The sequence below is a fragment of the Olea europaea genome, unplaced genomic scaffold (assembly GCF_002742605.1).
Source record: "Olea europaea var. sylvestris unplaced genomic scaffold, O_europaea_v1 scaffold1262, whole genome shotgun sequence".
Classification (NCBI taxonomy): Eukaryota; Viridiplantae; Streptophyta; class Magnoliopsida; order Lamiales; family Oleaceae; genus Olea; species Olea europaea.
In genome coordinates this window covers 78,080-139,110 of record NW_019230068.1, presented here as the reverse complement: position 1 = coordinate 139,110, position 61,031 = coordinate 78,080, and the positions used below count along the sequence as shown (strand labels likewise).

The 61,031-nt window shown below is 32.6% G+C and overlaps 1 protein-coding gene and 1 pseudogene across 1 annotated transcript; one reads left to right on the top strand and one right to left on the bottom strand.

Moving 5' to 3' along the window:
• Positions 1-10,153: 10,153 nt before the first annotated feature.
• On the bottom strand, positions 10,154-10,771 carry LOC111374596. The gene is made up of 3 exons (XM_022997292.1): positions 10,690-10,771; positions 10,351-10,541; positions 10,154-10,279 (listed from the first exon to the last, which is right to left on the bottom strand). Exons 1-3 carry the CDS (start codon positions 10,769-10,771, stop codon positions 10,154-10,156), a joined length of 399 nt encoding a protein of 132 aa, XP_022853060.1.
• A 19,487-nt stretch (positions 10,772-30,258) lies between these two features.
• LOC111374595 lies at positions 30,259-35,930 on the top strand (annotated as a pseudogene).
• The last annotated feature ends 25,101 nt before the right edge of the window (positions 35,931-61,031 follow it).

Sequence of the window (61,031 nt, the reverse complement as noted above, 5' to 3'; positions counted from 1 at the left end):
ACCAGTTAGACATGAGTTGAGTGATCTGTCTAGTGAGCGTGGTGGGCGATGAGAGGAGATATGTGTTCTCGAGGTGTGAGCAACATGGAATGGGATAGGATAAGTGTGGTGAGATCTTTTCTTAGGGTCATTTATGCATGTGTTGCATATGTGGTTGACCGTGGTTTGATTGACTTGGTGTTAATCTATGGTTCTATGTGAATGTGTTTCTGAAAAGATCTGTGTGTGTTATCCTATAGTATATCGTCATCGCGTGTGTATTTTTGCTCTTGATTGTTTACTGTTAAATATTTGCTTCTACTTGGGTATTTTTGACCTTAGCCCCAGTGAGTACATGGAGCAGGTATGGTATGCGTTTCAAGTTGGAAACACGAGGTAAGGTCTGTGATCCAATTTTATTGGCTACCTTGATTATGCAAGTATTAACTGTGTGTTTTGATTGCTTGCAGATTTATTGGGCATCAAGGTGGAGGTTTGTTGAGTTTTTGATACCCAATAAATCTCGGGCTATGATGTTAACGTGGGTTAATATTATAGCCCGGGATTTATTGGGTATCAAAAACCCAACAGCCCCCTTGGTAACTTTTCGCACACCAGCACCAAAAGTCACCTTCATCAAGTTATTCAACAGAGATAGGACTGTGCACCAATTTAGGTATATACTTTGCCTTATGAATTTTCCATACTGACCCATTTGACATCCACAAATTGACATTACCAATACCAGCAATGTCAATAGGTTCTGCATTAGTAAGATATACATTTTCACTATTTCAAACAATATAGTTTTACATAATCTCATTGCCCTTAGTAAAAATTTTCTTGAAACCCCTTCCTCTATTCTCAACACTAAGTTCGGAATTCGAAATAGGGACTTTTCCATAATTCTTTTGCGGACTTTTTCAGCATGACTATAACCACGAACATTAGTGAATTTAAGTTTTCACTGCCTATAGAGTTACTAACTGCAGATCTCATAAGCTCATAACTATTCGATAATGACGCCGATAGGATTAGCATACATACCTCATTATCAATTTAAATATTGACTGGAACCAATTGATTGACAATTGTATTTAGTTTATTGTGATGTCTTTGTGCTAGAACACCTTCAAACATCTTTAAATGAAATAAATTTTCTTGTCAAGTATACCTTGTTACACGCAGATGACTAATAATACATATGGGACAATACGTTCATCAAATTCATGTAGTTTTCTCTGCAGCTCCCAGTGTTCTTCGACAGTGTTAGTCGGATAACACTCAATACCAGATGATCAAGCAATTTCCAATCATCGTTCATCATTCCTATCAGGTTTTCATTTAGAAAAGGATGGTTTAGTTTTTTACTGTACAAGTAATCCTCGATCTACGTCATCCAGAAATCTATACCAACAAACTTGTAGATCCCTAGTGACATTCCTTTTTCTCCCATCATTGCTCTCAATCGAAACCAATTTACTAAAAGAAGATAAAAAAGAAAACCACAAAAAGGTTATCGATGTTCTCTCTTCCATATGATAAAGAAGTAGCTGATGATGTCATCGAGAGGTTACCACAATAAGAGTAGGTTGTAGAGACGGAAAGTGACTAAACAACCAACTCTTCAGAAAAAGGTGAATGTTGAAGAGACTCAGAGAAGATCCCTTGAGCTGCTAGAGAGCATCTTTGCTTTAGAGACAATGACACTAAACAATTATGCAACTTGACAAAACTATACTTTCTTTTAAATTATGTGCATCGTTAAATTCATACTGTCAACAAATTTTCTTTTTACCTTGTTCCATTCTTCTTTTTACCTTTCTAGTTTAATACATAGTGTATTGTACCCCATTTTGGTTGTAGTATTGAAGGTAAGATGAAATATTTCCAAGCAATCAGTTGCATAATAAATTTCCATGTTTTATTGTACAAGGGAATGTGATCTAAATGCCCATTACTTCATAATGTTGCACGTGAAAGAGTTATTGAGAGTTTAGATTTCAGTACTAATAATCTAATAAAAGAATGCAAAATGGTACAATGACGAAGGGACAAGAATTCATGGCCACTTTTATTCAATTTCTTTCTTTTTTTTTCCCACATTTTTTAGTCCTTTATGCAATTTGTAGTTGTACATTATTTCTTTAAAGGATATCAATAATAATTTTCTTTTAGATTATTGCCACATTGGGTCTACCATTATGGGAAATGTATTCATTCTCAGACTATAAGGTAGAGCACTGCTAATTATAATGGTCGATCCATGAGATTGCTTGTCTTGTGCTAATCTTTGAACTTATCATGAATCCACTTGCACCAATATTGTTTTTAACAAAAACATGATTGTCATGAAAACTCATTGGATACCTAAGTAATTGAATCTAATACAAGTAGAACAATGATTCAAACGATGAAAGTACTTTATTATTAATGTATTTCTATTAATAGATTTAATGATTACATTCACCAATTTAATTTAACAATTCCAATATTAAGTTTTGAAAACTTGTTAATTGCATGGCGTTGTAATTGCAAAACATATTATGAATAACTTAATCTTATATAAATTCATATTTCTTAGTACTTACGCAAATATGGTAATTGCAGATAGACTAAGATGCATCGCATTTATTTTTAATTGAAGAAACTAGCTCATCTCAAAAGCTAAAATGTAGAAACATTTAAATGAATACATAAATGAGTTGTTAGAAAGATAATTCATTATATGGCCGACAATGATGATTTTACATGGATATCTATCTTAGTGTCTAAAAAAATCTTTGCATGTTAGGTAGTTGATTTTGTCGTTTGACTTGATGTTTTATAGATCATATATGAGGATTTTGACCCTTTGGTGGTCTTGAATGTTACCAATTCTAAGGTCAATAATATAATGTCAAACTCGATAGGGTGTATTGAGAATAAAATGAAAACGAATGTATGAGAGATACGAATTTCACCAAATAGTGAGAGATTATAATCTATTTTTCCTCATCCAATATTGGTAGACATATTCCTTGGCTGAAGTGGAGTTATAAGGTAGATGGATTTCAATCATAAAAGGTCATTACGAATAATATGATTGATTTAACCGTGATTCATACTTATACATCTTGTAATCAATTGGGTTATATTGATGAAGATATTATATTTCCAAGGGAACTTAGCAGATGGTTTTTTCATCACATATTAGATTTTTCATGACATGGATTAATATGACGCATTATTGGATATCAATTTTGGACGGCAACATGATTTGATTAGTTTAAATGAATTAATTATATGTTACAATAAGTTTTAATTATCTTATTTTGTTCCAGTCATGATAATAAATTCATCAAGTATGCCAACGTGAATGACATCTAATCCGGGTGGCCCATTGATGGACTAATTTATCTATTGTGGCTGAAGTAAATTAATTAGCTTTGAGACTATTACGAGTATGCATTTGCATCGATCCAGTTTCAGGATTTTAGAGGATGGTCATAATCAATTGCTAGCACAGGAGAAATAGGAAATAATCCTAAGCCTAATTCTCACAAAATTCAATTGATGGTTATTGTCTGTTCACATTGCTGGAATTCCAATTCGTTCTCACTGTGTGGATTTCTGCAACGGCTCCAATTTTCTCATCGTATGGAATTTTTTAACAGGCTTTGTTTGACGTTTGGACAGCTATAGTTGAGATTGTGGTAGATCAAATTCAAAATAATTCCAACTCATAAAAGTCACCTATACCCCATATCACAAATTCTATCTAAATACAAAAGTTACCCAACTTTTGAGTATTCCAACTTTCACGTTTTAATAATATCCAAAACTAATATTATGTCAAGCACAGCATATACAAGCTCATAGCAATAAAGTGGGATTATTAGATAACCCACAAATTGGAATGCAGAATGTACAATATAAAAATTGATACGGCAACGAACATTTTCTTTGTACACCAATCAAGTAACAAATGAATTAATCACTGTCAATTTGACTACACAATACTTTTTTAATTCTTTTTTTATTTTTTTTCAATTTAACAACTCAATATATTTTAGTTTTTTGGACTGGAGCTAGTGGACTCTAATTTAATGGATGAAGATAATGATCTGATTAATGACGAGGTCCCGTGATAGGTAGGAACGTCGTGACATTTTTTAACTACACTAGTTTTTCAGAACGTGTTCTAATTCGCACCGACAGTAAACAAATAATATAATAATAAGTGTTTGCAACGTGAAAAGAAAATATTTTGCTAATGCCTGTTGGACTATTATTAATTAATTTGAATTGTTAAAATGTTTCAACATGGAAGTTAAGAAGTCAATCATTGAACACAACTCATTGGAAAAAGTGAAGTGAATCTCAACAAATTCAATTGGTGTTCGGACAAACTAACTGGGACAAGTTTTGTCACAAGGATAAAGACAGTCAATCTATTGAATTTGGTTTCGATCATAAAACCAATCTCCAACTGCTTGTGCAATTGTCTGCATAAAACAAGTTTAATTTGTTAATTCATTTTGCACACAAAGGGAAATATGCAAAACACCATTAAAAATATATATATCTGAAAATGGTAACAATGATTAACCTTGTTATTTAAAATTGGAGAGTGAGTCCCAAACCATGTTTGCCTCTTGATGAAGGGACGCCAGTTCCGTTAATGCATTTATGAATTCCAACCTGAAGTCTGAAAATTGCATTAAATAGTAACAACATGATTTCAATTCAAAGCAAAACATCGGTTGAAATATTTAGATAAATAACTTATAGTACCTTGAATTTTTTGGAGCTAACTACGGGAGCAATTGCTAATATCAGTCTTACAATTCCACCATGTATTATTTGGATCCGAAATTGGAGGAACCAAAGTGTTATTTATCTAGAAAAATTACGATGTCAATATAATCGAGAGCATATACTCAGAATACTGATAGCGATAAACTAACCTGCCATGAATCATAGGCAAGAGTTTATAATGAAAAGCGGCGTTAGGATTTGTTGCACAATGTTTTGGGGAAAATACACTGAACAGTTTGAGTGATATCAGCATGAGACAAGTCATGTCACAATGCAAAAGTCATTTAATCTAGAAAAGAAAATAGCTCTTACCAATCTGGGTTTCCCTTTTGATGTACACGAAGATGGCAAGGTCTTCGCCGCTCTCTATTTCAAAATTCAGGGACGAAAATGCAATCAGAAGATGATCAAACTTCTATTCAACAAGCGTATAAACTATTTTATGTAGAAGAAAATTCGTGTGACCAAGCTGTTGTAAAAGTCCTCGATATATGATGCTGATGCTTGGAATAGGCATGATACACGGAATCCTTAGTAATTTGAAGAGCACTTTTGTTATCACACAACAGCAAAGGAGAGTGTGTCAGAGAGGACACTACATGAACAAGTAAAAATGAAATCCTAGTAAGTTCGGCAACAGTAGAAGCTAAGGATCAGTACTTGAGTTCGGCACTAGAATGAGCAACAGTAGCTTGTTTCTTCGAGATCAAGAAATGTAGTTTGCACCTAGATGAACAGAGTAGCCAGTTGTGCTGCAATGAGTGAGTGGACAACCAGTCAAATCAGAATTCGAAAAGGCATAGAAGGCGGGAGGAGAGCATTAAGTGAGATAACAAGTGCCAATATGTGCAGTCCCTCTGAGATACCAAACAAATCTTGAAGATTATAAGAATTTGGTGTTTGAAAGTTCTAACAAACACGATTGATAGTGTGTGTGTGTGTTTGGATGAGTGAAAGAAAGTATGGTATTGGAGGCTGCCAACAAGAGCTCTAAATTCAGTGGCTTTAACAAGATCATTTTTTTAGGGAGAGTGGGCTTCACTTCGATAGCCATGGGAGTGGAAATAAGAGAGCAGTTCTGGATGTGAGCTTTTGCCAATAAATCCTTTGTATATTTTGTCCATGATAGAAAAATGCCACCATTAAAATATTTCACTTCAATGCCCAAAAAATAATTGAGACGACCTATATCTATAAGACCAAATTGTGAGCTAAGCGCACGAGCAATTTGTTGAATGGTAGATGAATTTGATTTCACATCTATAGAATGTGTATTGAGCACCAAAGAAAACTCAGGCTTAGTTTTTACCCACTTCCAGAACCACAAGCTGACAACAACGACCCAAGACAATGCCAAGCTTCCACTTCCAGTTGCCAATGAGATATTTCACTTAGGAGACCACAATGCAAGAAATCTCATATAATATCACCACTAAGGTAGTAGTCACAAAGAGGTAGAAAGGGTAGAACAAGAAGAACACAGAAAACGGCCGAGAGAGAGAGGCAGTGAGACGTCTCTTGCTTAGAGAGAAAGAGACAAGTTTATCTTATAACCAATGGCCCAAATAAGGTAAGTATAAGTAGGTTAACCAATGAGTCAAGTTAGAGGACCAAGCGATAGTTAAACAGGCTCATAAGTTGTTCTCTCAATTAATGGCCATCCAAGGAAGTGGATTAGGCCATGAGCAATACTAAAGTATTTAGGTTGTTTTGAGTGACCCAATTAACTTTTGGATTATATCGCCTTAAATGTGGTGTTGGATTCCCATTTAGTCATTTGGCTAAGCTGACTGAAAAAATAAACCGAGTAACATCATAGCCCGGTGGATGTTGTTTGACAACAAATTGCCTAACAACATCGTCAACATATAGTAGGGATATCTAGAAGATTTTCAGTAACAGATGAATGGCCGCATCTATATGTCTTGAAGATTCTGAAATGATATCGGCATTTAGAGAACCAGTGTTTGGTCAGTTTCTTGATATTCTGAGACGTTTCAGCTACCTAAATGTCTAAGTCTTCATATTAAGTAATTTATAAGCATGTATTCAAGAAGTCAATTAATACGACTCTATTCCTATAAGTTACAATGTGTGCTAAGATCAAAATAAATTAAAACGTAGTAATAAATACTTGCATTTATAAGTTACCTTTACATATATGATATACATGCATAAAGGCTTCTTATATATAGTCATCTGTTGAAGAACCAAATGCATTAGAAGCATATAAACAATCTTAAAATTGAGAAAATCTTGCTCCAAATGCACATTACAAATAAAAATTCAGATATGAAAAACATGCACACACACAGGAATATTTTACTTGGGCTGATATTGATGATGGCAATGTGTCTAGATTCAGGTTTAACTTTGGGCTCCAACTGCAAAGTAAATGATTGTACGTCATTTTGTGACTATTATGGCATGGGAGATATGTCAGAAAGGGACTATTGCATTGACAAATGTCATATGAATCAAGTACCTTGTGTTACGCATATACCTGAACATCTTGGGAATACACCGGTGGAGGCTTATATAACGTTTTGTCATTGTGATTGAGGCAACCTTGGAAGTGGGACGTCCTGCTACTTCTAATAGTATGCATATATCAACGAAAACAAGGCTATTGACTAGTCAAAATTTTTAATAATTCTTTATCATAATTCTTATATTTAAAAATGTATTTTATGCTGAGTTATCACAACAAAAGGTTATATATGAAATAAATACACTAAATAATATTTATTATCATAGCTCGTGCAAGATAAAGTGAAAATGAGAGTTTTTGACGAATATAATTGCATCTAAGTTTCGGACATCATGAAGTGAAGTAAAAGAAAATATATTTTGCTGTATATTCATAATGATTGAAATGTATATAAGTCTGAGGCTCCATACTCCTTGAAATTTGTGTGCACATTATATTTAACAAAATCCTATGCCAAAAAAAAATAATAATAATAAATAAATAAATAAACCTACTATCTATATTTAACAAAAAAAATAATAAATTCTCCCAATTGAAATATATTTCATTAACATCCCACTCAGCCTCGGAGTAATTAATATATTATTTGTATAATATATTATAAGAATAAAATCATCAATCATAGATCGTGCACTGGTGTTTTTCCTTTATTACACAGCATTAATAATTTTGGATTCTTCTTTTTTCTTCGAGGCCTTTATTGTTGAAGTTTCTCTCGTTGTAACATTCTGAATTTCTTTATATCAATCATTCCACAGAATGACTTTTGCTGTCCCAGCATATCTATTCTGATGCATTCTCTATTGGATAAAAAATCTAGGAACGAATATAAAAGATAAGGACAATTGACCTTATGGAACGAATTTGTGGTGTAGAACAAGCCCCTAACTGCTTTAGTAATTGTTTGCATAACAAAATTTCAGTGTGAAACGTAATTTTGCAGAAAAGGGGAAATAAGAAAGAATCATTTAAAAAAGAATTTATAAGAAATTATAATCTAGTTGTTTTAGATCTCGACTCAATCTAGGAACGAATATAAAAGATTTGCAGAACAACCTCAAATTCTATTGTATAGTCAAATTGGCGAAAATTAGACTTTTTATTTAAAATCCTCGAGCAAGTTTCCAGCATTTTCGTTTGCCAGTGGGCATAGAGGAGTTGATATAGTAGCCTCTTGATGTCAAGGCACCAGACTCCATTCTGAAACCTAAAAATCACACCATCTATGAAACAACATCCTTATTAAGGTGAGCAAGCATTATAACGACCCAAAATTTTTAATAAAATTTAAGTCGCCACCAAATTCATTCATACGTTGTTCAATATAAGGTCATTTATTCTTTTCATAAAATTGATGAAACAACAATGGATTCTGCAAATGTTAAACTTACACACATGGTCTTTTAATAATTTATATCATACCATATATTAATTCCAACAAAAATTCAAAAGCACAACTTAAAATTTAAAGGAACGTGAAAACTAGTTAAATTACGAGAAACTAGACAACTACGGTTTACTGAACATGTTCGAGAATTTAATTAAACTTAAATGTCTATTGCTATCAAATTAAAAGAAACAGATTATGTGCTTAAATTCTAGATTTTTATCCCATGAAACGAGGCACAACCACACCATCGAACTCCGCGCTCCGACACGACCCGTACTAACCTGTAAGGTAGGAAAAAAGGGGCGAGTATGGGAACACTCAATAGGATACAAATATTAGTACCATCCCTAATAATATTTATCATTCATACATCAAAATAAATCATACCGTCATATCATATCTTTATAACCGATAAGAGCTCATATCATGTCATGATGGCAATATATATATATATATATATATATATATATATATATATATATATCATTAACAAAATACTTATCAATATGAAATAACAAAAATTAAACAGGACAAACCACATGTACGTCGTATCCTACATTAACTTTCAAATGTGCTTCAACCTATCTTAACCTTCAAATGTGTTTCAACCAATGAAGAATATTAAGATAAGAAGAATGTACTATAAATGCTTCTGCAGAGTCTTTTCTTGTTTGAGTGCACCAAAAATATAGAAATAATGAGTAAAGAATATATGATGGGAGAAGTTATAATGAATATAAAGTGAGTGATGAGAGAGAACAATAAGGGAGTTAAGGTAGTTTCTCCTATCATTTGAGTAAGTGGGAATCATGGCAAGTAGGTATGTGTACGTTTCTTATAGGTGGTTAGATTTGTGAGTGGAGGAGAGGGTGAAACTTAAAGAAAAAGAAAAACATGTGAAGATATTGATTATACATATATAAGTATATGAAAATGATCTCCTAAGTACCCGTGCTTAACTTATGTTAAGCACCGGCACTTATTTATCAATTAAATGATGTCCCATGTTACCGGTGCTTAGGAGATCATTCCTGCATAACTATATACCTCTCTCTCTCTCTCTCTTTCTATATATATATATATAACCCCCTTTTCTTATTATTATTATAAAAGTCAATTACCACTACACGTGACACCCCTAAACTCTAAATGCATTAACTTAACTTAACTAAAAATAATTTTAGCACCATATCTTTCGACATTGATAACATAGGCTCCACTAATCCAAATTGACTTTTTTCTCCATTCTAATATGCATGATTAATTACGACCTACCGAATGAGCCTAATATTCATATATTTATTATTGCTCCGTCAAAATCTACATTTTAACCCAAATGAAATTGAAATTTTCTATATATCATTTTAGTCCCTTACTTTTCAAAATATTAAAATACAACATATAAAAATTTAGTTCTACTCAACGAAAATTTTGGGACATTACAATCTCCACCATACTCCTTAAAATTTTTCGTTCTCAAAAATTTACCTCAACTAATCGAAGAGTTCTGGATACTCTATTCTAAACTCCTCTTCCTTCTCCCAAGTTGACTCACCAAGTCCATGATTTCGCCATTGGACATTAACAAAAGGAACTTCTCTGTTTCTGAGTTGATGTATCTGTCCAAAATCATCGTTGGGATTTCATTATATGATAAATCTTTTTGTACCTCCAATGTCTAATAACTCACCACATGATTGGGATTGTGAACATATTTTCTAAGCATCGAACCATAGAATACATTATGTACTGCTGCAAGTTCAGGTGGTAAGGTAACTCGGTAAGCCACAGTACCAATCCTTTCAAGAATTTTGAAAGGTCCAAGAAATCGCAGTCTCAACTTCCCATTCTTAACAAATCTCAATACACCCTTCATGGATGCTACATTAAGAAAAACTTTGTCACCCACAACAAATTCTAAATCCTTTCTTCTACCATCGGCATGATTTTTTTTGTCGGGTGTGTTCTGTTTTTATTCTGGCTCTAATATTGCCAATTGCCTCAACTGTTCATTCAATTGTTTCTGGACCCAAAATTCTATTCTCTCCGGCCTCATCCCAATGGATAAGGGATCGATACTTCCTACTATAAAGAGCTTCATATGGGGCCATGCCTATAGTGGCCTAAAAACTATTGTTGGAAGCAAATTTCACTAAAGATAGGTCTGTCTCCCAACTACCGCCGACATCCAAAACACACGCCCTCAACATATCTTCCATAGTTTGTATGATTTTTTCTGATTGTCCATCCATATGAGAATGATAAACAGTACTAAACTTTAGTTTCATCCCCATGGCTGTCAGCAAACTTTTCCAAAATTTAGATGTGAAGCTCCGGTCTCTATTTGAAACAATGGTGACTAGAACTCAATGTAACCTAACTATCTCTTTGATGTATAACTGTGCAAGATGTTCCATGTTGAAATTTATTTTGATTGGCAAAAAATAGGTTGACTTCATTAGACGATCAACCACTATCTAGATAGCATTGTGACCTTTTGCTAATCTCGAGAGACTTACCACAAAGTCCATCGTTATGTGTTTCCATTTCCATTCTGGAATATCTAATGGTTTCAGTAGTCTTGAAGGCCTTTGATGTTCTACCTTGACCTATTGAAAAACAATACATTTATCCACGAACAGTCCAATTCCTCTCTTTATGTTTGTACGCCAAAATATATCTCAAAGATCTCGATAAATTTTCGTACCACCTACATGTACAGAATAAGGAGTAGAGTGAGCCTCTTCCTATATCGCATTCATTATACTTTCATCTTTGGGTACACACAACCTTCCTTTAAAAATCAACGCATTATCTGTAGATACTTCAAACCCTATACGTTTATTTGTACCAATCTCGACCTTTATCTTCTGTAACAATGGATCCTTATCTTGTACCTCCTTGATTCGATCCAGAAGTGTAGGCTTAATCATGAACGCTCTTATTCTCACCGTAGTTTAAGTCGGTGGTGTGATAACTTTTAATCTCAATTTCTCAAAGTCCCTTATCGATTGTTCCTACACTGTGGGTAAAACTGCTAACTGTGATCCTGTCTTCATACTTCAGGCATCTACGACTACATTGGCCTTATCAAGATGGTAATGAATTGTATAGCCGTAATCTTTCACTAGCTATAACCATCTCCTCTGTTTCATATTCAATTCTTTATGTGTGAAAAAGTATTTGAGACTCTTGTGATTTGTATAGATTTCAGACTTCCTACCATAGAGATAATGACGCCATATCTTTGAGGCGTAAACTACTGCTGCAAGCTCCAAGTCATGCGTTCGATAGTTCTGTTCATACTGCTTCAACTCTCTCGAGGCATAAGCAACCATTTTTCCATGTTGTATCAGTATACAACCTAAACCCAGCTTGGAGATAACGTTGTAAATTACAAATCTATCCAAACCTTCAGGTATCGTCAATACAGGAGCTGAAACAAGTCTCTGCTTGAATTCTTGAAAACATTTTTTCGTCCACTGAAACTTCACACTCTTTTTTGTCAATTGAGTCATCGGCCTCGCTATTTTTGAAAACCCCTCAATAAATCGTCTATAATAGCTAGCCAATCCCTAGAAATTGTGAACTTTACCCACATTGGTCGGTCTAGGCCAATTTGATACTGCTTCCACTTTAACAGGGTCTACCTCGATTCCTTGGGCAGTAACCATGTGACAAGAAAACCTACGTGATCAAGCCAAAACTCGGACTTCTTGAATTTGGCATATAATTTTTCCTTCCTTAAAGTTTCGAGTACTATGACGAACACTCTAAATACTGATGGGCAATTCTATTCAGGAGATCTATAAATACGATTGGAGCATTAGTCAAACCAAAAGGCATGATAGTGAATTCATAGTGTCCATAACGAGTTCTGAAACCAGTTTTCGGTATATCGCTTGCCCTGATTTTTAGTTGTTGATACCCTGACCTCAAGTCGATCTTTGAAAACACTATTACACCCTTAATTGGTCGAATAAATCTGCGATTCTTGGCAGCGAGTATTTGTTTTTGATGGTCAAATGGTTCAATTTCCCGGTAGTCAATGCACATCCTCATACTCCTATCCTTCTTTTTCACAAAAACTACAAGGGCACCCTAAGGAGATACACTTGGTCGAATGAAAACTTTTTCCATCAACTCTTCTAATTACAACTTCAATTCTTGAAGTTCTTTCGGTTCCATTAAGTACCGAGCCTTGGATACTGGTGCTGCTCCAAGAACCAAATCAATTGCAAATTCCACTTGCCTATCTTGTGGAATGCCTGGTAAGTCTTCTGAAAATGCATCTGCAAAGTCTTGCACGATGTTAATTTCATTAACAGTCATTTCTGTATGTTGGAAACTGGTTATATTAACTAGAAATACTTGACATGACTCATTTCTCTACATCTTTTCCACTTAAATAGCCGATACAAGATAAGGTAGAGACTTGAACTTTGCTCCAAAGAAACAAAACTCTTCTTCTTCTAGTCTGTGAAACAATACTTCTTTTGCGTGACATCAAATGGTCGAATGATTAAGTCCTAACCAATCCATGCCTAAAATAACATCGAACTCTTTCATCTCCAAAAGGTACAAGTTTACCCTTAATATTTTCCCGTCAATCTCTAACTTCATAGTCTTTGTCATCTGATTTGTACAAAGAATTCTTCCTGAAGGGATGCTAACCTCTAATTCATTATTCGTTCTCACACATGCAAAGTTAGACCCAAGGACAAAGGATGCAGAGATAAAAGAATTTGTAGCCCCATTATCAAAAAGCACGTAAGCAGGTACATCAGATAATAACATAATACATGTTTTCCTAATTATAATGTTAGACTAGTGATCGAAGGATAGAGACGGTTCTAGGTAAAAAGAACATAAGCAGGTACATAATAATAATAATAATAATAATAATAATAATAATAATAATAATAATAATAATTATTATTATTATTATTATTATTATTATTATTATACCTGCTCGAATGTTCAGATCCTGCTCTGCCTCGTGCTGATTCAGTGCAAAAACTCGAGCTTTTCCTTTTGGGTTCTTATCTTGGTCATCGTCTTTCTTTCGTGGAGGCTCTGTACAGTATGTCCCAATTTACCACATCGAAAACACATGTTCGTCCTGAATAAGCATTCACCTCGATGGAGTTTGTTATACTTAGGACAAGGTTCTCACTCGTCCCCTAATATGAACTCCTGTGTTTGGTCTCTTTTTCTGCCAATTACGTTTGTTCTTGCTCTGATCACTCCACTTTCTTTTCCCAAACGACTCCTTGCTCTGCTGGGCATATTGCTCAAATGTAGTTCTCTGATATGAAATGGCATGTGCCATCTCCAACATTTCATGATTGAAGTGAAATGATGGGAAATAATGATCACGTTGATCTTCGGGTGTAGTCCATTTTCGAACCTTCTAACCTTCTGTATCTACCAAGTTGGGGACATACCTTGAAAGCTGCTCGAATTGCCTCTCATAAATTCAAAGTCCAAAGGCAGTCTCTAATCACTATTAATTAATCATGCACATACAATAGTTATAGTAAATAAAATTAAAACTGTAAAGACATGCTTAAGGCCCGTGAACTCACTTCATTTTATTTATTTATTTAGCTTGGTACTGTTCACATGTGAAAAGTAACACACGTGAGTAGTAACTCATGTTACTATTCATGTGTGAATAGTGATTTTTTTTTTAAAACTCCTAAATCACATATAATCATAATGGGTCGACAGGAAAATAAACCTATGCTCTGATACAAAATTGGAATGACCCAGAATTTTTAATAAAATTTAAGTCACCACTAAATTCATTTATACGTTTTTTAAATATAAGGTCATTTATTCTTTTCATAAATTTGATGAAACAACAATGGATTCTACAAATGTTAATTACATGCATGGTCTTTTAATAATTTATATCATAGAAGATATTAATTCCAACAAAAATTCAAAAGCACAACTTAAAATTTAAAGGAACATGAAAGCTAGTTAAATTACTAGAAAGTAGACAACTATGGTTTGCTGAACATGTTCGAGAATTTAATTAAACGTAAATGTCTATTGCCACCAAATTAAAAGTAACAAGTTACGTGCTTAAGTTATAGATTTTGATCCCATGAAATGAGGCACAACAACACCATTGAACCCCCATGCTCCGACACGACCCATAATAACCTGTAAGGCAGGAAAAAAAGGATGAGTACGGGGAATACTTAGAAGGATACAAAATTTTAGTACCATCCCGAATAATATTTATCATTCATACATGAAAATAAATCGTACCATCGTATCATATCTTTATAATCGGTAAGAGCTCATATTATGTCATATCATTTGTAAGGCATAAAGACTAGACTTGAGAAGATGAAATCATGAGCTACTTAATTGTTTTGTTAAAACATCAGTAATCTCATCTTTGGAAGAAATAAAGTTGACATGCAGTGAAAAGCTACTAGTTCATATCTAAAATCACTTAGAGGAGGGTGAATAAGTAAAAACTGCAGAATTAAAATTGTCAATTAACAGCAATTAGTCACTTATTAATTGTTCTAAATGGCTAAACAAACAAGTGAAATTATCCCATGTTAAACTGCCATAGTTTATAATATGAAAACAATAAAGAACACAAAAATTGTTGGCACACCTAATTGGGTAAAAACTCTAGGACCAAGCCAATAACTTTCACTATAGACAATAATGAACTTACAATATGATCCAGTCAAGAAAATCTACTAGATTTGTTGATCTAATGTTTGCGATCACCAAGACCCGCTAGAACGTGTTTCATTTATAACTATTTTCGATCTTCTGAAATTGTTTATCTCCTGTAGATCACCGAGAACATCATGTTCTTGTACTCTTCCTATGTTTCTAATAAAACCTCTCCCAATCTTCAACAATCTCTGATAGCTATTCAGAAAGTACATTCCTGTATGTGTATAGAAAGTGGTTATTTTGAATTATGTGAACTTGAACCCAAGGTTGTAGATGACTGATATCAAGAATCAAAGGATTAAAAGCAACGCTTGAATGTGTTCTTGAATCTTTGAAAGATGTTGTGAAGAAAGAGTACAATGAACAACTACCCCAAAAAACGTGTTATGGCTTGGGTATATATTACAAGGCTATTAGAATAGGCCGGTTAAAACTCTTGAAAAATGTGAACTAGAATTTTACACATAACACCATTGCTCGAGTGCCAGGCGAGCTACCACGCATCCATTGAGCAAGAGCTCAGCACTGGGTAGGCGATGGTGTTTCTATTTTTCACTCGAGCATCAAATAGGCAATAATTTTGTGTAAATCCGACAAGTCTTTCCTCCTTGTTCCAAACTCGAACCCTAGTTACCTATTTCATCTATACAACATTTCAATTGACTCTTTGACTTTTATAAATTTTCATATTAGTCATTTTCTCTAAAGAATCGCCAATACAATAAAATCTTAACATTCAGTTTTTTCTACGATACACAATCGCAAGATGATGAACATCGATTTCGATGTGTTTTGTCCTTGCATGGAATATTGGATTCATGAGAGATATGTCATGCCAATATTGTTACACTAGAGCTAAGGAAGAGTAGACAATGGGTGTTGGATTTCTATAAGGACTAAATCCATTGAACCTTTGTAGCAACTATAGAGACAGCCATATATTCAGCTTTGGTGCTACTGTCTATTGTTGTTTGCAAGACCAGCCGAGGAGATTATCCCTGTGGAAAATGCAATAGGACCCTACAGAAGATCCTTCATCTCAGTCAGATGCTCAATCTTCATCCATGTTATATATGCTTTATAAGAGCCCAATGAATATCCCGTGGAGAATGCATGTATTTTCTAACTCTATGAACAGCATAAGCTATGTCTAGACCTATAAAGCTCAAATATTGTGGACCACAAACGATGCTTCTGTAGAGAAAACTATTGTCAAGTTCAGTACCATTATATTTGGACATTTCCCTAGTCCTTTATGACAAAATAGTGTCCACGAAATCAACAAAACACATTGTTATCATTAGCAAGCTTTTGAACAAAGGGAAGACTTTTAGTAATTGAAATAACAGCTAGAAATTGGTTGAGAATAAACCAATTAGAATGAGTATTTAAAGAGGCAGAACCAATATGAGAGATAGCCCAACCTATCCCATTTTCCACTTGAATCTGGTTAGTACCTTTATAATCTTCGATCACACTATAAGATTACTAACATCAGTAGTCATGTGGTAGGGAGTATCCTAGTCAGGATGCCAACATTGATTGGTGTTGGAGGCTAAAGCGCAGTTAACCTGGATTGGCCTAGGAGTTAATAAAGCAATATATGCTATATTAAACCTATAGTAGCATTTGTGGACTGTATGGCCAGGACTTTCACAGAGCTGGCACTAGAGGGTAGAATTGTTACAATAAGAGAAAAAGCTTCAATTGTAGTTGGAGTTTGTGAAGCTACACGTCGACCATTAGAACGCTCTCGTCCTCGATTATTATTTTGATAGAAATTGCCACGACCTCGATCATTACTATTGTAGGTTGATTGACTGGTGGCAATGTTGGCAGAGGCATTTGGAAAAGGAAGAGCTTGGTTGTTATGGTTGATTCTAGCCTCACCGATAAGGAGCAGTAAATATAATTCTTCAATAGTTGTGTCTTCTCAAGATGAAATCAATGTAACCTAAGAATCATACTCGGTGCCAAGGCTGACAATTACATTGGTTATTATATCGTCACAATTCATGTCTCATCCATTAGTTTTTTCATGGATATAAAGTACTCCGTGGTAGTAGAGTTACCCTTGCCAGTGGAGGCTACCTGTTATCGAGCCTCTACGACCTTTAACGGTCTGAGAGCTTCAAAAGCAATCCAAATTGAGTGGGAGGAAGAATCTTGGTAGACCCGAGCATTGACTTCATTTGTAAGGGATGGATTTATAGCATAGAGAATGAGGTTTTCCTGTTAGGACCAAGTAGCATATTGGGAATTCGGTGTAGCTATGCCATTAGCAAAGGAAAAAGTTTTTGAACGAGGTTTAATAGTACCATCAACATAAATGAATACCTCCAGACATTTGAGATAAGGGAGTATTTGAGCTTTCCAAATTGGGTGGTTGTTTCTATTGAGTTTGGTAATATTGACAACAGAGGTAGAATTGAAGTTAGGATAAATGAGGTCATGTACATCAGAAGAGGTAGAGGAATAGGGAAAAGACATTTTGAAAAAAAAAAAAAAATACATAAACATAGTTTACAGAAGCTTGTCTCATTGCTCTAATGTTATGTTAAGACTTGTGTTCTATCTTAAATGTCAACTTTATTAAGAGGGGTAGCATGATTTCTCATAAGTTGATCTATGCTTCATCTTTATTCAATCTGAAATTTTATCCCTTAATATGAATTAAGACTTGAAATTCCATCTTAAAAGGTCAACAATATTAAGAGAAACAATACAATTCCTTATAAGGTGATATGTGTTTTCATCTTCATTTGATGTAAAAATTATTTCCTTAATATGCCTCATAAGATGATAGCTTATTTGAGCAAACCAATCTTGAAATCTATGTATTCATCTTTGATTCTTAATCAAATTAAAATACTCTTTGGAGTTTAAGGGGCTCTCATACTATGTAAGTTTAAATAATTTCTGTAGTTTATTATCAATAGAATAGCTTACATTATATAGAAGCCTTTTGAAACTAATCTATTACATTTTAGCAATGTTTTACACGATACGTTATCACTAGCTATTACATGAGATGTCCAATAATCACTGGAGTTTGTTGGCTTTTGTTGCATCTAATCCAGAGATCTTAGATAAATGGTTAAGATCCCCTTCAATAGTAAGGAAGCTCAAGTCCAAATTCTATGTTCACTTTTCTATGTGACCGCTTTTCATTTATTTAACAGAGAAATTGTTAAAAGAAGCATTAACGTACTTTACTAAAATCAAACAATGTTTATTCGAGCAAAATATTCTCCACTTTATTTTGAACGCTTTCCACTTGGCATGGTCCTCATCTTGGAATAGATTGGTGTACGTCAAGTCAATGAATCTTCTTTTCTTTGTCTCAACCGTAACAGAAAAATGACATAATATAATGGGAATCTCAGCCTCTTGCCAATCACCTGCTCTGGCATGTTACCAGCACACTTCTTACCCTCAGTCAAGACGGCGGGCTTTCTCTCCTCTTCCATCGAGGGACCGCCACCTTCTCAAAGTTAGTCACCTCCTTGGAGCTCGCCACCTCCTCCGTATGATAGCTCAAATATGATATAGTTGAAAGGTCAAAGTAAAGTAAAAAATAAAGGGTTTTGACCGGATCAATTTTAAAAGTACCACCAAGAAGAATAACTCTATTAGCACACACTGTAACTTTAAAAAAAAATAATAATAAATAAATAAAGGAGGAAAAGTCATATCAATAGACTTCTCCAGTGCATGCGTACAGATTTTTGTTCTTATAAAGTTAAACTATTGAAGGCAAATCTATTAATTCTATTTCAGGTTAGTGTATGTAATTAATATGCCAGTTTTAACTTATTTGACGATTAATGTGATTTCATATTTACTTAATATAAGACTTAGACTTTTTAGGTAGTTGAAGCGTCCAAAATAATGGAACCTTGACGGAATTGCTATAACAATAAGAATGACACAAGCACCATTTCATTTAACCGAGGCATAAAATAGGATATCATCATTCCCTATCTCCGGTGGGATAATTAAGGGGCAATGGAATGTTGCTAAAAGTTAATAAAAGTTGGGGGATCCCATAAAATTTGTAATGAAAAAGTGTATAAAAGTTGTGGGTAAGCTTGGTTAGAAATGAAGTTGACGAGTTTTTAAGCAAAAATAAGTCTACCAAACAAGCAATAAACAAGGTGTGGAGAAATTAGATCCCAAGTTTATCATTACGGATGGTTATTTATGCATATAAATATACAAGCGACACTCTAAAGAAATACATTCCTAAAAACGTAGTATACCCTGAGCCATATGGACAGAGATTACAAGGAAATTAAGAACAGAAGACAACTATAAAGAGACGCACTCTAATTAACATATTACATTCACAGCCCTATGGATAATGTAAAAACGAAATTTAGATAAACTTGAGCTACAAGATCAAGCAGTATCATATTTCCTGTAATGTCCTTGCAGGATTGAGGTTCCATCATGAACATCGTTATTCTTGTATCCTTGTCTAAGGCTTGGCAAGATAATTGTTTGACTAGGGAGTTGACATCTTGATCAGCGATGTGAAAGTGGGATACTCCTAGTCAATGTCAAAGCATAAGGTGACAAACAAAGGGAATTTATACGAGAATGTAAGACTGGATTGAGGTAATCAGTTTTATTGTTTGTTTGGTAAATTTTTGTTTGCTAAAAAACTAATCATGAGATTTCTAACAGAATATTTCGTTCAAAGTCCACCTAAAATTTCATTAGATTCGCCAAGTTTGTCAGATTGTAGCAACATCAAATGACCACTTAATTATCCCCGCTACAGAAATGGAAAGATATTATCATATTATGATGTGTGCAATGCTATTTAGCACCACTAGAGAAATGATAGTCTAGGCGGCACTATTCTTAGGTTAAATGAGTCATTAAATTATACATTTTATTGAGCATGTTTTAGCTCACCACTAGTGATATATAGCATTATTCTTATGATTTTAAGCCTCAGAGAAACGTAATAGCAAAAGAAAACGGAGAACAGAATATAAACGGTATTCCCTTTTGGTTGCTTTGGCAATGAAACTTATAGAATTTACATGAAGGGTATTTTGGTCATTTTACGTTAAAAATGGTAAAAAGGACGTTTAGCGCAAAGAAAGGTGGAAATAGGGGCAAAACTACCAAAAAATGAAAGGTAGGGACGTTTTCCATAATAATCTTGAAAGGTAGGGGCATTTTGTGTCAATCATTTAAAATTAAAGGTAGTGACATTTTTCACAATAATAGTGAAAGGTAGGGACATTATGTGCTAATTCTCATTTTATTAATTTATTTGGGCTCGTTTACACTTTTTAAAAAAAATTGGGACTATGATTGCAATTAGTTAATTTTTTTTCTTTTTGTTTTATTTAATAGAAGTGTATATTCGTCACTTCACAGCTTTTATTGAGAAAATGGATGAAAAATGACTTTTTGTGCCGTAAAAGGTGGAAAAAAAGGTAAAAATGCCAAGAATAAAAGGTAAGGATGTTTTCCACAATAGTAGTGAAATGTATGTAATGACGTTATGTGCTCATTACTTTTGTTTTAAATATGATTCTTTTTTAGATCGGTAATATTTTTTTTAGGCGTTTTAAATATTTTTCTTTGACCCAACAAAGAAAAGGCTTAATTTATCATCATTAGACTTAATTTTTCTTTAGGCGTTTTAAATAGTTTTGAATAAAAGAAAAGGCTTAATTTATCATCATTAGACTTCTTTGACAAAAGAGAGAGAAATTAATTGGGTGTTTGAGATATGTGCTCTTACATGGTTGCAGAGCATGAAATTCTTCCAAACAACAAGATTAACAATGTAATTGGAAGTTAACAATATAAATGTTTAATTCTTAAAGTATAATTAAGGCAAAAAAAAAAAAAAAGGATTCTTCAAGAAGTTGCACGAAAGCTAGTACTGACGTTGCTCTAAGAATCCAATTAAATGGTTGTTTAGCAAATCTTTTGATAGATATCTAATAGATATTGATAAAAGCTAAGAAATTGTGCGATTGAAAAGTTAATTAAATTTAAGAATTTAATTAAATATGTTGTTATATTAATTGTTGATATTGACCTAAACTTTTCAACAACTTTTTAAATTTTCCCAAGAAACACTAAATTGTGTCGATCCACATGGGTTGCCATCCTATAATCATCACTAGTACTTTTTACTACAACAAGCTAATCCTATATAATTTTTTCTTGATAAAATTGGTCTTTGGGAAGGAAGTTAATCCTATAATGTCAAGCTAATCTAAATCATATAATAATCAATTCGTGGCATGTCATCATATTCAGGTACGGATCCAGGATTGGATACAAAATCGGGCTACAAAATTTCAAGTTGAGCTAATACGTGGAACAAAAAGAAAAAGAAAATTACACATAAAAAAACTGTTTTTACAGAAAAATTGAAAAATGCCTTAATTAAAAAAAAAAAATCTTGGGCCTTGGGGGGGCCCACACATCCGTCCCAGATCGTATTGTTGCAATATTAATTCTTGTTATTGGATACTATAAAATATAATTCTTTTTTCTTTTGTTACAATTGCATCAATGTGATATTTCTTTAAAATGTTAGCAAATCAATATTTTATTGCAAAATCTATCACAAATAATCCCAATCCTCATTCTTTAAACAGTCATTTTCTATCTTATAATATATATATATATATATATATATATTAAATGGAACGGCACTCGTATTATATGTAATAAACGTATCACAGGCCATTTTTTATTGACAAAATTGGACAACAATCTACTTGTTAAAGACTAGTATAACTATCAAACTAAGTTAAGAGAAAAATTATCATTGTTAATATGAGTGTTTTTACAGCTCCATATTGTATAAACCTTTCAGATTCTTTTATTAAATTATTTGTACTGAAATCTGAATTCTCAATAACACGTTCAAGTGCAATATTGAGAAGTAATGGGTATTTCGATGACATTCCAATGTAGAATCTTTGTTGATTGACTGCAAAGTTTTCATTTTTTAATTAAAAATTGACATTATTTATCATTTTTTATGAATAAAAACCATATATTCGTTGCCAATTTTGTAATGCAAATCAGCAAATTTCATTGGTACAATTCGCTATAAACAACTAGTGAATGACTAATAGAATACAATCAGTCTATCAAATCAGATCCCTAACAAAGTTAGGAAAAGAAGCCAACATTTGGACCACTTTATTACCATCTGTAGGAATAAACTGTTATGTGACACAGTGATAAGGGCATTTTACACACTTATTTAAGCCACAAAACATGGACAATTGTTAGTCATATGTTGGAATATGGCTTGATTCTATATGAGTTATGTTTCCTAGGATAACATTGATGAATGTGACGAAATCTAGGAAAAACAAGCGAAAAATGACCAAAATGGAAGGAAATCAAAGTTTAGGGACCAAAATGTAAATAGCCAAAAGACGAGTGGAAAGTATAAACAAGGATGTGAAAGAGTTAAGAACCAAATTGGTGAAAACATTGAGCATTGGAAGAAGAAGAAATGAAAAGAAAGGTCAAGAAACGAGAAAATGGAGTTCCAGGACTAAATTGCAACTTTTGGAAAGTTTCCAATACTATGCGGTCGAACACCTATTTTTAGCTGGTTTCAGGGCCAAAATCAATTGGACTATGCAATCGCATTGAAGTGAACTATGTAGTCGCATAGTACAAACCCGACGGGAAACATCTGGTTTCCTTAATTCATTAAAACTCTTATGGAAACCAATTTTAGGACGTGTTTTAAAACCCTAGGGCTGTTTCTAAACATTCATCATACATTCTAACATATTCCCAAGGATTATGAGAGCATAGAACGAGGCAAGAAATGTGAAGAACAACCCGAGAATGTGAAGATTAAAATCAACAATTAATTAGGTGATGTTGCTTCTTCAAAATTCGCTTTATTTTCTTACTTTCACCATGCTAGGCTAGATTTTTATGTGCTAGGAGAATGATGAACCATGTGATATGATGTTTTAATCTCTAGTTTTATATTTTTGACATTAAAACACGTTTTTGAGTATTTAATGATTTATATGAATTCTAGGTGATAAAAATCGAACTAAGTCAATCCTTGTGAGACTATACTTGGACTCACATTCCACTTTAATACTTGTTAACGAACCGTACACTTGCGGTGTTTAGGATTGAAATATATTTTTGTAAACAAGATTTTGGCGCCTCTGTCGGGGAATTGAGTTTTAGTTTGATTTTATTTATCTAGGCACTAATTCGGAGTTCTACCTGTATTCTTGTAGTATTATTTTCGTTCTATTTTAGTTTTTTTCTTTCTCTCTCTTTTTCAGTATATATAAATATCAAAAGGAGTAAAAGTAGTAAGGACAAATTGCTAATGAGCAAAACATCCTGATAATTCTAACTAATGAAGAGGAAGTTGTGGACGAGGGAAATATGCTTATTGGGGATTTCATGACCCCACAAATCATTCAAAGCCAATCAAGCATTGTGTATCCACCGTTTGGTAGCCAAATTTCCCACTGAAGACCAACATCATACACCCCACATACATACGTCTCTCGATTCTTAGAGATGTGTCAACACTTCAGATATCAGAATATCTCATATGACGCTATCAGATTGAGGCTATTCTCAAATACCTTGAGAGATTAAGCAATTGAGTAGCTGTATTCTCAACTAATCACCAGTATTACCACCTGGAATGACTTAGTGCAAAATTTTTGCACATAGTTCTTCCTATCGGCCAAAATAGTAAAAATGATGCATGACATCTCTATCTTCAATCAAGGTGACTTAGAATCCTTTCATGAAGCCTAGAATAGGTTCAAGAACATTCTTCGCAAGTGTTCACACCATTGGATTAGCAAGGGACTCCAGGTCTAATATTTCTACGCTGGACTACTACCATCTTTCAAAGATGTGGTCGATTCTTCATCTAGCGTATCATTGTCAACAAAAACCATTGACGAAGCATTGAAACTATTTGAGACAATGGCTGCTATTTTAGCCATGTAGGCGTTGAAACGAGTTGTTTAAAAGAAGGTGCCAGGTGTGTATGAAATGGATATTTTATTCAACCTTATCTGCCAAAAAAATGGATTCTCTATTACATAAGGTGGAAAGCATATCAAGGTCAATGAATGCAATACATACACGAAAACCAAGTTGTGAAGAATACAGAGCGAATCACAGTGCACCACAATGCCAAATTCTATCACAGGGAACGAAACAAGTAGAATACATACAATGGGGTCAACATCAACAAAACTATCTGACTTCAAACACTTACAATCCTAGTTGGGGAGAGAATCTGATTCTCTCGTGGGGTGATAACCAAAATCAATTTCAAAATAAGAATAGACCTTAGGGTAATTTCAGCAGTAGAAGACATTTCAGTTGGAAGAGATATTTGTGAAGTTCATGGAAAGAACGAATAAATACATGGAAGCAAATAACAAATTCATGAGGAAAACTAAAACTTCTCTTCAAAATTTGGCTATTGCAATTAAGAACCTGGAGATGCAGATGGAAGAGTTGACACCTTTTATGATGAGAAGGGCACCAGATACTTTGCCAAGCAATGCTGGAGTGAATCCCAAGGAGCATGTTCCAGTAGTTACTACAAGAAATAGGGTTCAATTACCAAAAATCAATGTGAAGAGATCAAATGCAGACAAAAAAATAGTACCTTCTTCTGATAAGGAGCATGTGGAGCAAACTGACCATACCAGAGAAACAACTACCAAAGTAATTTAATATATACCACGGGCTAAAGCAACTACTCTGGTCAATCTATATGAGCCCCAAATCCATTCCCTCGAAGATTGAAGAAGTATAAGATGGATCAACAGTACATGAAATTTTTGGAGATTTTCAAGAAACTACATATAAATATTCCATTGGCTAAGGAAATTACCTAGATACCTATTCCAAATTCTTGAAGGACATCCTATCAAATGCAAGCTGGAGGAGAACGAAATGGTGATGTTGACAGAGGAATGCAGTGCTAAAATTTAGAAAAAATTTACATCCAAAGTTAAAAGATCTAGGGAGTTTTACTGTACCCTGCACTATAGGGAATTGTTACTTTAATAGAGCTTTATGTGATTTGGGTGCTAGTATTAAATTGATGTCACACTCTATTTCCAGAAAACTAGGATTGGGAGAACCTAAGATAACTACGATGACTGTACAGCTGGCTGATCGATCACTCACTCATCCACGAGGAATCATTGAAGATATTTTGGTATATGTGGATAAACTCATATTTCCAACAATTTTCCTAATTCTAGACATGGAAGAAGACAAGGACGTGCATCTCATATTAGGTCGACCATTTTTGGCTAATGCAAAAGCTCTTAGAGATGTGCAGTAAGGTCAGTTAATTCTGAGGCTGGTGCAGGAGCAGGTTTCTTTCAATTTTTTTAAAGCGATGAAATATCCTATCGAGTTAGGCAGTTGTTTCCAGATCGAGGTGAGTTATAGCATAATTCACGACACTTTTGAGTTACAGAACCCGTCAGACGTTTATGAGGCCTGTATTATGCCTTCTCAATCCACTCTCATTGACTTGGAAGAGATTGAGGTACACATTGTTGAGTTCCAAAAGATGACGAGAGGAAGTCACACTACTTGGAGAATGACAATGTTGAAATTTAGATGAAATTTGTAGTAGGAAAAAAAGCCATATTAAGCAAACTAAATAGGACCTCCAAGGCTATATTCAAATTGCCATGACATAATTGTGCTAAAAGTCAAGCTTAGACTATAAATTAAGCGCTTGATATGAGGCAACCCATTTTCTGTCCCTTTTTACTTATTTTGTTAGCTATTGCATTACACGTATTTTTAGGGATTTTATTAGTATTTAGGGCTATTGTTAGGAACTCATGCATGTAGATGATTTTTAACACATTTTAGTAGTATTTTAAGACTTGCATTAGTAACTTAGGCATTTTTATCTAGTAAGTTCAATTTATTTAGGCTCATCGTTAACATCCTAGCATTATGTTTGAGCTTATATTGATGTGATATGCATTCTTAAGGTTTCACTTACATTTCAATCTCCAAACGAATTAGAAAAACTTGTCTTCTCCTAGCTATAGGATTTTTATAGGAACGCATGCTCTGTTAAATAGTTTTTAAGATCGAGGATTAGAAATTTGGTGTGAATTCATTACAAATATTTAAACCTTATATGCTATCACTAATATTTATTTTATATTATTGGAACAGCAATTTAAAGCCTATCAACAAGGAAAAGTGACAGTTGACGTCTTCTAGTTGGGCCACATTAATCCTTCTACCTGTCCGCATGTACCCCGACGAGTTTCTGATCCTTACTACTTTATTTAGTTTTTTTTTTTTGCTTTAATATTAAGAACAATATCTTGTATAAATTTGGGGATGGCAGAATCTTCCCGACACTTCTGACATTTATCGATGTTTGTGCAAAATTTACTTTTTTTGTGTGATCGTTTGTGTGACAAAAACAATTGTGGTTTTACTTATATTATTTTGTGTGCTTGTGAGGATTTGATGGTCTTGCTACCAATTATGTAAAATATTAGAATAGGTAAGGACTAAGAATAGTGGAAATAGTGCATGGTTTGATTATCCAATACTTGTTTATGTGAAACTTGACATTCTATATGCACAACATTCATGTTTTACATGTTGAGATCCTGCTTAGTTAGCTCGATATGACTTTTATTCCTACTGCTACTTTTCTCCAAATTTTAACCTTGTCCTTCTGCAAATAGTGTGACTTCCCCTCATCATTCATTTGGAACTCAACAATGTATGCCTCAATTTTCTTCGAGTTAGTGAGAATGGATTGACAATGCATAGTACAGGCCTCATAAACATCTGGTGGTTCTGCAACTCAAAAGTGTAATGAATTATGCTATCATTCACATCAGTCTGGAAACAGCCATTTGACTCGGTAGCATATTTCATCGCTTTGAAAACATTGAAAGAAACATGTTCCTCCTCCAAACCCAAAATTAATTGACCTCCCTACACATTTATAAGAGCTTTCGAAGTAGCCAAAAATGGTCGGCCCAATATGAGCGGTACATCCTTATCTTATTCCATGTCTAGAATTAGAAAATCCGTCTAAAATATGAGTTTATCCACCTTTACCAAAATATCCTCGATTCCTTGTGGATGAGTGAGTGATCGATCAGCCATCTGCAGAGTCACATTAGTTGCCTTAGGTTCTCCCAATCCTAGTTTCCTTAAAACAAAGAGTGGCATCAAGTTAATAATAGCACCCAAATCATATAAAGCTCTATCAAAGTAGCAATTTCTTGTAGTACAGGGTACAATAAAACTCTCTGGATCTTCTAGCTTTAGAGGTAACTTTTTCAGAATTCTAGCGCTGCATTCCTCAGTCAACGTCACCATTTTGTGCTCTTCCAACTTCATTTGTTAGATATGATGTCCTTCAAGAATTGGGCATAGTTGGGTATCTAGGTAATTGCCTCAGCCAACGGAATGTTTATGTAAAGCTTCTTGAAGATCTCCAAAAATTTAATGTGCTATTGATCCATCCTATACTTCTTCAATCTCTAAAAGAATGGAATTGGGGGCTCGTATGGATTGAAAAGAGTAGTTGCTTTAGCCCGTGGTGTATGTGAACTTTCTTTGGTAGTTGTTTCTCTAGTTTGGTCAGTCTACTCCTCATGCTCTTCATCAGAAGGAAGTACTATTTCTTTGTCAACATTTGATCTCTTCACTTTGATTTCTGGTAATTGAACCTCAATTCTTGTAGTAATTGCTTGAACTTGCTTCCTGAGATTCACTTCAGTATTGCTTGACAAAGTATCTGGTGTCCTTCTCATCATAGAAAATGCTATCTATCCCATCTGTATCTCTAGGTTCTTAATTGTAGTACCTTGATTTTGGAGAGTAGTTTTAGTTTTCATCATGAATTGGTTATTTGCTTCCATGTATTTATCAGTTCTTTCCATGAACTTCGTAAATATCTCTTCCAACTAAAATGTCTTCTCCTGCTGAAATTGCCCCCGAGGTCTATTCTGATCTTGAAATTGATTTTGGTTACCACCTCACGAGAGATTTGAACGCTCTCTCCAACCGGGATTGTAAGGGTCTGAAGTTAGATAGTTTTCTTGGTGTTGATCCCATGCGTGTACTCTACTTGTTCCATTCCCTATGACGAAATTGGGCATTCTGCTATACTGTGATTCACTCCATATTATTCACAACTTGGTTTTCATATATGTATTGCATTTGTTGACTATGATATGCTTTCTACCCTATGGAATAGAGAATCTACTTCTGTAGATATGGCTGAATAAGCATCCATTTCATACACACCTGGTACCTTCTTTTGAACAACTCGTTTGGACACCCATATGGCTGAAATAGTAGCCACTATCTCACTGGTTTTTATTGACAATGATCCGTTAGACGAAGAATCAACCATACTTTTGAAAGATGGCAGTAGTCCATATAGAAATATTGGACCTGGAGTACTTGATGATCCCATGATGCAGACCCTTTCGAAGCATATTCGTGCAGAATTTTTGCTCTAAGTCATTCAAGGTGGTAATACAAGTGAAACTTTTGACATTCATCAATGTCTGTCTAGAATTTACTTTTTTTGTGCAATTGTTTTTGTGAAAAAAATTGCGGTTTTACTTAATTGCTGTGCTTGTGTGGGTTTGATAGCCTTGTCAGCAATGATGTTGAATATTGGAATAAGAAAGGACTAGCACGACAACAAAAGTGAGTTTTTACAGCATACATTTACGGTGCGCATTTATGACATGCCGTGAAAGAAGACTATTTATGGCATGCATTTTTTGTATGACGTAAAAAATTAATAACTTAACTTATTTACGGCGTGCATTTTTGCACGCCGTAAAATGTGATTATTTACGACATTCTTTAGGGGCATGCCATGTTTGGTTAAAAAAATTGGACTTATTACGGTGTGCATATGTACACCGTGTTTGTTAAAAAATTATACTTTTTATGGCGTGCATATGTACGGAGTAAGTGCTTTTTTCCCGCTTTTCTTTCCCTTATCTTTTCATCTCGTCCCAATATATTCCATCTCATTCAGTTTTATAAAATAGGGCTGCTCGTTCCTGCCATTTTCTCCCAAAATTCCACCTTCAATTAGTCATCAACCGTCTTTGAGTCTCCGCCGTTTATCTGCCGTCTCCAACTTTGAACTTCTCAATCGTGGCAGCCCCAAACGCAGGTCACGATTCACACAACAGTAGCAGCACCTTCGGGCTTTGAAATAGAGCCTTGAAGCAATCGGTAGCAGACTTTGGACTTGATATAGTGGGACCCTGAGAGCTGAGTCTCCCTTGTGATTCCTAGTTTTTTCTGTAATTTACAATTTTTCTTTAGTTTCTATATTAGAAATTATAATGCTTTCTGTTCTGATCTCTTATCAATTTCAACCATCTTGTCAAGATCCCCTTTTTATTTTATTTTTATTTTTCTTAATCTTTTAATATTGCTATTATTTCAACGGGTTTCATTATATTTTGAGAAAATTGCTTTGATTCATTGGAAAACTGTAAGCCAATAGTGCAAGAAAGCCATGATTAGTATAATGGGTTGATGAGGAGGTTGAGGAAATTTAGCGTAATTAGAATATCATATGTTTGATGTTTATCCTAAATAATATGAATCAATGAATAATCATAGTTTAGATTGGAAGGGATAAATAATCTTTGGTTATCACAGGCACCAAGAAGTGGAGTCTTTTTATGATGAAAGTCGAAAGCTCAAGTGTGAATTTCTCGACAAAATTGTTGTCTAATATAGGGTGGTTGAGAGGCACTTTCATGAGTTATATTGCAAAATGAGCATAATAGATATGAATTATAATTTCTTGTTTGTAGGATAGTTATTCTCTTCACAGTTCATAGCTTGGATTTATTCTGTTGAATAATGAGAATAGATTTTGAGCAAGATTTGATTAGTGATCTGCCTCAAAGCATTATAGAAACCATCCTCATAAACCTTTAAATAAGGGATGCCGTGAGAACTAGCATTTTATCAAGCAAATGGAGGTACAAATGGGCCATACTAACGCAGCTTGCATTTGATGACAACTATGTGACCCTTTGTAATGATAGAGCAATTGTTGAGAACAATCTTTCTAATTTTATTACCCGGTGTTTGTTTCTTCATGATAGACCGATTCACAAGTTCTCTCTATCTACCTCGTACTTGCAGTGCTGATACGATATAGATTAGTGGCAACTTTCCTTTCACGGAAAGATATTAAAGAGTTGGTTCTTCAATTAGGAGAAGGTAAGTGGTTTAGGGCGCCATCTTCTCTTTTCTCTTGTAAAAATTTGAATCATTTGGAGCTTGGTCGTTGTGAATTGGACCCTCCACCTTCTTTTAAAGGTTTCTTTCACTTGAACTACCTCAATCTTCAACAAGTTCTGATTCTCCCATACGATATTGAATTCCTCATTGCAAGCTGTCCTCTTCTTGAGAGTCTAACATTATCGTACTTCAATAGTTTAGAATTGACTGTCAGTGCTCCAAATCTCAAGTACTTGATTTTGGAAGGTGAATTTAAGGATATATGTCTTGTGAACACTCCACTTTTGGTGTTCATATCTATTGCTATGTAGATGACTGATGACATAGCAGAGCATTTCGAACAAAGCTCAAGCTACAATTTCAACAAGTTTCTCGGTGGTGTTCCTAGCTTGAGAAGCTTATTGGACATATATACTTCACAAAGGTATTTGTTCACGAAATTATTTCTTTCGATTTAAAAACTACCGCAAGTGTACGGTTCGTTAACAAGTAATAAAGTGGATTAAATGAGTCCGAATATCGTCCCACATAGATTGATTAGTTCAATTTTACCTATCGTCGCCTTAACCGAAACTAAATTACTAAAATGGATGTGAACTTAATTAAAACCCTAATTTTGGAAAGAAAATCCTAATTATGTAATTTTTATGATTAAATTAAATTAAGTATGCAAAACAATATTTTTAATACTCTAGAATGAAATCAAATGTTGAGAACACACGTTTGTTGTAATCAATTGGAATTAAACACACTAGGATCATGATTTCCCATGCAATTATCACTTTAAAACCCTAGTTTCATAATGTGACAACACACTTCAATTGTGACGAATCAATGTTCCTAAGTCTATCCAATACTCTCTCGAGAGATGTATCAAACCTATTTCTGTATACCACCGTCCTATATTTCTATGACAAGTGCAAATATAAAAATGCATGCGATTTTATGAACACTTAAAGATTCACGTAGGGTATAGCGATATATTTCTATCTTCTATCGAACCCTATGATGATTTATATTATGTCGAACCTATTCCAATTCTCTCGAATGCAAGAATAAATCACCCAAACTCACACAATTACGGGCCCTTAATTGTGAAACAATAATTACATATAAATCATTCAAAACAATAGAAATATGTCTTAATGTCAAATTACAAAACTGGAAAATTAAAGATCAAATTACATGGTAAATCGATCTCCTAGCACATGAAAATCTAGCCTAACATGGTTAAAATAAAAGAATACATTAGATTTTCGATAATAGGCATCACTGGGTTATGAAATCTTGAAGCTCTTCATGTAAATTTTCATTCTTGCGCTCAAAATCCTCTCCAAGAAGTGCTTTTCTGCCTCCAATCCATTTTTCCTCTTTTTGGACTTTTTTGGTATTTATATCGCGTGAAAATTAGTTTACCAAAAGAGTTTCAGTCGTATAAGGAAACCGCAAAATCGGCCCTGAATCTTGTTCTATGTGACCGCATAGTACATTTCTATGCTGTCGCATAGAGTAAAAAAATTTGAGAAAAAAATTCTCGGGAGGCCTCTATGCGACCGCATAGAAGTTTATACTATGCGACCGCATAGTTATATCATTCTTTTCGCCGGACAGATTTTAGTATTTTGGTAATAAATTTCTCTCTTCATCTCCGATTGAAGTGATTCAAAGTGAATTGGAAAGAAGACTCAAAGATATACACTTATGATAGAAATAGGCTTCCTCAAATTCTAATGTTTACTATTGCAAAAATGGATCTCAAATAGAGACTAAAAATCACGAGCATAGTTTTTTCGTCTGAAAGTTGATACTTGATATTCTTCAACCATATTTCACCTCTTGACTCCTTTCCTCATCTGATTGACCTCTAACACTCTTGAATCTTCATTCCATTTCCCATCTCATCTACGGATTAATTGCAACTTGGTCCCCGAACTTTCAGTTTGATTCATTTTGGTCCTTTTTGCTTGTTTCTTTTATTTCCATCATCTCATAATATCACCAAATTGGTACTTAGCTCATTCACTTCCTTGATTTGTCCTTCGAACCATCTTTTGGATAATTGTTCTTTGGTCCCTGAACTATCACTTTGCTCCATTTTAGTCATTTTTCGGCTCTTTTCTCCTGAATTTCACCATTTTTTATAGAAACACCTACATTGCATGAATTCAATGAGATTAAGTTACAATTTAAATATTTTGCTCGTAATTAAGTCATGTTTGTGATCTAAATAAGTGTGCAAAAATACACTTATCAGTATCCATCTCCACTTACTTTTAAGATTAATAACTAGATATGGTTATCTTTTGCCTTTGTGTAGAAATCACTTGCGATTTTCTTGATTATACATAGCTATTTTAAAATGTGAAAATAATTTTTTGCGTTGAACGCATTAACCTCTCGTATTTGAGTATCGGTAGTCACAAAGGATGCATTCCAATTACATATCACCCATTAAAGTTCATAGAATTGTATCAAGTTAGCTTTGATGACATGAAAGAGGTTCTAGTTGTCCTTTAGCTAATTGTGAACTCGCCAAATTTACAAGAGCTGCAAATCTTGGTAAGTTATTGTTCGCATTTCAAAGTTTGTCATGTTACTTGATGGTATGCATTTGCTTGTCATCTCGATATTTTTGAATGCTCTTGCACTTTTTTCTGTGAACTATATATCTATAAACTTTTTGAGTAGGTTAACGATGTTAGAATTTTTTAGACGAACTCTACATTTTGGCATATTGTATTGAACCGTATTCATTATTTTTGTTTATTGGACATATATAAAATATGTTTATATATGATTAATGTATATATTTTTGTTTTGTAATTATTATGGGTTTGCTGGTAAACAAATAAAAAAAAATTCTTAAAAAACTAAATTAACATTTACGGCGTGCACATGCTGTAACACCCCGAATTCTCTAGGAACCCGGAACGTTACCAAACATGAATTAATTAATAAAGTGCTTGAGGCAAATACATTTTAATATAACGACGAATTCAGTAAAAATTGAACAACCTTAACAAAAGGTAAATTAAATTAAATAACATATGCGGAACAATTTGGAATCATATCTTTTATCAAACATTAATAAAAGTAGTTCTAACAAATAATAAAAATAGGGCTAATTGAAAGTTATGACGTGACTCACAATTGAGTCTAAATTTAAAAATAATAATAATCAACTGTTATTAAATATTCTAGTATTTCTAAAAATTAAAGTACTTCATGATGGAGATCCATTGGTCCAATATGCATCCATCCACCGCCGTCGAGCATACTAATTTCTACCTGAAAATTGTAAATAGAGAGGGATGAGTATAACAAATTATACTCAATGAGATGCTTGCTACTCCACATTCAAATCAAACGTGAAATTATGCATAAATTCTCTTACCAACATAACATGAGAATTATCATACCATGACAAATGATAATTCAAGCAAGCGCTGCAAATAACGTGAAGGCTAAATTGTGCCTTAAACTGTATCATGATTTCTCCTAAAGGTGCTCTGAACTGAAGTAATTAAATCCATACATAACAACGTATTTGAAAAGATGTGGACAAACCACTAATAGCACTGAGCATCTCNCAATTAACTTGTATAAGGACTTAACTGAACATTGCATTCCTATTAAATAAATTAATGCTAAGTAAAAATTCGGGATTTTACACATGCATGCTGTAAAAGGTGAATTTTTATGGCGTGCCCTTGCGCCTCGTAAAAAGTTATTAACGGCATTCTTTGTACACCGTAAAAAAATCTTCCTATTTACAGCATTGCTTTATACGACTTGCGACCGCAAGCCGTAAATGACTTTTTATGGCGTGTATTGCACGCTGTAAAATGTCCATTTTGTTTTAGTGTAGGAATAGTGAAAATAGTGCATGATTAGATTATCTAATACTTGTTTATGTGAAACTTGACATTCTTTAAGCGCAACATTCATATTTTACATGTTGAGTTGGTGATTTGGTTCATTATTCAAGAAAGAGCTTAACAGAATAGGATAACCCTAAAAAACCTCTATTGAACTTGTCCATAGTCTATTTTTAGGGTGGTTTTGGAGATGGTTGAGCTATTACAAGAGAATAGTAAGCAGGGATTCCGTGTATAAAGTTATCTTGTATGGATTGTTCTAAGACAAATGACGTGAAGATGAGGTGAAAGCCTTAAGTTATGGGTGGTTTTGGGAAATAAATATCTAAAGAAAAGAAGGGGAATAGCATTAATCTTTGTGCGAAAAACACTTGTCTTAAAAGCCTTTTATATATCGAGTAAGTAAGTTTGTAAGGGTATTTGACAACCTATTGCCCTAAAGTCAATTGACTTAGGAGTCATCAGTCAAAAGCTCACTAAGGCGTCATATAGAAGTAAGAGGGGGAGAAGTTAATAAAAATATCATCTTCTCAAGCTTTTATAACCATAGTGAATAAGCTTATAAGGGTGTCTTTAAACCTGGTGCCCTAAAGTCAACTGACATGGGAGTCATCGGCCTAAAGCTCGCTACATGGGTTATATAGAAAGGAAATGAGAAAATGCCAAAAAAAAGGAGAGAGAAAATAAGTATAAATGAGGAAAGACACAATTGTATTAATTAAGCCCCAAGATATTTGGTTAAAAAACTATATCTTTAATGCAAGGCAAGTAGCTTAGTTTAGTCTTAAATGTTGAAGCAATAAAAAATAGGGGAATCTCTACTTGTTGAATTGTGAATTTGTGATGGTAAGATCTATCCAAACTAGGAAAGGGTAAGGATTTGAGTTAAAAAAATTTTGACATTAGAACACACCCCGAGATATTAAGTGAAACTAATAAGTTTGAGAGTGAAGAAAGGAAATACTTGAGTGAAGAAAGGAAATACTTGACCACTATGGGTTGGGAGATTGAGCCAATCATGAGCTTGATACGATTTCATGAGTTTACACACACAAGTCGAGTTGTGCATATAACATGCAATGGTTGAATTGATATTTGTACTATTGAAACTATTTAATGAACTGATTACTAAATTAAAATCCTATGACATAGTAGGTTGTCAAACAATGTTTTGTGTAGAGCAAAGTCACAATTTTGTTTGAGGACAAACAATAGTTCAAGTTTGAAGGGTTTGATAAGTGCGTTTTACACACTTATTTAGGCCAAAAACATGGACAATTGTTAGTCATTATGTTGAAATATGGCTTAATCCTATATAAATTATATTTTGTAGGACAACATTGATGAATGTGGTGAAATCTAGGAAAAACAAGCAAAAAGAACCAAAATGAAAGAAAATCAAAGTTCATGGACAAAATTGCAAATAGTCAAAAGATGACAGGGAAGCATAAACAAGGATTTGAAAGAGTTAACCAATTTGGTGAAAACATGGAGTATTGGAAGAAGAAATGAAAAGAAAGGTCAAGAAAAGAGAAAACAGAGTTTAGGGGACTAAATTGAAACTTTTGAAAAGTTTCCAATACTATGTCGTCGTACACCTATTTTCAAAAAAATTTAGGGCCAAAATCAATTGAACTATGCAATTGTATTGAATTGAACTATGCAGCTGCATAGTATAAACCCGATGGGGAAAATCTAGTTTCCTTAGTTCATTAAAACTCTTATGGATACCAAATTTGGGACATGTTTTAAAACCCTAGGGCCATCCCTAAGCATTTACCATGCATTCTGACATATTTCCAAGGAATTTGGGAGCATAGAACGAGGCAAGAAACGTAAAGTACAACCCAAAGATGTGAAGGTTCAAATCAACTATTAATTGGGTGACGTCGCTTCTTCAAAATTCGCTTTGTTTTCTTACTTCCATCAAACTAGGCTAATTTTTATGTACTAGGAGAATGATGAATCATGTGATACGATGTTTTAATCTCTAATTTTATATTGTTGACATTCAAACACATTTTTGAATATTGAATGATTTATATGAATTCTTTTTCTCCATAATTATTGTGCACAGTAATTGTGTAAATGTGGTGGCTTATTTTATGTATTTGAAAGATGGAAAATAGGCTCGATATGATATAAATCATCATAGGGTCAATAGGGGACAGAAATGTACCGCTATGCTCTGTGAATCTTTAAGTGTTCATAAAAATTCATCCATTCTTGTATGTTCACGTCCGTCATAGAGATATAGTCAGGTTATATATGAGAACAGGTTTAACTTTACTCGAGGGAGACTGTTAAATATAATAGGAACATTGATTCTTCAATATTCAAGTGTGTTGTCAATTTGTATTACTAGGGTTAAAGCAGATTATTGCATAGGGATTCAGGATTCTAGTACAGTCGTCATTCATTAGAACATATCACATTGCATTTAGCGTAATTTTGCGTTTAGTTTCGTTAACTCATTCATAGTTGCACACTTAATCTATTTTATTTGTAATTTCACTACAACAAGCACATTCTCATCATTCTTGTTTCGGTTGAGGTCAAGGTAATAAAAATCAAACTATGTCAACCCTTGTGGGACGATACTTGGACTCACAATCCCTTTATTACTTATTAGAGAGCTGTACATTTGCGGTGTTTAAGATCGAAATACATTTTCCTGAATACACAGCCAATAAAAACACGGTTACAAACTTGCACTTTACTTGGATGGCCATTCTATAAATTTAATATGGCCATTACATTCTACGAAATTTTAGTACAATCGATTGCTTGGCAATACATTTTTCACATGATTGTACGATAAAGCATATAAATTTAAGGTGCAACTGATTGCTTGTAAGTATGCATCTTAACTACTTTAAAGTTCCAAATAATTTGATTTCTTAGCTTCCATAATACACCAGAATGGGGCTCAACTCACTATTCACTCAGCTAAAAAGGAAAAAGAAGAAAGAAATAAGATAAATAAAATTTTCTGACTTCATGAATTTGGTGCTGCAAATAATTCAAGAGAAAATGTGATTTTGTCAAGTTGTGTTAATCTTTGGTGTCATTGCATCTGAAGTTGTGCTTTTCTTTTTCTTTTACTTTAGTAAATTGTGTTTTTAATGTTTGGTGTCTAATAATCAAGAAAACATATTTCTTGATTATTTTTATTAGTTCGGAACAAAATTATTTTTGTATGTGAAATTTTTTTCGAAGACTAGTGAAAATAATTACTTGATTGATTGGTGGTTTGAACTAGTGTCTAATTACAATATGTAGGGACGGGGGGGTAGGGTGGGGCCTTTACTCCTTCATGTGCCCATTTTTTTTTATTAAGTTTTTGAAAATTAATTTTATTGCCCTCATTCATTAAAGTGATAGAATAATATAGTTATTAATTTTTTTAATTAATTTATTCATTTTTAAAAGTTAAATTATTCGAATATATTCGGTAAACCAAGGTTTTTATTGTTTATCATATTTTTTAGATAATCTTAGCTGCCATTTTCTATTAGAATTAATGAAATTTTGTAGAGTATCTGTTCAAAGTATTGAATTATTTAAAAAAAAAAAAATAAGGGGCAGGTATGGGTAATGGTAAAATTTCCCACCCCAAACCCGCCTCAAATACCCAATTAAGCGAGTAATCGCCACCCCGTTTCTGGTACGGCCCGTGGGTATCGGGTTCAGTGGATTTTTTTTTTTTTTTTTTGCCATCCCTATTCACGCGTTCATGTACTTATATCTACTTCCTCCTTCAAAAATCAGTTTTATGTCCTAGTCTAATTAATTAACAGGTAATAAATAGATTAACCAGTCATTTAATCGTACGATGCCATTTTTTTGGTGACAGAAGGCATTAATTGAAGGTACAACTTCTGACTTGACTCTATATTCTCGGTAATATGCAATAAATTGTCGTACCTTAATGTTGTCATTTACAAATATTTGGTTGGATTAATAGCAAAAAACGTCCCTAGAAACTTTTCTATGTGCAATATACTCCCAAACTTTTGGAAATCATAGTAAACCTCTCTATTTAAAACATATAGTGTGAAAGCCTCATTTTGTTTTTCTTATAATTTATTTTAGTAAATTGTATTTTTGTTTTTTGGTGTCTAATAATCAATGTAACATGATTCAATGTTCATGCTTAGTTATGTTCTCTTGAATCAATTTAGGGACACAAAGTTGAAGGCACAAAAATTCGTATTTGATTTCTGCAACACCTCTTTGCATAAGGGTATAGGCTACCAAAGACACCAGACAGGCACAAGTTACCATGCCTGTACTCCTTGTAAAAAATCAATTTTATCTTCTAAGCCCTTGTTTGAGCCTTATTCTTTGGAAACAAAATGTATTTTTAAACAGTATTTTGACATTATTTCAACCACACATTTTTAATAAAATAATATTACATACAAATTCAAAATTTTCCTTATTTTTTAACCACACATTTTTCATCAACAGACTATACAAAAAATGCATTTTATCCTCAAAATGGAGCTCAAACAAGAGCTAAATCTAGTTAATTAACACATGATAAATAGAGTAACCAGTTATTGAATCGTACAATGCTGATTTTGGTGGTGACAAAAGAAATTAATTGATGAAGCATGCCAAGTGTACTACCTAGTTTACAACTTGATTTAAAATCAATGAGTTGGTAGAGATCTACACTATACATTTCAAAAACTATTTTTTTAATCAATGGTGTGGATCCCCACGCCTCACCAATTTTCAAGCTGTAAAACTTGGTTGAACAACTAGAATAATTCTTAATTAAAGGTACAGCTTTTGACTTGACTCTGTATTCTTGGTCATATGCAATATATTTTTGTACTTGTTCATTAAAAAATATTTGGTTATTTATTTGTTGACATTATGGTTAATTTGTAATTACCTCCCACCCCATCTACAATCATTCTTACAATGTCAGGGATGTTTGATTGCTTTTCGTAAATGATCGAGTTCAATGATTGATAGTTCGGTAAAGAATACTTTGGTAACACTATCAAAGATTAAAGTTTGGTAAATCATTGATAGTTTGAACACAGGCTACCAAACTGATGTGATCCAGGAAGCAAAAGTACCAAAGTCAAGTCCAGAGTCGAGCCGGAGGAAAGATCCATTGATAGTCGAGGGGCTGATGACGCGATCGAGGGCCAAGTGCATTAAAGAGGTGATGGGATTGCTCGTCAAAGCAACGGTTGATGAAACAATGTTCGGGATGCAAAATGGAGCAAGTTTCATGTTGGGGACGAAAGCCGAAGAGTATTGGATCAACGTTTTTAAAACTGAAGAAAATGGAGATGGAGCATTAAACCATGTGGCCGCATAGGTCTAAAGTCCTGCGACCATATACACCTAGCAGAAGTCCCAAAGTCGCAAACCAATTGCACTATGCGACTGCATGCTCTAAAGCTATACGGCCGCATAGGCCAAATCCGAGGCGAATTTTTCCAAATTTCTCGTTTTTTCCTTATTATAATAGAATTTCATTATTAGTAGATTTTTACTATAATTAGGCTATTGTGGACGAATTTTACATTATTCTTAGATATTTTTCCTAGTTTACTTAGGTTCTCTAGAATAGTATAAATACTTTATTCCTTATTGTAAAACATTAGAACTCTCATATTATTGAATATTTTTCGCGAGGCATTAATTGCTTTCTCTCGTTCTTCGTTGAACAACTTGTGAACTTATCAAGATTAATCTTGTGACGTTCAAATCAAACGGGTGAGATTCATTTAAATTACGTAATCAAGAGGTCTGCATATTGTCGACGATTCGGGTTGCTTGGTTCCAGTTTATTGGGTTTAATCTAAAACCTTGCCTTTAGCTTTCTTGGGTTTGATTCTCAATTTGTTGTGGGTTTGGTAGTGATTGCGCTATGCGGGTTCGCATCACAAACTTTTAGGGATACTAGTTTCTTGCCCGTAAATGCACGTGTTGTACTAATTTGAAGGTAATTTTAGTGTGCCTATGATAACAAGAATAAGAAGAGGGCAATTTTTCAATATTTAATAAATGATGTTAGACTTACAAAGCTTAGTTTAAAGAACAATTATGAATTCACGTGCTTCAAATATGAGCACAATATGCATAGGAAGCTTTACCTAAGGAACTTGTGAAGATGTTCTGACCAAGTAGCTAAACTCTACTATCATAGGCCTTATCAGCTCGATCATTCATTTTCTTGGTGTCTCTCCCTCTACCATTATTTCCCCTTACATTCTGCGTCACATGCTTCCACGTTCAGAATTTGAAAATCGAATATAATTGATTGACATAAATTACTAAAATTCTTCTTGAGTCTATAAAATAATTAAAATATACACAATACATGCAAATATTGAGGGAGAGACCAAACAGATACCTTTGATCGACTATTCTATGAAAGCCCGGAAGCTGAGAGATATAATAAAGTATACTAACTTTAGATTATTCGACTGAATTCATGTTACTGGCACTGTTGCCTCCCTCAAATGCAGTTCTTTCTAGAGATGTGGAGCTGAGGAGACACATTAGTAATGGACAAATTTTAGGTTGTAGTAAGGAATAGAGCAGGTTGACATAAGTTTTGCATTTTGATCGTTTAATTACTCGCAAGTGACTGAGATCGTGAACAAGCAATAAAGTGGTGTGTAGAGTGTTGAACCCACGAGAGCTATATGTTTGATCAAGTTAAAGCTAACACTACCCTTAATCGAATAGCAAAATCGAGTTGTAATTAAAAACTATTAAATCTATCAACTAACCTAAAAGCAATGTAAGAAAGTTTATCAAATTTGCAAGAGATATTGCTAAGATGTAGAATCCCCCTTGTTATCCCATTTTTAGTGTAACAATTAAATTGACAATTTAAAATCATTCATGTTGATCAATGTTCCTAATTTAATTGAAAGTCTCTCTCGATAATGATCAAATCTATTCCCCTCTTGCGATTTTCTTATCTCTCGATGAAAGATGCAAACATGATAAATGCATTAATAAGTGCTAGAACACCTATTGAAACCATATAAAGCATAGAGGTATATCTTTATCCTCTATTGACCCTCACAATGTTTATTATATTGTACTAAAATCCTATTGTCTCTCTTGATGATAATAAAATCCACTAAGAATTCAATTAGTGATCAAACAATTAAAAAGAATGATAAAAACGATAAAAAATATCCACAAATAAAACCAAACTAAAGTCAAAATAATTAATTAAAAGCTAAAAATATCATAACCAGGGTTCATCTCATCCTAACAATGTATAAAACTACCCTAACATATTGAAATTACAAGAAATCATATATAAGTGGAAAGACATGACCCAAATTTTTGATAAATTGAGAAGATAAACATAAATCCTGAAATCTTGAATCTCTTCAATGGTTTCCAAATGAATATCCACTTGCGCTCTCTCTTCTTTGTCCAATACCAAGTTTGAATCTTCACTTGATTGAATTCTTGCAAGTCCCCTTCAATTCTCTCACAAAAACAATGAATTTTCCTCATTTGATAATGATAACTGATGAATATAGGAGTATATTATGTATAAGAGATATGTATGAGAGCCCCCTTTATGTATTCTCCTGTTGGGTATCTATAGTGGTCAAAAATTAGTGAAAAATCATGTCCAAATTGGTTTCCAAAAGAGTTCCAATCGAATAAAGAAAATTACACTGACGCGCGGATTTTTTTGTCTCTGCACAGCAGTCAATATTTTGATCCTAACTTTGTCTCCCGATATCTGGTTTAGTTGATTCAAAATGAGTTGGAAATCTAACTAAAAGGGCTAAAATTTTCCTAGAGATATATATTTTCCAATTCGGATGTTTACTTTGCCAAAAATTCTTTGCAATCCTTGACGAAAAATCTGGAAGATATATCATGTGATTGGAAGTCGATTTATGGTAATATTCTGATGATATTCCATTCCTTTTTTATTTCTAATTGCATCCAATTGACTCCCGTCAATCTTTAAAATATCTCTTATAGTCCAATTCAACCACTGGATATTTGTAATTTGGTCCTCAACTTTGTACTTCGACATTTTTTTGCTTCTTTCTTTCAATTTAACTTCCAACCATCGAGTTTTACCTAATAAATGAAATATACAATAAATTAGGCTAAAATTGCTTTAAAGAACTATTAAATGTCTATATTTTGAAGTCTACATAAGTGTATAAAATATACTTATCACATTTCCTCAATTAGTACATGTTTAATATTTAAAACAGAAGCACTCTTATGAGAAGAAATAAAAATAATAACTGAGCATAATTACTACGGTGTATGGAATTGATTAAACAATTTGTTCCTTCATCTCTAAATTTTAGCAACAGTGTAAAGCTTATCTTAGATGGAAATCTTCTATAAAACTCAAATCAGATTGGAAAAGCCCATTCACAAGGAAAAATCCTCCGCACATCTAATCCAAGCACTACTACTACTACAAATGGATTAAAGAAAGGGAAAAGTTCCAACACTAAATTAGCTTTCGTTGTAGCCCCTAATGTAAGTTTTGCAATTTTGATTTATTTTTCTGGAAGAGAAAGGACAGATACCCTACTCCAAGTTCTCTTGTTATTCATCGAAAGGGACTTGGCCGATGGAGATGGCACTCTTAAGATTGCTTTGTAAATAACACAAAGAGAAGTGCTTCTTCATTCACTGAGAGTAGTTCAGCCAACATAACAGTACTTAATTCCATGTAATTGAGGTTGGAAATTTTGTCATATCAGTTCAAACTTTTTCTAAAGTTCATCACACGCATTTAGTATCCTCTTGGGATATTCAATTGAAGGCAGTTGAAAGAATTCTGGTTTATGAGTCTATGACTCAAAGGGCTCTCAGCAAGCATTTTTTTAATGAAAGAGTATAAAAAGTCGAGCCTCTATCATGGAACATCCAAAATTTTCATTGGAAGCAACCCACATAATAAATTTCTATATAGAGATATGTAAGTGTTGTGTCCTAAGTCCAATCAATTCATGTAAGCACTTTTAATATATTTAATGCATTTATTTTGGCAAGATGTATTATTTACTAAAATTACTATTCTAATAAACTGTATTAAATAATAGAGTCCATTGATTTAAGTCTTAATAATTTGTTTATCACAAGGAGTTGTGATTGGGATACAAATTACAATATGAGTGAATTTTAAATCATTCGTGGTCTTAAGTAATAAATAGATACGGGTATCATTATTACGAATAGACCATCACGTGTGATATTTCTTACTGTGAATTAAGTAGCTGTTCTTAGATGCTAAAGTTTAGTGATAATTAAATGAATAGTGAACGTTTTGTTATATAATAAAAATATTGGAGACCCCCTGGGAAGATTTCACATGAATAACTATGTAGTGTCAGTGGTTAATCTCTAAGGTTTGGTAAAGTGGAATTGTTGGGCGTTGCTTTGAAAGGGACACTAATACGGCATCGTTCGAGTATGTTAAGAATCTTATGAAGGTTATGAATAATCAATAAATGATTCATAGTTAGTAGGAGATTACGATGTACATTTTCATACAGTTAAGTTGATAACAAAATCCATAGCCAAGGTGTATAGTTGAAAATGAGTTTTCGACTTACATACTTCTTACATTGACTAAATAGTACAATGAAATATATGATCGACAATTGAGATTGACACATATACATATCTCATAATTGATCGATCATATTAACAAAAGGATTATAGTTATACGGTAAATGAACAAGTTGGTTTTGTCATACCACTTGATGTTTCTCATCACATGTATTGTTCAACACATTGCTCAATATCAATCTAGGACGACATTTGTAAATTGGTGATAAATTAGAAAGAGTATTTTAATTTATTGATTTTGATTAGATCAAAATAATAATTCACGTCATTAAGCATCGTGATTGAGAACCTAATGGGCGTCACACAAAAGAGAACTAGAAGAATGAGATTAACATATTAATTAATTAACAAGTATTGAAAAATTAATTAATAGGGTTGCTTATTAATAGGCACAATTAATTAATTAAATTAATTAAATATTGGATCGAATTAAGTTTAATGTAGAGAATACAATTCATATTCTTGCTATCACAGGAAAAAAATATGGTTCTCTCAATCTTGTTTTCTATGTTGATTTACATTCGAGCCTGGACAATTGGACAGTTGTAAATTGCAGATCAGAATCGTTCTCCAAAGAATTTACCAAAACTGCAACTCTTTATCATAGTTTTTCTCTAAACACAAAGAAAATCCTTGGTGGGAAATGAAAATTTTCGCTATGCACATTAAGTAAATTCCCAACAAGACACGCCACCGCAAATTTGAAATTTCAATAACTTTTACGAAACAAAAATAAGAAACCCATATCATAGTACAGAGACACTCCTACCTATCCAATTGGCTCTTTTGGAATTCAACATTCATCTTATGTTTCTATTTTTGTTTGTGTTCTTTGAGTCTTCATCTGAAGGTATGTTCTATTTCAAAATCAAATAGATCAAGGTCATTGTCTTGGGTATGAAACATAAAATGAACACCTTTTATCTATGAATTAAAAAAGTAAACTAATCAAATAATTATCAAAAATAAAATAAATTAAGACAAAATGTAAATAGTCCCCAACAATAGAGCCAAAAACTTGTTGCGTTTTTCTATTATAAGTGTACGATATCATAACAAGCAATTTAGTGGACTTTTGAGTTCAGATTATCGTTCTCATGAAAATTATATTTTAATGCTTAATTTAATATTTCTAAATACTATTTGATGAAAATAAACAAAGATTTTGATTTGTTGTGACTTTTTATCTAACTACTGAAAAATAATTGGATCCACACAAAGATTGATTTTGAATTCAATTATCGAATGAGATATTAGGGCATAACAATTTCATCTATTAATCAGCTTTAAGTCTTAATTTAAAATTCATAACCTAATGTAATGTTCGATCTGATTTTTCTATTATATTCAATTACTCCTCTCGAGTTCTCATTAAGCCTATCTAACTAACTCAATCCCATATCTCTTTGCAAATTAGTCATAGTTAAACTATATATTAGTTCTAAGAATCCATGTAATGACCGCAATAATTAGTATATGTATCTCTACATGTTATACTAAATTACCAGATTTTAATATGCGGTCTAAATCTAAAACTCACCTCTTAATTCATAAAGGACTCACAAAATCATTGAAATATTGATCAAGTAATTCAAAGCAATAAATATAGAATAAAATTGACAAGTATACAATGAAAGAACTAGAATCTTGAGTAAAAGAGATGAAAGGGTTTCAAATAGATTACATTGTTCTCTCTAGAACCTTTCTATTAGAGTTTCTGGTTTTGCGACGGCGCAAGCCTGTCTATAGCACCGCACTTCCTTTAATATTTTTTTACATAACTTTCTCTTTCGATATTCGATTGAAATGATTCAAATTTAGTTGTGAAGATAACTCAAAGGGCAACAACTTTTCTAGATGTAGCATTTTTCCAATTTGAATGTTTACTATGTCAAAAATGGGAGCATTTGTATGTTGCTCCCGATGCAAACATACTTTACATGCGACCCTTTCCGTTAAGCTTTCTATCTTCTTTGGCTTAGATGGGAATCACATTTTTATAAGGGCTTGAATTTTATTAGGCTCGCTTTGATACCTCATTGATTGACCATGTAGCCTAGAAACTTTCCGGATTTAACTCCAAAGGCACATTTCAGCAGATTGAGTTTCATTCTATATTTCCTAGTTTCTTTATTTTAGTACCCAACCAAAAAGGGATATGGATCTCTTGCTTAAAGGAAACTAGGAGTAGACAAATTTCGAGGCCCACTCGGCTTGTATGAATTCTCCTGCTTGGATCTATGATTAAAGAAAACTATACCTTAAGAATGGGATACAAAATGACATAAACAACTACTCTCACGAGGGAACCACCATTCTTTAAGTTTAAGAAAAATAGTAAACTTCTCACCAATGAGCATAGATATTGAATTTATTCTTATTAATTCAAAAAGAAGAAAATAGGACATAAATGCTGAAGCTACTATTAGAAAAGAGCCTGTATCACTATTTATTTTATTCTCCTTTTAATACGTTGAAAGTTTCTTCTAATTTTTTTAAAACGGTCCTCGGCTTGGAGGCTTTTTCGAAGCATATCATCAATGCATACTTCTATTGTTTTTCTTAACTGATCCGCAAACATTTTGTTTACTAGCCTTTAGTATGTTGCTCAGCGTACTTTAGCTTAAATGGTATTACATTGTAATAATATAGTCCCAAATTTGTTACGAATGTGGTATGTTCCTTATCTGGTCCATACATGGGGATTGATTATATCCCAAGTATACATCGATGAAGCTTAATAGCTCATGTTCTGCAGTTGCATCCACCAGTTGATCAATTCTAGAAAGCGAAAAGCTGTCTTTAGGATAAGCTTTACTCAAGTCCATGAAATTTTGGCATGTTCCCCACGTTTTGTTGTTTTATGATCCTAAGACCAAATTATATATCCAAACTGCGTATTGGCCCTTATAGTTAAAGCCATTTTCTAGCAACCTATCTACTTTGCTTTTTATTGCTTCATACTTTTGAGTGATTATTGCTTCGTACTTTTGAGTGTTTTTCTTAACGCCAAGAAAGATCAAGATCAAGAGCATGAGAGATGACATCAAAAAAGAAGGTTGAGATCAAAGAATTTAAAAGCCAACCTTCGAAGGAAGATCAAAGACTTTATTTCTTAGACAAAATGTAAAGGTGCTAACACTTTGATATTTAACAAAAAATGTTTAAGCTCAAAATCCTTCTATACATTACAAATAATTTTTTGTGCATTGAAAGTCATTCAAATGCAACATTTTGATCAAATATAAAAATGACTTTTAAAAAGATTTTTTGACCTGAAAAGATATTGTTGTCTTGAAAAATTAGTTTAAAATACCTTCCAAAAGTCCATGTCATTCAAAACCTTCAAATCGGGTCAAATGGGGCCAAAACATGAAAGATCGAAAACTACTGGTAGTCAATCAGGTCGAAGAGGCGGTTGACTATCTAAAGGTGGCGGTCAATATAAAAATTTCAACGATCCAAAATTTGACCGTTCGGACATCTAAATTTTACTGTACAAATGGTTATATTGATCATCTGAAGAAGAGGCAATCGATCGGACAAGTCATCCGCAATTACTTTTTTTTTTTTGTGAACTATATAAATATCCTCATTCTTTCCATTCTTCACAAGAGATTCAAGAGCTTCAAAGTGAGATATCTTCGAGCTTTCATATGCATTCATTTCATTTGTTTCTTCATATCAAAAATTTTGATTGATATAAACTTATTAATCATCATCATCATCAAAGTTTTTCATCTCTCTTTTTATAGTTAACTTATTTCAACCATTTATAGAAGAGAGAGATATTTTGAAGAAAAGTAATGAACTTAAATTGTATAATTTCTTCTACTTTTATATTTCGAAACTTTGATTATTAAATCAAACTGGGAAAATCATAATTTATCAAAGTTCCACATCACTCTTTTGGTATGTAATTTATTATCATGATTCATTCAAAGAGAGATATTTTGAGAAGATTTTTAAGCTAACATTGTATTTATTTCTTCTTCGTCTTCTCATTGAAAAACTTTGATTGATTGAATCAAATATTTAATTATCATATTCATCAAAGTTTTTCATCTAACACTCGAAATATCATTTATTGTTATTCATTAAATATTAGTCTCTCTTAGTACTTAATTCATTGGTATCATTTATTAAGAGAGAAATTTCATTGTAAAATCATTTCTCTAAACTTTTAGGTTATATTGAGGTCCCATAAAGCTCAATATTGTATAAAGATTGGTATTATTTGTTTGTAATTCACAGAAAGCATTGTAAAGGGTTGGATTGCACCACAAGTTAAACAATATAGTGAAAAGGCCTTGCTCGTGCCAAAGAGCTTGGTAACAGAGGACGTAGATCATTACTTTGGATCGAACCTCTACAATTATATCGTTTGCATCCTCACTACCCTTTTACTTATCGTTATCTTATTTAATTGAACTACTTGTATTTTCTTATGATTATTAATTAATCAACATATCCTCTGCTTACTTGATTTAAGTTTATTTTTCGAAAAGTTTTAAAAACCAATTCACTCCCTTTGGTTATTTATTCTTGGGCTTTCAATTGGTATCCAAGCAAGGTGCTCATTTTGAAATTAGGATTCTACAATCTTGAGCAATGACTAACCATATTTTTCATCTTGAGGGCATTCTACAAATCGACCTCCACTCTTTGGTAGTATTCATTATAACTATTGAATGCCAGAATGACAATATTTATTCAATCAATAGATTATACTATTTGCGAAGTGCTTGAATTTGGTCCTTATGTATCCATAAAAGTTATTAAAGTTGACAGTAGGGCTGATCAAATTATCTCAAAACCTAGAGAGGATACGATGAAGTAGATAGGCAAAAATTATTTTTATATGCTAGTGCCAAAAATATACTTTATTGTGCATTAGATAGAAATGAATTTAATCGTATTAATATATGTGATTCCGCTTATGATATTTGGCCTACTTTAGAAATTTCTCATGTTGGAACTAGCAAAGTGAAAGAAACTAAGATAAATCTCTTAGATCTTTAAAAATTTCTTTATGAAAGAAAATGAACCGATTGTTGACATGATCACCCGTTTGACCGATATTGTTAATAGCCTCAAAGGTTTTGATCGAAAATTTACTAATGGTGAACATTTAAGTAAAGTGCTTAGGTTACTCTCAGAAGAATGGAGCTCATTTAGAATGTTGATAGAAATCTCCAAAGATATCATCACATATCCATTGGAAGAGCTCTATGGAATATTGATGACATATGAGTTAAATTGCACCGAGACAAAGGAGAAAACAATGAAAAGCAAATAAGAAGAAAGACGCCAAATTGCTTTAGAATTAGTAGTTAATGAAGACACTTCAAGAGAAAATGTGAATGATGAAGAACTTGATGATCCAGTTCTTCTTGTTAAGAAATGGAAACTTTTCAAAACAATCATCGATTCCAAAAATAAGAAAGAAAAGAGCGAACAAAAGAATATATTTATCAAAAAGAAAGCAATTCAATCAACATGGGATGAGAGTGATGATGATGACCATGAAAAAGATGGAAGTAAAGAGGAAATTGCTAACATGTGTTTCATGGCTACTGAAAATGAGGTAAATTCAAATAAAAATTGTTCATATGATGAAATTCTTGAAATTTTTGAAAAAAACTTGCTTTAAATCATTCGATCCTAAAAAAAAAAAAAAAATTACCAACAAAATTCTTCATTGAAAAATGAGGTAAAGAAACTTTTGGAAATTCAAAATGATTTTGAAAAAGGAAAAGTCGATTACAATTCTTTAATTGAGGGAAATTCCTCTTTACAAGAAAAGATTTTGGATTTGACTTAAATTGTTCACAAATTTACATAATGCAAGAAATTTTATGATTTAATGCTTAGTGAAGAAAAAATTGTTTTTGATAAAGGAGGAATTGGATATAAACCACTTTTGAAACAAAAATCTCTTAGAAATTTCTTTTTTAAAACTTCTACTTCTCCTATTTCAAATGTCGCATGTGACTTTTGTAATAAAAATGGATATGTAGCTCTTTTATTCCTCCATCGAAAAGAGATTACATTTTGAGACAACTATAAGTGGATTCAAAAGTTCACTAACACTAGCTACCAAGGACCCAAGGTTATATGGGTACCAAAGACTAAAATTAAATTATTTTTGTAGGTATCAAGGAAAATAATGAGTAAATAGACATTGGTTAGTGGATGTTCAAATTACATGAATGAAGATCAAGCTTTATTGCCAATAAAGGATGGTGGTCATGATACTTTTGGAGATAATGCCAAAAGAAAAATCATTGACATCAAAATTATTGGTAATCATTCATCTCCCTTTATTGAAAATGTTCTCTTAGTAGATAATCTTAAATGTAATCTACTTACGTTTAGTCAATAGTTTGATGAATGTTATCTTGTCAAATTTGATTTTTCCAAGTGTCTTATCAAGGATACCACATCAAAAGAGATGATGTTTATAGGAAGTCGAAGTAAGGATGTTTATGCTCCCATTGGGCCCTATTCTCTTTCTCATTCTTTTTTCCTCTCTTATTTTTAACCACACAATCTTTCATAAAATAATATTATACGCAAATAGAAAACTTTCCATTCTTTTTCAACCACACAATTTCAAAAAAACACTATTCCAACCATAAAAATTTGGAAAGAATTGGGGGGAAAAAAACCAAGTTTGAATGCAAAAAAAAAAAAATGATTATCAACTTTAAAATATGATACGTGATTATGGAATAGAAGATTAGATCATATTAGCATGAACCTACGTTCAAAACTCCCAAATAAATAAATAAATGAATAAAAATTGTTTTGTTAAACATTTGTCAAATTTGAAATTTGGAAAGATAAAATTTGTGATACATGGAAAACAAGTAACGAGTTATTTTCAAATTAAAGCAATATTCTTCAACTACAAAATCTTTTTAACTTCTCCACATGAAAATTTTTGGACCATGTAGAATTACAAGCTTAAATGGTAAATATTATTGTTTCGTCATTATTAATTTTTTTTCTAGATTTACTTGAGTCCCATTTTTGAACCCAAAAGATGAAGTTTTGAATGCATTTAAACATTTTTGTAAAAAGGTTCAATATGAAAAAAGGGTACTCCATTACAACTATTAGAAATGATCACGGTGGAGAATTTGATAATATTGCCTTTGATAAATTTTGTAATAAAAATGGATATGAACACAATTTCTTGACTCCTAGAACTCTTCAACAAAATGGTTTAGTAAAAGGAAGAATCGTACATTGTAAAAAAATAAAAAATAAAAATAAAAAATTTGCTCACACTACGGTAAATGAAAATAGTTTACGGAAATATTTTTTGGACCAAAGTCGTTAACACCAATTGCTATTTTATGAATAAAATCTTGGTTAATTGAAAGAAAACCAAAAATCCAAATGAACTAAAAAAAAAAAAATCTAGGTCTATATACTAGTTACTTTAAAGTGTGTGTTTGTTTGTAAATGTTTTATCATGAACACTAAATAAAATTTGGTTCAAAGTTTGATATTGGAATCCTTCTTGGTAATTGATTACTAGCAACTTCGTCAAGAGAAAGGTATTGTCAATGACGTAAGTTTGGAGATTTCTTTCGAGTAAATGAACATTCAAAATCAAAATAGGGAAGAACTAAAAGATGTCGACAATCAACACGAGGAAGAAGCAAATGTGTAACAAGATGAAGAAAAATCTTCCTAAGTACAACTGATCAATCACTTCCTAAGTAATGGAGTCAAACAAGGTACATCATGAACACGCTCAATAAGTTTGAAATGAAAGAGAGAAATAATTGAACACACCAATAAGCTCATCAATTAAATTGGACAAAGATGATCAGGGTACTTCCATAGACATAGCAAAATACTAAGCTATGATCGGATCTCTTCTTCACTTAATCGCGAGTAGACCCAATATCATATTTATGTTTGAATGTTAGATTCAATCTAATCCTAAAGAATCACACCTTAATGCTGTAAACATAATTTTTAGATAGCTTAGTGACACTAGAACATTAGGCATTTGGTATCCAAGGGATGTTCATATTGATTTACTTAGCTATTCGGATGCAAATTGGGCCGGTTACACAATTTGATCATAAAGAGAAACATGTCATTTTCGAGGCTTTGCACTTATACAATGGTTTAGTAAGAAACAAAATTTTGTTGCATCATCTACTGCCAAAACTGAATATATCTCTGTTGCTAGTTGTGCACAAATCCTATGGATGAAACAAACTCTTAGTGCCTACCGCTAATTATTTGATCATGTACCTATCATGTGTGATAACAATAATGCCATAAAATTATCAAAAAGAATCCCATTTTGCACCCTCAAACCAAGCATGTTCAGATTAGATATCATTTTCTAAAAGATCATGAACAAAAAGTGGGATGTTGTATTAGAATTTGTGAATACAAAAATCAGCTGGCCGATATTCTCATTAAACCTAACCCTTGATAGATTTTCATATATTCAAAGAGGTATGTGAATTATCGATTAACTTGAAATATGTTGCTAAATTGAATTCATATTAAATATTCTTGTATGATTGATGTTATGTGCATAATTGGTTGGAATAAATTTTATCCAAATGATTATACTTTTGTAATTTCATCACTCATGCTTTCATTAATACTTTTACTCTAAAGTGATGATTATCCTCTTATTTAAACTTGCATAGATTTGACATCTTGTGCTTGATTGAGTGGGAATATATTACTATTTTCTATGGTTGATTTGAAGTGTTGATCTTATATGACATATTTTTCCTCTTATATGTGCTAACTTTTTTTTTTTTTTTTTAATGCTAAAAGGGAAAATTAAGTGATAGATTTGAAAAGAATTGAAATAGGGGAATCTTCTATTGTTTCCTATGGTCATGTTTTGATTTTAAATGTTATATCTTTTTGCATATGCCAAAAGGGGAATATGAAGTGAGATGATTATGTATGCTTTGAATTGAAAATATAATATGCTTTGAATAAATGGTTATTGATTTGTAAAAGATGACGGGAATATGAATTACACGATAAATTTATAACGTTATAACGTTATGAATTTGATACGAAGTGTTCTATCTTACCTTGTAAATCATCTTGTTTATCATAATCAAAAGGGGAAATTTTTTACCTATGGCTGACTTCATCATCAATGTTTTGATTATAACAAGTAAGATTAATATTGTTTCTAGCAATTTATTTTGAATGATGATCGTTCAATGTTAAATCAATCAAGCATTATATATCGGACTTAAAATGAAGATCAAAGTGGAAGTTAAGCATTCAAGTCAAATCATTTGAGATGAGAGCTGAAAAGATAAAAGCAAAGAGCATGACAAATGTCATAAAAAGGAGGTAAAGTTCGAAGAATTTAAGAGCCAAACTTCAGAGGAAGATCAAAGACTTGATTTCTTAGACAAAATATAAAGGTACTAACACTTTGATATTTGACAATAAATATTTAAGCTCAAAATCCTTCTACGCATTAAAAATAATTTTTTATACGTTAAAAGTCATTCGAATGCAATATTTTAGTCAAATATAAAAATGACTTTTAAAAAGATATTTTGACTTAAAAATATATTTTTATCTTGAAAAATTAGTTAAAAATACCTTCCAAAAGTCCATACTTTTCAAAACTTTCAAATATGGTCAGATGGGGTCAAAACGTGAAATGACAAAAAATTGTCGACAGTCAGCAAGCTGGAAGAGGTGGTCAATCGGTCAAAGGTGGCGGTCGATCGAAAAATTCCAACCGTCCAATATTTGACCGTTCAGACCTCTAACTTTTACTGTACAAACGACTATATTGATCATCCAGACAATAGGTGATTGATTGGACAAGTCATCTGCAATTACAAATTTTTTTGATGTTTTCAACTCTATAAATATTCTCACGCTTTTCATTCTTCACAAGAGATTCAAGAGCATCAAAGTGGGATATTTTTATTTGAGAATTTTTTAAGCTTTTCTTTGCATTCATTTCATTTGTTTCCTCATATAAAAAACTTTAATTGGTTCAACCTCATTCATCACCATCATCATCAAAGTTATTCATCATTTTTTTTTAACTTATTTCAATCATTCATAGAAGAGAAATATAATTTGAAAAAAAGTTTTGAACTTACATTGTATCATTTCTTCCACTTCTATATATGAAAATTTTGATTTATTGAATCAAACTTGTAAAATCATAATATTTATCGAAGTTCCACATATCTCTTTTATTCATTAAAGGGGAGATATTTTCATCTTCTCATTGAAAAAATTTCGTTGATTGAATTAAATATTTAATTATCATATTCATCAAAGTTTTTCGTCTCACTTGAGCTATCATTTATTGCATTCATTGAAGTGTTAGTCTATCTTATTACTCAATTCATTAAAAGAGAAATTTCATTGTAAAATCATTTCTCAAAACTTGTGGGTCGTATTGTGGTCCCGTGAAAGCTCAATAGTATAAGCATTGGTGCTCCTTGTTGTAATTCATCGTGTGGGGTCATATTGAGGTTCCGTAAAGATCAATAGTGTGGGTCATATTGAGGTATAACGATCAGTGCTACTTGTTTGTAAGTCACCGGAAGCGTTGTAAATGATTGGATTGTACCACAAGTCAATCAATATAATAACAAGGGTTTGCTCGTGCTAGAGAATTTGGTAATGAAGGACGTAGATGATTGCTTTGGATTAAACCTCCACAATTATATTGTTGGCATTATCTCTACCCTTTTACTTATCATTATTTTATTTAATTTATTATTTAATTTATCTACTTGCTTTTATTTTCTTTTAATTATTAATTCATCGACATATCCTTTGCTTACTTGATTTAAGTTTATTTTTCGAAAAAGCTTAGAAATCAATTCACCCCCCTCTTGGTTAGTTATTCTTGGACTTTCATGTTTTACGTCCAATTGCTTTATATCCTAATTTGAGATCAATGAAATAGAAAGAACATGGCGAATAGTTGTTATTTTAATCATCGGACTAAAAGTTTTGTTAAATAGTTTGTGTAAATTCTTTGGTGACTAAATTGTTTTTGAAATGGTCAACACTTTGATCTTCTTTATATTTAATGCAAAAAATTGATTTTGAGGGGATGAGAACAACTATCCATGTTAGGTTGTAATCAATTTTTGGTTGTAATGAGGAGCTTGAAGCTCTTCTTTTGTGTCATTGACTCAAAGCTGAATTTTGAGGGTTGTTTTATTAGTTTTGGTTTCTCTTTAAGGAGAATCGGTGTTGACTAATGCTAATAGAAAATTCAACTCAAGATTGGTAAGAAGTTTTTGTCAAGTTATCATTGGTTGAATTTTTTTTTTTTTTTTCAGAATGAGAAATATTTGATCGTGTAGCAGGAGCAGATGTGGATATTGGCACTGAAGATGGAAAATGAGGAGAATTGAAGATCAATGAACAATTGACAAACAATATTTAGATGATTTTCACTAATAGAAAAACAGCTATATTTATTTATCTTAAGGATTCTGAAGTGATTTCGGCATTTAAAGAACTAGTGTTTGGTTTAGCTTCTTAACATTTTTTTAGGAAACGATGAAAGTTCCACGATGTTGGTTAAAAAATTAGAAAGAATTTGGAGATGGGTGATTATATTCACACAACAATTTTTATTTTGTTGCACCGGTATCATATTTTTGTTAAACTTAAGATTCTTAATCTTTGCTTATTACAGTACTTATGCATGTAATGGATTTTCATGTCATTTTTATCCTTAAACTTTTAATTAGTTAACACATTTTATAATTGATAATAGCTTTATATTTAGATGTCCATTAAAATTTCTTAAAACTTGTAATTTTTCCATCACTTTTTTAAAAATTAAATAAATAAAAGGTGTGAAAATTATTTTCCCTCATTTCAAAGCATGAAAACAAAATATTTTGATATAAATCATCATCAAAGATGAGAAGTACCAATTGATGGATGGTTGATGTTCTCATCTCCCAGCACCATCACTCCATTATTTTGTGTTATATGACAATCATCTCGATCTTTAACAAGGAATCGTACCCCATTAGCTATACAACCCAAATAGGAAAATATTCTAAAATCTGTTTGCATGTTAATGCATACAATTCTTTGTTTACAACCGAATCTTTTTTATTATATAATCTCGTTATTTGTGCTAAGAAAAACATATTAATCAATATACCTTCTGATATGAATGTTTTTTTGCGTCAATAAATAAATAAGATATGTATTATAACGTACATGTGAAGCAAACCATCCAGGAAAAAATTCTTCTAGTTTTTTTTTTTTTCCAAATTACTATGATTTTTTTTGGTGGCAACAGCTCCATGTGCTCACTACAAAAGGAGCATGCAATTAAATACAACAACATATTAGTAATTAATAGCAAAACAATTTAAAAATTGATTAAGAACTTCTTCTAAATATTGCAGAACTTCATCACAATAATTTAGGACATACCAATGCGCTTTATCAATTTCCTATTTTGAAAGTAACTTTGGTTGTACATGACCTAATATTCTAGTATTTTGAGTAAAGATGGACAAGCTTGTAGATGGGGTCCAACCATTGTCATTGCGCTTAGGTCGATTACATCTTGTTTCAATGTCTTTTTAGATACATCGAGCAAAAATTCAAAGATTCATTAACAATATATGCTTTAGCAATTGATCCTTCGTGTCGAGCTTTATTCTTAACATAACTCTTATATCGACCTAGTATTTTATCATCAAATATTACATGAAAAGTTTTTTGAAAATAATAATTCAATGAACAAGTATATATGTATGCAATATTAACAATTACCTTTCAATTGGATACGTCCATCCTAAATGCAACGGGACCTTCAAGTTTTGCTTCTTCAGGTAGGTGAATAGCTAAATGAACCATTACATCAAAAAATGTTGATCGGAAAATTCGTTCTAGTTTACATAAAATTATAACAATTCATTCTTCCAATTTCTATAAATCATTTATATTCAATGTTCTTCTGTAATATCTTAATTTAGTAAAAAACAAAAAAAAAAACAAAAAAAAGAAGAAAAGTCAAACTTTAGACAAAAAAAAATTAAAAAAAATAGTATAACATGAGGGGGTGGAATCCACCCACAATCAATTTAAAACACACACAACACACATAACACACACACACAGATGAAACAAAATAGAGAAGAAACGAGAAAGAGAAAAAGAGAGGGAAAAGAAAAGAAAAAGAAGGAAAAAAAAGGAGAATAGGAAGGAAAAAATTAGGAAAGTTCACCTATGCTATTAGAAAATAAGTGGTTAGACATTATTAGACTTGAATTCCTCTATTTTGAAAGGTAATTAAAAAGTTACTTATTATCGAGTTATGTTTGATTTTATAGTTGTTAGATTATTCGATTAAATTCAATTTTATTGAAGGGGTTAAGTATAATAAACTATGAAATTGGCTAAGATGAAAGAAAAACTAGTTTAAGTGATTAAAGAAACTATAGAAATCCCTCAAACGTGAAAATAATTAAGTTTGGGTATCGCCTATTTAATTATTTAAATTATTTAAATAATTAGTTGTTTATTTAAAAATTATATCGTATTTCAGGCGACGATATTGACATCAGAAGAGCTTATCAATCGGGTTGATTTTGCGAACATTGTACTGTGAGTGCAAAAATATAAATTTTTTAAAAATATTTAGAAATTTAGTATATTGTCAAAGTATGTACAATTATGTGTTCGAATTACATGGTTACTATGGAAATATCTTTTATTATGATACATGTGGAATTTCAAGGATTATTTATTGTACGTTTGTGACTTGGTAAATGAGACATGTGATATTGAGATTTGTTTGGTATGTGGGAGTGATATTGAGATCGACCAGAAAAGTACCCATGATTATTTACTTCTTCTAGTTCACAGAGGGGTCTTGGCCGTGTTCTATTCTACACGGAGGGTCTTGACCTGACATTGGTCTTGATCGTGTACATATAGTTCACAGAGTGACCTTAGCCGTGTTCTAGAATTGATTATGAGAGGTCTTTGAGACCGACTTTCGTTCACGGAGGGGCCAAAGGCCCGTGGCGAAAGTTCTTAACCCGAGGGATGGATTATATATTTCAGTCAGAGGGTACATTTTTGGTGGATTTTTCAGTACGTTAGATGTGATGAGATTATAGCATGGTTATCAGCCGATGTCTATATTATGATTTTAAGATGATATTTTTATGACCTTATGTGAAAATTGCACTTTTTGGCTATAATTACATGATGGTAGCTTGTGAATTATCAAATGATATAAATTTGATTTTCGATAAAAATGTATGAATGAAAAAGTATAATTATTTTCGAACTTCTCCACTCATTGAATTATGAACTCATATATTTTCCCGTAATTTTCCTACAGGTGGAAAATTGATTTTTTTTTTAGCTAGAAGAGCCTAATGATTTCGAAATAAGAGCCACATGACATGTTGAGTGTTATAATTCATATTGATGAAGGACAAAGTAAATATTTTGGGCCCTTCGCATTATATTTTACATAAGCATTTGATTTTGTTGCATTTTTTGAAATAACCCATAGTCAGCCTTGGTGATAGATTTGACATCTAGTCAGCATCTATCATCAGCACACGTCACATTTCGAGTCCACTAGGGTGATTCGGGACAGGTCGTGTCATCTTCAACATAATTGTTTAAAAAGCCAACAGAGCTCTACAATTGTAGTACACACCTCATTTTGCAAAATTTTTTGAATAACAACGGGAAGAAGTTATTGTAAAAACACATGACAATCATGAGTTTTCAAACTTGATATTTTGCCTTCATTTTCTAGAAAATATTTAAAAATATTTGATGCATATCCATCAGGAAACTTCACAGATTTCAAGAACTTGCAAAAGATTTTTTTTCCTCTGCTTTTAATGTGTAAGAATCACAAGGTTTCAAAAATCCATTATCATGTGATTTTAAATGCAATTCTTTTCTAATGTTCACATCTTGCAAATTATTTGTATCTTTTGTCTTCCCTTCAACATTCAACAATGTTCCAACAATATTATCCCACACGTTCTTCTCAATATGCTTCACATCTAAATTACGTCTTAGTTTCAACTTAGACCAATACTCCAACTCGAAGAAAATGCTTTTTTCTTGTCTAGTTTATCTCATTTGGAGTTCTTTCCATTTTTCTATCTTTATTACTTGGGTGCTTTCCAGGTTTCCCACACCTCACAGCCTGTAATTCCTTTAAAATATCATCTCCTAATATTTTTTGGGTGGTGGTTGTAATTCCCATTTACCGTCATGTAATTTACTTTTTCTTCAGGGATGGTTCAGTGGCAAAAAATTTCGATGACCCATATAGCATATTTTATTACGTAACCTATTTGAAGAAGTATTCTCATTACATATTGGACAAGCTTTGTATCCCTTAGTGCTCCATCCTGATAGATTTCCATAAGCAGGCAAATCATTAATGGTCCACATTATAGCTGCATGCATAGAAAACATTTGATGACTATGAGTGAACAAAAAGAAGAGTAAGATGCTAGGAAGTAATAGGAACCTCTCTAGGACAAAAACAATTATCGTAGATAAGTGAACACAAAGCAGAAAAAGATGCTAGGAAGTAATAAGAATCTAATCCATCTCTCTTTGGGTGGGGGGGGGGAGAGGATTGCATAAGGAGGCTCTTCAAAGCGTTATTTGATGAATGAAAAGCTTAAACATCTCTTGAGGTCTCATAAAATCAAAGCTACTTCTTGTAGTTGGTTCAAAAGCAAGTACCCTTGATACTAACCAAATATTGGGGATAATTTGCAAATGGTGTTGTCATCATTTGTTGAGTTTCGATATTTGGTTCGTGAAAAAGATCGTCCCCTGTGGAAGTTCAACCACTCAACAGAGTCAAGTTTTTCTCCCACTTCGGGAAAGTTAATGAGAACATCACTTGTTTGGACTCTTATCTATGTTTTGGACTATTATTTATGTTTATGTAATTGGGCTTATATTATTGGATTGGCCCAAGCCCATCACTAGTAGGTTTATGTTTACTACTTATATGGTTTTCAATTGCAATTGAGGATTGATGAATGATGAAAGTGAATTATATGGTTGTGCCTCGAGTTTTCCTTACCCTTTCTCCCTAACTTCTCATTCTTCTCCATGTTTCCTCTTCCTACTTCTATCTTTTTCTTCTCTTCCTCGTCACTTCTTCTTGCTGAGGTTCTGCAATTCTGCTTCTTTTCTATGGTTTTTATTCTCTGCTAGAATCCCTTTTATCCTGCATCAATTTCGTCGTTGAATAAGTTTCCAATTGCTTTATCTATTGTATGCTTAACTAAATTTCAATGTGTCAAATGCAATTTGTAGACAAGGGACAATAAGAAAGAATCATTAAATTGGAATCTTATTGTATTAGGTCCCGGCCTAATCTAGCAATGAATGTGATAAGGCTATTTTATGCAGTCATTTGAACCAATAAACTAGGATATTTGTTGTTAAATTTGATGAATTATAGCTTAATTATGTTTTAATTTTGTTTGTTATGTAAAACTTGACATAAATTGGTTGAATTGCACGGAAGGACAGAAAACATGTGAAAAAAGAAGAAAATACAAAGTTCATAACCAAATTGTTCAGAACCAAATTGCAAACTTCAAATAATTAATTTGGACCTGATTTCAACGATTGGAAAATGCTTGGACTCAATTGGAGGAAAATGGTGGTTAAAGGATTGAAATCATATCAAAATGGGACTTAAGAATCATATTAGCAAAAAATGAGGACCAAAATACACCTAACTTGGAAGATCAATGGCGCGTACTCTGTAATAATTTACATAAAATCAACAGAAAGCTACAGGACAAAA

Coding starts and splice junctions, on each gene's coding strand:
- LOC111374596 (XM_022997292.1), bottom strand. CDS start 10,771: ATGGCCCCATATGAAGCTCTTTATAGTAGGAAGTATCGATCCCTTATC. Junction 10,542..10,689: donor CGGAGAGAATAGAATTTTGG/GTCCAGAAACAA, acceptor TTCTTAATGTAG/CATCCATGAAGGGTGTATTG. Junction 10,280..10,350: donor TTCACAATCCCAATCATGTG/GTGAGTTATTAG, acceptor GATTTTGGACAG/ATACATCAACTCAGAAACAG.